Source organism: Tachypleus tridentatus, chromosome 7 (genome assembly GCF_004210375.1).
Source record: "Tachypleus tridentatus isolate NWPU-2018 chromosome 7, ASM421037v1, whole genome shotgun sequence".
Taxonomy (NCBI): Eukaryota; Metazoa; Arthropoda; class Merostomata; order Xiphosura; family Limulidae; genus Tachypleus; species Tachypleus tridentatus.
In genome coordinates, this window is record NC_134831.1 from 156,387,020 (window position 1) to 156,458,987 (window position 71,968).

General features: G+C 32.1%; 1 protein-coding gene across 4 annotated transcripts; it reads left to right on the forward strand.

Annotated features, from left to right (window-relative positions):
* The first annotated feature begins 10,611 nt into the window (after positions 1-10,611).
* Positions 10,612-59,622, forward strand: LOC143256979 (WD repeat-containing protein 48). 4 transcript variants are annotated; one of them, XM_076514973.1, is made up of 19 exons: positions 10,612-10,703; positions 14,890-15,030; positions 15,768-15,843; positions 16,236-16,318; positions 16,643-16,772; positions 20,171-20,361; positions 22,084-22,188; positions 29,995-30,114; positions 33,568-33,633; positions 33,845-33,932; positions 37,854-37,951; positions 47,180-47,287; positions 48,222-48,318; positions 49,312-49,392; positions 49,853-49,949; positions 54,902-55,016; positions 55,484-55,560; positions 56,058-56,268; positions 57,135-59,622. In XM_076514973.1, the coding sequence occupies exons 1-19, from the start codon at positions 10,650-10,652 to the stop codon at positions 57,225-57,227; spliced, it is 2,031 nt and encodes a 676-aa protein (XP_076371088.1). In that variant the 5' UTR covers positions 10,612-10,649; the 3' UTR covers positions 57,228-59,622. The 4 variants fall into 4 exon arrangements, with proteins under 4 accessions (XP_076371088.1, XP_076371090.1, XP_076371089.1 ...); XM_076514975.1 differs by having other exon boundaries at positions 10,644-10,722; XM_076514974.1 differs by having other exon boundaries at positions 10,646-10,697.
* The last annotated feature ends 12,346 nt before the right edge of the window (positions 59,623-71,968 follow it).

The window sequence follows — 71,968 nt, forward strand, 5'->3', positions numbered from 1 at the left end:
TTTTTTGGTTTAATGATTCTAAATGAGGAGCTTTTATGTTTCTTCTTTTATAAGATAGAGAAATATTTTTGAGATATTGAGTCAAATTTAAATTCCTTCTTTTGCATGTTATCTTCCAGCATCAACAAAAGTTTATCCTTTAATTACATCTGAAGTTACATTTATACCTGAATCAACTATCAGTTTTCCTAAGATTAATGTTCCTTTTTCTGTGGAAAGATACGGTTGACTGAAACACACTGTTCAACATATCTCCCAACCCAAGACCTCGTTTTCATCGACTGCCTAGAAAATATGGTAAAATATTTTCCACTTGGTAATTATAAAACGTATCATAAACGATTGGGTCGTGATGGTGAGGTATTTTTATGATACCACAAACGACGAAATGAAGTGTTGTTATGGCACTCCCTTATTCAAATGGTGTACGACGATCTATGTAGTACTCTATCTCGATATTATGAAAACATTTTATTCATACGGATCTGCAATAAGTATTAGTAAGTATTTCAGTGGTCATGTCTCGCTCACGACCTTTATTTTGAACTGTTTCTAACAGTGGAACATATGTATAACCAAGGATACTAGGTTCCACAATACCTGAATAAACATATAGTGAAAAATCTACCATGCATATTAACAGTACGTGGATCTTTAGTGGACTCCCATATTATATGATTAATCTCAAATCTAAGGAATACGTATAATGCAGGATCAAAAAATATGGAGGATCCATCTTTCAAAAAGCGAAACCCACTGTACTGAAGAGAAAAATCTTACCCATCCTGCAGAAATTACTTTGCAGATGAAAGTACATAGACCTTAAAAGTTTAGCAAGTTTTATGATCTGTTAATTGCATCATTATTGAATACTTAATAACTTTCATTTTCATTTTTTAATATTTTAGTTTTTTAAGGATATAATTTCTATTTATAATACAATATTGATTCGTAAATGCTTCCTAGTTCTGTATTTTCTTTTCAAGTGCCTTCTACACCTACTTCTGCACAGCCTGCAAAAACAACTAGTAAAACAAGGTCTGTTCGTACATTTCTTGTAGCACAAAGAGAAGATTTACAAAAAAAAATTCGTGTGAAATTTTGTTGTATTAAATTCCTACTGCTATTTGGCATAACATTATTGAATGATGAGATTAAATTGGTACAAATATTTCTGATGTTTGGAATGAGCAGTTTTGTTGGTGATTTTTAAGAAACTGTTTATTTTGTTTATATTTAGTATGACTGTGGAAGACCTATATGAAGTTTTTAGGTTTTTGTTATTGTCTGTATGTGTAATACTTCCAAACAAACAGTCATACTGGGCACGTGAGTCTGACTTGAACATTTCAATAGGATTTAATTCAATTTACAACTATAAATCCTTGAGAATATTGAAATATCTAGATTTTAATACTGAAGCCTTCCTTATTTCATAAGTTAGAGTGTACAATATATGGCGTTTATAAGAAGATTTGAGTAACAATTTCCAGTCCTTCTGTCATCCCTTTCTAAACACTTAAAGTTTTAATGACGTTAAAAAACTTATTTTGCTCACTGCTCTTTGAAACAATTTATTTGAGAAAGTCAATAAAATTTATATTTAAGTTCTGGTATTCTGTATTCTAAAAGGTAATTGCATGTAATTTAAGTTATATGAAGGTAAAAAGCAGTGAGAAGGTTTTAATCTTGAAAACTCAGTTAACTAAGAAATGGTTGTTATCGTTTTAACACTATGTAGCCAGAATTTGCTAATAACAATTTGATATCACTTTCCTTACTCCAACAACTGTAGTCTTATACCATCAAAATTAATAGAACTATACGATATGATCGTCTGAATAATGCTACATCGAGGGGACTAAAAGGACCAAAAGGCATTATAATTATAACGTTCTGCAAGACAAAGCTGCTGGAATAACCCTAGTGAGAGGGAATGATAAAAGAACATTCCTATTATCTCTGTTGAAACCAACGCTAGTGATAATTTGGCAGTTGTCAAAACAAGTTGCAAGTGTTGCAATACAGTATGAAAAAAGCTGCATCTGATCCAGTCTTCCATTATTGCAGAGTATGATAAAGGAATGAGTGGAATCGATCCCTTTGATCAAAATTTGAAAGGTATTAGGTAATGTGGAGCAAAAAGTATAATAATGTCCAATAATGCAATTTCCTCTAAATTTTTTACATGGCTAAATATATACATCTGTTTCTGTTTAAGTATAGCACAAGTGTTAAATTTTGTTATTTTTAGAAAAGAAATTTATCACAGGTTTGTTTATGTAACTTTTTACAAATCATGTTATATAGTTCAATTATTGTAAATTGGCAATTGTTCTATTATTGCATCATGTTATTAGAATCTGCTAAGTTTTCTTTGTTTTAGTTGATTATCATTGCGTCACGATAGGATATGAAAGGTTCCAGGCCTCTAGTGGGCTATAAATACGTGTTCAAATCATAGATCAAGTTAGTTAGATATACATTTAAAGGGCTAGCTGGATAGTTATAAACTGCATGACTGTAACTTTCGCCATAAAGAACATGGAGTATCTATTTCTAAAGTGAAAATTTAATATATTGTATTTTAATAACAGAATAGAAAAGAAATAATTTATTTTTCCATTGTGTTCTAAAGTATTTTAAATAATTTGTATGGAGACGAAAACGTTTAATTATTTTAAGCTCTGAATACAACTATGGTAACCTACAGTTATAGAGATGATTTTAAAGTAAAATTATCACAGACTATATTGTAATAACAGAGATGTAGAAATAATTCGTCTTGTTAGTTTTTGTTATAAAGTGACTGAACCAGTCTGTGTGGGATATGAAGAAAAAGAGACAGTTAGTTAAAGCTCTGGATACAATTATTATAACCAAGAGTTTAAAGAACATTTGTATATTCGTTTGACTTGTTTTAATATATCATTTTAAAACCAGTGGACCGTGTGCTTTTTGTTTATTTTTTAAACTTATTGCCAACAAGTCACATGCACCTGCTGTAGAGAAACTAACCCATAAATGCGTAAGCCCTGACAGTGATGAGCCAGCCAGTATTTATAGGGGTAAATATTGGTAGACGTAGATTCAAGCAACTGACAAATAGGCCTATATACGCATAGCTGTAATGATGGCAAAAATGCCGCAGAAGGCACAACCACACTATACAACCATGACGATTCACTTTCATAAGTGGATAGAGAGGGACGAGGAAATTGGGTTCTTAGATGTTGATCACTGAAAGTTTATTAAACAACAATAAAACCTAAAAATAGAAGCGTATCAACAGAGAAGAGGGGAGAAAAGAAGCGATAAAGAGAGAGAAGACACTAGAAATAAAAAGAATATGAATAAAAACTGAAATTGCCAAGCTTATCAAACAGAAAGATGTAGGACACACGAATGACAATGGGGTCAGGACCAGTTAGTACAAGCTGCCGAAATATGAAAACAGAAAGATGGCATGAATGCCTTCATACTCAGATGTGAAAGATTAACCCAAAGCTAGAAAAGGAACAAAGTCGACTGGACACTATGTTCCATCCTCTTCTTACAGAAAAATGCCTACAAATATATGCAAGTATGGCATCAAAAGATGCCATGAACTACATAAAGTTAATAGAGAATTGCTTAAATGGTATGAATTTACTGAAGAAGAGTTTTACTGGAACTTCAGAGAAGTAAAATCTCAAACTAAAAAAGCTGTATTTTACTTTGTGTCACTTCTATGGCTGTACTTCACAAAGTGGTCCGAGATTGTTAAGTTTGAAGGCCTGGCAGATCTATTAATACGTGAAACGTTCATGATTATGTTATTCACTAATTTGTTACTGTTCCTAAAAGAGAGTGCACCAAAAGACGTGACCGAGATGATACAATGGGAGGAAAAATATGTGAAAGCCCACGGAAGAAGTGTAACTGGCAAGTACAAGAATAACCAGTCAAAGTTGAAACCAGGCGTAGCTGGCAAGAAGAGATATGCCACCAAAGGTGATAAGACGTCAACAGACAAAAGGGAGATGAGATGCTATATTAGTTATATGGGGTACGTTGCAATTGAGTTTAAGTCTGTCGCTATTAAGTAATAAGAAAGTCTTAACACAAACCATTTGGAGCTACATACAAAGATGTTGCTGGCAAGAAACAAAAAAGAAGGACCTTAACCATAGATACTGCTGCCAGATGAAACAGAAATGAGAAAATTCGTGAGAATTGTCACAAGAAGGAAGTGCTATCACCGTGACTAAAATGTGCATAACTGATGGTTAGCTAAAGCTAGCAAATGGGTCAACAGTGCCAGTGTTGATCAGAACATGTCATAAACATCAAGAGGCACCAACAAATCACAACATCCCAGAAGGTGAAGGGTATGTTGAAGACAAGAAAGTGAAAATTCTATGAGACACTGGGTTCAGTAGTGCAGCAGTGTGAACCAACCTAGTATTTAATAGCCAAATAACGGGCAAGATACATATGTGTGTTTGCTTGTTAGTGAGATAATGAGAAAGCTCCCATAGCAATGGACACTCCATACTGCATAGAAGACCTTAAAGCTATGTGTATGAGGACACCCTTCTATGGCTTAAAGATTGCCAATATACCAGGCGGTAAACGTTTAACAAAATCAGAAAAAGGAAAAGTGATGAGGAATCACCATAGCTCAAAAAAATAAAACCAAACAAGACCTTAAGCTCTTGCAAGTCTCTAAATGGTACATCCCGAATATGGGTCTATGGGAACTGAAGAAGATACAGAAGAAAAACTCTTCGTTGTAGAAACTTTCTAGGCTAGTGTAACATTATAGAAAGTTCATCACTAACTGAAGTTGCTGCACCACTGGCTGACCTGGCCAAAAAAATGTCAACCCAACCGGGTAAAGTAAAAACAATTACAGCAGATGGCATTCAGGAAAGTTGAATAACATGTTATAAAGTTCGCCAATCTGTAAAATGTCAGACTTCAACAAACCGTTCCTTGTTCAGGCCAATGTTTCAGACTTTAGAATTGGAGCAGTGCTTCTGAAAGATAGAATGTTTCTCGTAAAGTACATTAATCGAATGTTGTTGAGTAGTAAGAAAAACTTCTCTGTGTTCATCACTCAGATGAATCATCAGACACTTGCACACATCCAGAGACGTAAAATGGGCAATGCAAAATCCATGAGATGGTCATTGTGCCTCCAGAACTACCATTTCCATACTGAAGCCATTAAGGGTACTGCAAATGTTGGTGCAAACATGTTTGAGTAGGCTTTGTAAATGAACTGAAAACAGTCTTTCTATATTATAAACATATTTCTTGAAGAGAGACTAATTCTTAGGTATATACGACTGTTTTAATTACAGCACGAGTGTTGTATTGTTATTTTTAGAAGCACTAGTTTATCTCATATTTGTTTATATAACTGTTTACAACTCATTTGTTAAGTAGTTTAATTGTTGTGAATTGGCGATTGTTATATTATTGCATGTTATTAACATTTTCTAAATTTTATTCACGATTTTAATGGAATATCATTGTATCATAGTAGCGTGTCGAAAATTCTAGGCCTCTGTCAGGCTACAAATACGTGTCCAAATTGTAGTTCTTGTTAATTAGATACATATTTAGAGGGATAGATAATTAGAGACTGTGTAACTGTAGGTTTGACCGTAAAGAGAGTACAATGACTATTTCTAAAGTGAAATTATCAGAGAGGTATTCTACTAAAATTATCAGAAAGGTATTCTAATACAATTATCAGAGAGGTATTCTAATACAAAAACAGAAAATAAGTAATTTATCTTGTAGATTACGTTCTAAGGTAATTGAACTAGTCTGTGTGGACTTTCACGTAAAGAGACAGTTATATAAAGTCCTGGACGCAATTGTGGTGACAAACAGTTATGATGGTGATTTTTATAGTAAAGCTATCACGTATTGTGTTTTGATAAGAGAGTAGAGATAAGTACTTCATCTTGGCAAATTGTGTTATAAAGTAACTGAACTATCCTGCCCAGAATTTGTTGAAAAAGATTCAATAATTTAAAGTTATCGATGCAGTTATGATAACCAACAACTTAAGGAAAATTTCTTTATACGTTTGACTTGTTTTAATATATTATTTTGAAACAAGTGTACCATGTGCTGTTTATTTGTTGTTGAAATTTGCCACCAACAAGACACATATTTATTGTAAAAAATTCAGCTCATATATACATAACACTGGCATATATTTTTGAGTTATCTTTAACTTCTAAGAGCTAAAGCTGTGTTAAATACAGAAGGCTGTTTAGTATAAGAGTTATGGTTTAGTTTATTTAGTGATTTAATATCACTGCACAACAAAGATTTTGCTTCTTGAACACTGTTGGGTGTTCCTTATAGATTTTTGGCTGCTGATCACGAAAATCACATCCAAATTTGCCCATCACGTATCGTTTCATCGAATTCTTCAGTTTTACCAGGACATTGCTACAATGAAAAAACGATATCAGGACAACTGGAATCCGTCAATACTTGCTGACTACTGTTGGACACTGCAACGTAATGCATCTGACACTGAATACAAATGAAAATCAGGAGCAAAACACTTTTAATTATGTTGAACTTAATGGTGTATTAGAAACATAAATGCAATTAGATACGCTATTGCCGGTAAATAGTTAACTGTCTATTTCACCGAGTTCCTATGTGATGAAGCAAAACCAAAACTATATTTGTGCATACCCACCAGTTACCTGTCACAATAAGCAAAAACTTTTCAGGAAGCAAAACTTTTCAAAAAATTGTTGTGCAGTGTATTTAATGATTATTTAGATTTTCTTAACAAGTTAATTGTTTTAAAAGAGACAGTTATGGTAAGATTCATCACATAACTTTGTACCACTCGTACATTGTGTATGCAGTTTTATTGTTGTAATAGGCTTTTGCAATGTATCTCAGGATGCCTGGTATCGGCATCAACATTTTTACCCAAGTAAAGAAGAGAACAATGTTTCGACCTTCTAGGTCATCTTTAGGTTAACAAAATGTTTGGAACTGATCGTTGCCGGAAACGTTTCAGGAACGTGAGTGTAAACAGATACGGGATTGTAGGGAGCGTTGCAATTAGATGTTAAGTTATTTATTAGTATAGGTATAAAGGTGTTCCTTTATATTGGTGTAATTTTGATTTCATTATTGTATAAATAGGGCTTCTTTGATTTTGCTTTTGTTTATGTTTGTTTCTTTGCTTAATATCTGGGTGTTTTTTTATGGTTATGTTGTGTTTATTTGATTTGCAGTGTTCTTTGAATCTGTTTTCCATTTTTCTGCTTGTTTCTCCAATATAGAATAGAAGTCGTGGCAGTTGTTGCAATGTATTTAATAAATAATATTTATGTCGTATTATTTATAAAACCTAAAGAGATTTGTTAACCTGAAAATGACCTAAAAGGTCAAAACGTTCTTTTCTGCTTCGTTTTGGTACCCATACTAGCCGTCCTGAGATACATTTTACTTCAAGTGATTTCTTCTCACCATGAGGCTTTTGCAATATTCTTGATGTCACCTTACTCAAAGCTTCTAAGTTTTTATCGTTATATGTAATTATGTTATTACTTGGGAGCTAGATGTTTCTAGATTTTTTTGTCACATGTAATAAATATGTGCAGGTACACAGAGGAAGTGAGTGAGGATAGCAGCTCTGACAATAAGATCGGGCCCGGCATAGCCAGGTGGGTTAAAACATTCGATTCATAATCTGAGGGTCGCGGGTTCGCATTCCCGTCGCGCCAAACATGCTCGCCCTATCAGCCGTGAGGGCGTTATAATGTTACGGTCAATCTCACTATTCGTTGGTAAAAGAGTAGCCCAAGAGTTGGCGGTGGGTGGTGATGACTAGCTGCCTTCCCTCTAGTCTTACACTGCTAAATTAGGGACGGCTATCACAGATAGCCCTCGAGAGCTTTGTGCGAATTTCAAAAAACAAACAAACAAAAACAAACAAACCCACTTTTCGTTGCTAAAAGAGTATCCCAAGAGTTCGTGGTGGGTGGTGATGACTAGATTCCTTACCTCTAGTCTTACACTGCTAAATTAGGAACGGCTAATGCAGATTGCCCTTGAGTAGCTTTGCGTGAAATTCAAAAACAAACAAACCATAAGATCGCTTAAATGCTACTTTGGCTATTCTTTGCTGGAATTTGTTGGACATAAGATGGATGATCAACAGATAGTCCCGGAAAAAGAGAAGATAACCTGCAACCTGCATACAAGCTGCACCAGCTCTAATAGTCACATGGTGAGTTTAGCAAGATACTACAGGAATTTCATCCCAAACTATGATGAAGTTGTTATACCATTGACCAAGAAAGGTCTTCTCATCAAAGTGAAGTTGGAATAACCCCAGAGATGGTATTTCAGAAGATAAAGAAAATGTTGGAAAATTCGCCAATGCTAAGATTGTCAGACTTAACTACACTGTTCATCATTCACGTAGATGAAATTCGAACAGTGCTCCTACTAAAACTTGAAGATAGACCGTTTCCAGTAATATATCTAAGGAAAGAGCTATTGAGTGATGAAAAGAACTATCCTGTGTTCGAATAGGTGTGTCTGGCCATCATATTTGCCACCCAGAAATATTAGAACAACGTGTAGGAGAAGGAATTTATCATCCAGACGGGTCATCAATCACTTGCATACATTCAAATGTGCAAAATCGATAGTGTGAGGATCATGAAGCAAGCATTGTACCTCCAGAACAATGGATTCCGTATTGAAGCCATCATAGGAGCTATAAATGTTGGAGTAGGCTGTTTGAGTAGACTTTATTTATGAAACGAGAATAATATTTTATATAATGTTAAAAATATATTGTGAATATTTTTCTTCAAGAAGGGCTTACAGTTGGGCATACAAAACTATTTAGTGTAAGAGCATTTAGTTAGTTTATCATGTAATTCAATATTTCATGATCACTTAGTTTTCATAACAAGTATTGAAAGTAATTACTTTAAAGAAGATAGTCATGACAATGTTTATATGTAAACCAATAAAAGTCTACATATATATGCGAACAAGAGTAAGCGCAAAAGAAAGGAAGTAATTAAATGTTAAAATAGTTAAAATAAAGTTTGTCTGCGTGATTGCTAGTTTAACTATAACAGGTGATATCTGTGAAGTGTTTCAAAGTTTAACAGTAATAAGGAAAATATTTGTCTTGTCGAAGGGTGTTCTAAAGTGATTAAATCTACATGTGTGGACATTCACGAAAATTATTTGATGTTCTCGATACAACTGTGGTGATTCATGAAGTAACGTAGGTGATTCCATCACAGATTGTGCAATAAGAAACTGAGTAGAAAAAAATATTCGTATTTTCAGTTGACTTCTAAAATAACTGAACTAGCTTGTGTTAATGTTAACAAAAATTATTTAGGGCTTTTAATATATATATTAGAGTGCAAAGAAGTTTGTACATACATTTAACATATTTAACTTAGAAAACAAGTTTATTCTTGACATTTATCACCAACAAGTCAAAGACACTTACTGTAAAGAATCGTGACCCTATCAAAAACCTAACAAGCTGTTTATCTCAGAAGTGGAACTCAAGAGCTACAAGAAGTAGGTAAGGCGTGTGACTAGTAATCCGACGGTCGCGGGTTCGCGCCCGCGTCGCGCTAAACATGCTCGCCCTTCCAGCCGTGGGGGTGTATAATGTGACGGTCAATCTCACTATTCGTTGGTAAAAGAGTAGCCTAAGAGCTGGCGGTGGGTGGTGATGACTAGCTGCCTTCCCTCTAGTCTTACACTGCTAAATTAGGGACGGCTAGCACAGATAGCCCTCGAGTAGCTTTGTGCGAAATTCCAAAACAAAACAATCCTTTTAGTTTTCTCTTTTCTAATGATACCTCTGGTGGGCAAAGCACAGATAGCTCTTTGTGTAATTTTGTACTTAATAAAAACATGTGTGTTGTACATTTTACTGTAATGGTATCTGAAAAAAAAGTAGAATAAACTACATTTCATACGAAAATTAAAATAGTAATCTTTAGGAAGTAAAGTGTGAGCTTTAGTAATAAGGTTCTTTAATTACAATTCATATAAGGTTAACACCGTAATTATGGTTTGTTTGTTTTTTTGAATTTCGCGTAAAGCTACTCGAGCGCTAACTGCGCTAGCCGTCCCTAATTTAGTAATGTAAGAATAGAGGGAAAGCAGCTAGTCATCACCACCCACCACCAACTCTTGGGCTACTCTTTTACCAACGAATAGTGGGATTGACCTAACATTATAACGCTCCCACAGCTGAAATAGCGAGCATGTTTGGTGCTACCGGGATTCGAACCCGCGACCCTCGGATTACGAGTGGAACGCTTTAACACACTTGACCATGCTGGGCCCAGTGATTGTGGTATTTGAATTTATAAAGGCTTACAGATTCTTAATGAAACTGTCTTATGTGGTCGATAGACTATAATCGAAAACTATGACTATTTCTAAAGAACTTACTACAAAGTACTGAAAAATTAAACAAAATTTTGTGCTTGTTTGTGAAAAAGCCTACTGTACAAAGTATAAATTTAATATTTGAGTTAAGAGAAACGGAAGGGCTAAAGAAATGTTTTTCGCTAGTTATAGACGTCCTCTAGAGGCAAATTGATAAAATATAAACGATAATGGCGGTGCACCATCGACAGACGAGTGCACATGGGGGCCGGAAAAAAGTTCAGGTTTACTAATGTTGTTATGGTTATTAAAAATACTTGTTTTTATTCTTAACATATTTCTTTTCAAATGTGTTGAAATTTCTTGAAATACTTTGTTGTTACTCCTAGTAGTGTATTTGTTATCCTAATGCTAATAATATACTACTAATGCTACCAGCATTAGTATTATTTTATTAATAACACTGGCAATAGTAATAGTAATATTAACATAGTGTCAGTAGTACTAACTTAGTATCTAGTATTACTATCCTGGGAACAGTATTATCAATTTCGTTGTAACTCGTAGTATATAGTACTCATCTTCGTCACAGGTTGGTTATAACTATCTATAATTATAAATGTAACGAACGTACAGTGTAAGCCAGACAGTAGTGTTTAGAAGTGGTGGAGGTGGCTGAAGATTGGAGATTAGGAAGTCGATTTCTGAAGCGAAAAAGATGCATAATCTTCAACATGTTGAAGTATTTTTTAACCAATTACTGAAGTAGTCGTAATTCAAGACTTTAGTGGTTATGGAATAACAAGACTCAGTATAATTAACTAAACCCTTCTAAAGGATAAATTTTATATTAAATTATCCCAGATAGTTAGCATACATCTAGAAATATAAGGTTTTTGTCTTATGAATTTGCTTATTTGTTTTTTGAAAATCTTACAGTGATTGATTTAAATTTTAATCCAAAAAATCATACATAAGCACAACAGTGAATTTAGCCTATGGTGTACTTGGGTTGTTAGAAGGTGACATGTAAAGTTAAGGATTTCTTATGAAGGTTGCATTTCTTGCTGATGTTGGAGTAATACATAAGCTAGTTAAATTGGTTAAGAATTGGATGGTTAATAAAACTAAAACTTAGAAGGTTTAGAGTTTGTTATTTGGGGTGAAGTCATCGTGGATTAAAGTGATTTACCATTGGAATGTGCTCAATTTTGATTATTATATGAAAGAAAAATGTCACAGAAGGTTCAGAGAAGATCTACCTAGAGATTTCCAAATTTGTCTTCTTTGGGGGGGGGGGGGTATGAGAAACTAACTTATAATCTTGTCATGTTTTGTTGGGGAAAATGGCTGTGGGGTTTTTAAGATAATTGAAGTTTAAATAAAAATTCAGGAGGCTGTAAGAATAAACGATGCAAATTTTGAAACATGGAAAACTCAAACATATCTATTTAAATCAGTGTTACTTTTATAATAGGGTGGTTGGCCTCTAGTTGTGATAACAAGTGTAACATTAAATAAGTTTAAAGAAAGACTGAATGAATATGTTAAAGATCAGAACTGAATGTAGGAAAAAGGGTCCTCTATGTGTTGTATAGAGTAGGATGTTAGTAATACACTGACAACAAAGTACAAAATTAAACACACCTTTTATTTTGCTGAAAATCATTGACACTTCTTTTAAATTCTTGTAAAGTTCCTCCTTCTATTATTGCTGATGGCTACTCAATATATAAGCTAAACACCCACCATACTAGGTACAATGTTACCTATTGTTATTTTTTTGTGTTCCCAAGATCTGGGTTAGCATTGTTTTACATAATTTGAGATGGCGTAACAGTAATGTATTACATTGTTGCAACCAGGATAGGAATAGTTATTCACATGCTAACACAGTGTGTGTATCTTGTAGACAATGGCTGGAATACAATTTTATGATAATTGTAATGAAATAATATTGGAAGTTTAGAAGATGTATAATATGAAAATTGGTATCCATAGATTCCTATTCTGAGTAATTTTGACTGATTTATGACTCACAAATATTTGCTGATGTCTTATGTCTGACATTAAGATTGAAAAGGTGTTCAAGGACCAGAGGCATGCGTTCTCACACTTTTCGTGGAATAACAAGTGTGTCTGAATGAATTGTTACTTTTTACAACTGCAAGGATGCATGCATAGTAATATGTGCCATTTACAATAAAGAATGAGCATGGGGAAACACAACATTTTGCAGTGATAAGAGCATGGAATATTAAAAAAATTGCAGCCGATTGCAGCGAGTGACATTTGATAAAGTCTTTTATATAAGTAAATCATAAGCACAAAAAGAAGGTTTCATGTTGCTTTCTCACTACAATGAAAGAATAATGCTAACAGTAATAAATAATGAACCTGGATCCTGCCAAATGCTTAATGAAACACAGAAAAAAAGTGCATTTCAAAATATATTTACTCCTGAAGCTATCACAGCCATAAGAAATATTGCATGAATTTATTAATTTCATTATCTTTGAATATCCTTACTGTTATATTCATGCATCTGTTGAAAAGAAGATATTATATTTGTTTTGTATTACTTTGTTTTAAACTAATTATGTTTAACTTTCAGAACTTTCATTAAATGAAGAAATAGCAATATTCTGTAGCATACAACTTCAGATATTTTACATTATGATAATAATTAAAAAAACCTTTTAGCTTTAGAAGTGGGTGATTAACACAGTTAATTGACACAGTTAATTACAGTGATTAGAATCACATAAGATAATTAGTCAATTAAAATTATTATTAAATTGATTAATATCAAGAAAATAATGAACTAATAAAAAATATAAGTTTTTAGTTATTTTAGCTGCGTAAGTAACCAGAATATTGCTATTATGATTATAAATTATTATAACTGAGTAATTCAAGGTTGTTCACCTTAAACAAGTAGTGTTGCAACCAATAAAAATTATCAACTAATCAAAATTAGTGTTTCTGATTATTACTACTTTTGAATATTCCAACTATCCAACTTTTGTGTCAGATTAATCAATCAGTTGAATGTAATTCATTAAAAAGCCCTTATAGCTAATTGATTAGCAAAATCCACAAGGCTCAGCATGGCCAGGTGGGTTAAAACATTCAACTCATAATCTGAGGGTTCTGGGTTCAAATCCCTGTCACACCAAATGTGTTTGCTCTTTCAGCTGTGGGGGTGTTATAATGTTACAGTCAATCCCACTATTCGTTGGTAAGAGAGTACCCTAAGAATTGACGGTGAGTGGTGATGACAAACTGCCTTCCTTCTAGTCTTACACTGTTAAATTAGGGACAGCTAGTGCTGGTTGCCCTTGAGTAGTTTTGCACAAAATTCAAAACAAATTCAAACAAAATCTACAAATTTCATATCCTGCATATTAATTCAAACATCTATGACTGGTGTGGTCCAGGTTGTATAATAGTTAGAATGCATACTTTCTATTATTTTGGTTTGAAATTTTAATATGTATGTATGGATAAAAAACACCAAAATTTGATGGTGGTTGTGTTTTATTAATAGATTGCCTTTTGTCTGGTATATCGCTTCAGAATTAGGGAAGGCTAATAGCTTTATACAAAATTTGACATCCAAAGAAACAAAAAGTATGAATAAAATTGAGTTGTCATTAGTGCATAGTTGAAAACAGAAGCAAGGGCAATTTTTTTTTCCTTTCTCTAAATAGTTTTTGCTCGTTGCTGTAGAGTAAATTCTAGATGTGATTGAACTTTTTTGAAAATGTCTTAATAAAATATATTTTAGATTTATTTCTAACAAATGTCAGTATTTCATTAGTCTTCCTTAGATCTTGATAAAAGAAACCACTACAACCACATTTGTTTGTTTTTTCATTTAGACCTGTTTCTTCAGTAAATACAACTAATTTTCAGTGTCTCATTAATGTATGGTTAGTGAATTTGATTTAACTCTTGAAGTTATAAGATGTAAATATGTCTGACAATTGAGCTACCATGTCAGTACTAGTCTTGACTGCAAGCTAATTTTTCATATGTGTTTGTTTGTTATTTGTCCCATTAGAAATTAGCTTAAAAATATATGAGAAATGCTTTTAGATATGTGCAAGAAAAAAGAAGCTATAGTGAATTAATTCAAGACCTGATATTTTAGGCTTCACTTTGGAAATGATATTGCTACTACATGTTTATGGCAATAAATGTATAACACCCAAAGTTTTTTGCATCATTTTTATGAAAGGCATTCATTTTGAATTTTTACCAAATCATACCTTGAACAATGCTATAAAATAGGCCTGATGAATAATATCTACTGTTGCAAAAATTGTTACTACAGATGAGTGTGGTGTAATAACGCTTTACCAATCCCTTGTTATCTATCAATTGTCAAAGCTGTCTAAAGGTATTTAAGTGTGTGTTTAAAGTGGAGAGCTCTGTAATTCTTTAAATCATTGCTTTCTTAAGTAGGTTTCGTATGTGATTCGTGATGAAGTTGAAAAATATCATAGATCAGGAGTGAATTCTCTTCAGTTTGACCCTTTACTGAACCGACTCTATTCTGCTGGACGTGACTCAATTATTCGAATTTGGAATGTCAAAAATGTAAAGGTAAAGTGTATACAGTACTCTGCCTTTTATTTCTATATATACAAATATTCATGAAATATCTAAATTATTAAGGCAGTTCTAGAGATAATATATTTCATGATTTACCACTTTTAGAACTTTGCATTGGAGTGAATGTGACAAAAATTTATTGTGTAGAAATATAATTTGGAATGTTAAAAATGTAAAGGTAAAGTGTATACAGTACTCTGCCTTTTATTTCTATATATACAAATATTCATGAAATATCTAAATTATTAAGGCAGTTCTAGAGATAATATATTTCATGATTTACCACTTTTAGAACTTTGCATTGGAGTGAATGTGACAAAAATTTATTGTGTAGAAATATAATTTGGAATGTTAAAAATGTAAAGGTAAAGTGTATACAGTACTCTGCCTTTTATTTCTATATATACAAATATTCATGAAATATCTAAATTATTAAGGCAGTTCTAGAGATAATATATTTCATGATTTACCACTTTTAGAACTTTGCATTGGAGTGAATGTGACAAAAATTTATTGTGTAGAAATATACAGTCATTTAGATAATTTTCACCATTCTTTTATGAAAAGAATGAATCTACATGAAAATATGTAGATAAAAAAAGCAATTTGTGGATGTGTTAATTAGATAATTTTGTTTTTATTCTGTGTAATTAGTATACAAATATTCATATTTTTGTTTTTTACTTTGATGGAATTATTACTTTTTAGTAGCACTTCTATTATTTTAGGATCCTTATCTCCAGTCTATGGAACATCATACAGACTGGACCAATGACATTGTTTTGTGTTGTGGAGGCAAAAACTGTAAGTAATTAGTTTTTTGATGTAATAAAACATGCTTTCCTTTTAAAAAATAAACAATAAACTTACCATGTAGTTTGCATGATTTTGGCATAACTTACAAAGAATCTAATATCACTAAATGTTATTATTAAAGTTATTAACAGAACTTGGTGATTAAGTAAGTCGGAGAGATGGATAGGCAATCAGTTATAACCAATCAAAGAAAGAAATTAATGAAAACTATCTGATAATTACATGCTTATTATAAGCCACAATCTCATATTTTCAGTTATATTTATTGTTAATAATTCTTAACAATATAAATATCTAAAATTCAGATTAAATTATGTAAAAGTATGTTACTAATTTATAAAACTTAAAATAAGGAGGAGTAAACCTGTTTTTCTTTACAGTGATATCTGCTTCAAGTGATACTACAGTAAAAGTTTGGAATGCCCATAAAGGATTTTGTATGTCAACTCTTAGAACTCACAAAGTAATTGTTTTATTTATTTTTTGGTGTCTAAATATTAGCAGTTAAATCTTAACTAAATTAAAAAAAAACAGTATTATAATTTAAAACATTCAACATGATAAATTAATACAACTAATAAGGAGTATATGAACCCAAAGTATGGAAAAATAAGTTCTTTATGGTTCCTTCATGTTTTTCCCACCTGCTAGTGTAGCATGAGGTGAAAGAAATAAGAGTTGTATCACATAGTATTATAATATTTCTTTCTTGGGTTTGAAGCTTTGACAAGATTATGGAAAATGATAAAAATCTTTGTTAGTTTTAATGCTATTTTATTTCTTGTAGGATTATGTCAAAGCTTTGGCATATGCAAAAGACAGGGAACAAGTAGCCTCTGCTGGACTTGATCGAGCTATATTCCTGTGGGATGTCAACACCTTAACTGCTCTTACAGCATCTAATAATACAGTGACAAGTAAGTAAAAACAGAGTGAAATCACTGTAAACAACCAACATTGAATGCTTTACTTTTTTCTAATTGCTTCATTTTGTTGTTTGTCCCCTGCTGGTACAGCTGTAAGTGCATGAATTTACACTGCTAAAAGCAGGGGTTCGATTCCCTTCTGTGGACTCGGCAGATGGCCCAATGTGGCTTTACTGTGAGGAAAACACATTTTGTTGTGTCTTCCACATATTTGTATATAATGTGTTCAAGCAATTAGGATATGGCACATACCTCTCTCACAAGATTAGCTATTCTTGTTCAGTGTTGCCCTCTATATCCAATCATTTTTTTCACTCATGCTACCAGCTTTGTGTTCCCCCATTGTTGGGATTACTATATTCCAACATGTCACTCATGCAAATCATTGTGCATCATCTCTTAACTGCTTCATTACGAGTTGAGTGTTATCCATCTAGATCATAACCATAAAAGTATCGAGGAGAGTTATTATATTATGATTATTATAAATCTAAATAATATGCCTCTACATTAGAAATTGAAGTATTTTCAATTTTTAATTCTACTGGATAAATAAGGTTAATCTCAGGATTATTCATAATAATTAAATTATCTATATCTGTAAGTTAACACAAAAATGTCCTGATTTATGTAATTTTCAATTAACCCTTGGCATTGATGATGTTATTCTCAATTGGATGCTTTTGCCACAAGCTTCAATACCAACTTGTCCTTCTTTTGGTCACCTCTACTGCATCCACAAGCATTGTCTGTTGGTATCTTCAGCCAGATTTTGTCACGTGTACCCTCTCATTCATTTGCTTCATCAGGTAATTTCTCTTGTCCACACTATTCCTTGTTGAGTCCACCTGATTGCACCCTATTGGGCAGTGCAACTTTGATTTCCCAGGTTCTAACATCTGCTTCAATCACCACCTGGCCCTCTTCCACTTTCTCCCTTACTTTGTCAACCTCATTCCCACATTCTGCATCTTCACACATGGCTTTTGTGTGGTCCATAGCAAGAAGATCTGGTTTCATACACTGAGTCTCCTCCTCATTAGCTAGTTCCTTATAGCCATCTTGCATGGAAGTGTAGCAGCATAAGTTGAAAGTCTTCCATTGTTGATCTTCTAACAGAGGATTTCCTGCAGATAAATCTTCTGTGGTCATGTGGTACAATTTCTCATCTGGTTTTTCAGTCTCCTTGTTTTCTGGATTTTGGGTGGCCTTGTCCCATACCTTCCATTCTTCCCAATACCATAGAGTTTTCATTTCTCCTGTTCTAACCATGCTCATGCATTCCTTCTTGATTTGAAGGTCTTTGTAATGAAAAAGTTTACATATGGAGGGCAACACTGAATGATGATACGTAATCTTGTGAGTAGAGATAAGTAACAATCAAAAATACATTTGTAGTATAGGAAGATTATAACCTTTGTTTGACCTTCATAAAAGTTTTACCTTGAACACACTCATTTATGTATGTAGCATTTGAGAGAGATTTATTCTGGTGATAACCACATCCAGATCATTGAGCACACATGCATAATAAAATTTAAATAAAAAATAGATTCCAAACTTATCTTAATTTCTTTCCACCAGAATATTTTAGAATTGATATTTTTTGTATTGTAAAATGTATTTAGTATACTTTGCAAAGAAGATTAAAAACATTTTTAAACTTGAGTACTGCACCACTCCAATGAATTTCAGATATAAACAACTCACTGATTTTATTAGAATTTTTTTCCCTATCTAAAATCATACATAGGATTATACTTTCTGATAAACTATCATCCTTTGAGAATATAATTTTCTTTCTCATGTTATTTTCCTTTTGTTTCTCTGGTTTTATTAATGCAGCCCTTCACCCTAATTAAGAACTTTCAGCTTTGAAAATAGCTACAGGCAAAGTTGAATTATCATTAGATTGAGCATATTGTAAACAATTTAAATGAGTGAATTTGTAAAGTGGTGTGAGAAGTAATTTATGATTTTATGGGAAAGTAACAAGCTCTACCTCATGCAGAAAAAACAAAATATTTAATAGCAAGTTTAGAACATTTAAGAACAAATCATAGATCTGGGTTGTTGTTTTTCTTTGCAATTTCTTTATCTGTTCTTCTTATTTAAAAAAAATGTGTTGAATTATATTTATTTAAACTATGGAAATTTTCTTGTGTGAAAAAAAAAAATCATGTAAGTTTAGTTAGATTTAGGGAGTACTGTTAGCAACAGCAAAGTGTACAGGTGACTCAAATCCTAATTTATTGAATATTATTGTTAAGTTTATCATAGTCAAGCAATGATCATAAATAAGAGACATTATAATATATTGAAATAAATGTATAATTATTGAATATAAATTGATTTCAACCAATTACTGTTACCTTGGCTGACCTTATGTCAAGTCAGCTCCAAGGCCACCTATGAGTACCTGAGTTTCCATCTTTTTATTTTTAGGATATATATCCAAATATAGTATCTACTGAAATTAGCAAAGTATCAAAATAAATTTGTTAATGAATATGAAGCAATTTGTACCTTTGAAAAATATTAAACAATATGGACTTTTTTATGCAGAAACTAGATACTATTTTCTAAGTGCTACTATTTTTGATGCAATTTAAGTATTTCCACTGTGTGAGAAGGAAAAATCAGAGGATTTTGATGACACCCTTTTGATATAAAAAAAGTTTAACCCATCTGACTGTAAATAGCTGACTAGTAGTAGTTCTTTAGGCTTTTTAATAATTAATCATTGAATGTACACTTGCCTGATTACCTTAATAGTCTTTAATCACTTTGTTGCTGTGTTGCTTTTGTTTTTTCTTGACTTATTATTAACAACTTATAAATTAATTACATTAATAGTCTTTAATCACTTTGTTGCTGTGTTGTTTTTGTTTTTTCTTAACTTATTACTAACTACTTATTAATTAATTACATTGTGATGATACATATGCATGAGTAAAGACAGTTTTTTATCCTGATAGTAACACAACTAGGTGAATTAAAACCACTGGATAAATATCAATGTTTAATTATCAATTACGAAAGTACTTTTCCATAATTATCAAGCATGTGTCATGAATGAATTTTATTTATATCATGATTAAGAACTAGTTTTGAATCATTTTATTTTTGAACTTGACAAGTAATAATTCATTTTAGGTATCTTATTTCGGACTTCTAAGATTTTTTAATTAATGGTTGTTTTTTAGATCTGTATTTTAAACTTTAAATTTTTTTGTTATGAAATCACTTTTTTTTTCAGTGTACACTGAAAGATTTGTTGTACATTGTTTCCTTTTTATTGTCTTGCTTAACTTTTCTGTGGTGTTTGTTTATATATACATTTTTCTCATTTTCAAAATGAACTAATAATACATTTTCTTAATGAAAAGCCTCATCATTAGTTGGAAACAAAGACAGCATTTATAGTTTAGCAATGAACCCCGCTGGAACGATTATTGTTTCTGGATCAACAGAGAAAGTCCTCCGACTGTGGGATCCAAGAACATGCCAGAAACTGATGAAACTTAAAGGACATTCAGATAATGTTAAAGCTCTGCTTGTAAATAGGGATGGAACTCAGGTAAAGATTGTTTCTTTATTGATAGTAATAATGAAGTACTCATTTCTGATTATTCTAAATTTATAACTTGTAATATCCTTTTCCTGTTCTCATGAATTTGAAAATCGGTACTTAAATGTGATTTGATACTATTGAAATAAGCAATCTTATAGTTAACTGTCTTGTTTGAATATACAAAATATATTTTGAAAAACTGTGAAAAATGATTCTTCAGAAATTGAAGGATGAATTTCAGAACAACAGACTCTGGTTTTGTTTCCTGAATGTTGCATGTTTTGAAATGTGGTTCTGCAAATTTTTACAGCAGGGCCTGCATTATCAGATGAATTAATGTATGAAAGCCACTGTATTTATAAAATAATTTTTCTTTTTGTGACCATCTTCTTTGGTGGTGCACATGTGCTGCACGTAACATGTGATAGAGCAGAGGGAAAGCAATCATTTTCCTTCTGTGTGCAACAGGAATTCTTATCTTTGAGAAGTATGTGGAGTAAGCAATGTTTTTATCAAATTATTTTTTGTTTGTAAAAAGTAAAGTATTCTAACAAAATAATAAGTAAAAGAGTGATAATTCAAAGGTATTTAAACAGTGAACTTAAATAGAAAAAAATAATGGAAGTCAACATCCCTGTTGCTATGTGTTCACAAAGAAAAAAATGAAGCACATTTGGAAAAGCAAAAGCAGTGTTTTTAAAGTTTTTGCATTGTTACACATTAAAATAAGTTTAAAAGATTACCATTAACATGGATGAAAGAACTGCTGCTAATAGTAGTGAAAACATCATTAGATAGTTCTGACTTCATAAGTCAGAGATACTAGAGAAACTCCTCATTACATAGATAGTTCTGTAGAAGAAAAGTAATGAAAATGTGGGTGTGTTTGAGTTGGACGATCGTACAAAATGGACAATAATTGATACAAATATATGAAAGTTTTTGGTGTAGACATTTGACTATCTAAATGAAGGGAATTCCTTAAATATTATTACACACATTGACCTGTCAGTAGAACAGGATTGCATTCTGAATCAAAAGCAATCACTTCTAAGATGCTGGGTTCTCAAATATTTGGGTATATTTGTTGTATTGTGTGATTTACTGCATGAGATCAATCCTACCATTAAGCATCTGCAAGAAATCTTCTTGTGTCCACATCTCCTAAAAAGACATAAAAAATTGTGTGAACTTATTATAAATCTATAGCAAAATTTCAATGGCAGTTCCTTCAATGAAATTGTTTACATAGCAAGTTAATTTGTGGAAGACAGATTTCAAAATTACAGAACATCGCTTATTTTTCAGTTTTTGTAATCCATGGCCAACTTTTTAAAATTTATATAAGATATTTGTTTAAAAACTACGTTGACTTCAGAACTAGTATTATATTTTAAATAAACAGATTTCAGTGCAACAAAACTATGTGGGTAACTTTACAGCCCTCAGGCTGGGGATGACAAAAATCATCCTCAAAGATATATTGGAATATGTATGGAAGAACTGGTCAGCATTATTGATTACTGAAACACTTGTTGCACTGAAAAGGTCTGCTAACTATTCTTACTGTCTTTGTTAGTATGGAAAGTATTTTCCAAACTCATACTGATTAAGACCAGTTTTAGATCATGTGAGACTTCAAACAAGAAAATCCACAAACCTTAAACTTGAAACAAGTGTAGTGTTATCTTAAAAGTTGTTAATGTTACAATCAAAATTATGTTTCAGGTTCTTTCAGGAAGCTCTGATGGAACAATCAGACTTTGGTCTATTGGTCAACAGAGGTGCATAGCTACATTACGTGTTCATGAAGAGGGAGTTTGGGCTTTACAGGTGCTGTACTTACAATTATTTACAGTGAAAGACAGTCTTCATGTTGTGTTTGTATGTGTGCATATGCCTTGTATGTATGTATTTATATGTATAGGGTAGCCCAAAAGTAGATATACAGTTAAAAATTGATTAGTGTATTTAAAGTAATTAAAATTAAAGCATACAATTGATAATTTATGTAATTATTCCTCACTTGTTTTGGTATAATATACATTTATAATATATATAATATATCTTTAAAAAGCAAGAATTTGATATTTCTGTTTTCTAGTACTTAGAAAACTGTAAAATTGCAATAATGTTTACTTACTAATTTAGAAGTATGTAAATTATTGCTTTTTAGTTCCTTTTTTAACCCTTTTGTGACAGACTCAGTATAATATACACAAGTTCATAAACACATTTGCACATGTTATGCATTTATACCATAACTTTGATGCAGCATGTGTGTCTTCACAAAATTTGGTAGACTTTTAATAAAGATTGCAAGTTTTTGTGTATATAAGATCAAATTTTTAATGAAGTATTTTTACAAAATATTTCATTATGAAAATCTCAAGTCAGTTTTGTTACTGAGTGGGAAGTGATTTTCATGTTTTGATAAAAAAAAAAAATTACTTTCAATATGGAACCTGTAGTTCTGGAGGTACAACACCCACTTTATGATCGTTGCACTTCTGGATGCAGGTGGTTGATGGCCTGTCTGAATGATAAATCTTTCCCATACATGTAGTTCTGAAACTTCTGGCTGGCAAATATGATGACCAGACACACTTATTCAAACACAGAATAGTTCTTTTCATAACTTAATAGCTCTTTCCTTACAAACATTACTGGAAACGGTCCATTTTCAAGTTTTTGAAGGAGCTTTGATTCCAATGTCTGAAGCATTGACGTGAATGATGAACAATGTATTGAAATCTGGCATTCCGAGTATTGGCAAACTTTCAAACATTTTCTTTAACTTCTGAAATGCCATCATTGGAGTTGTTCCCACTTCACTTTGTTGAGTAGGCCTTTTTTGGTCCCCTTGAGATGGATTTCTGTATGTGGTGAGTGGACCTCCCAGAGAAGGTTCTGTATTTTTATTTTACCTCCTCTGGAATCTAAACATCCATCCATGTGTTTGCTGTGCAGGAAGAGAGGATCCTGGTAGTTGAGAGGTCCAACCCTAGCACTCCACTTTGGCCTTGAATTCCTGTAGATGAGTGTCCTTAAGATAGCCCACCAAGGGTCATTTGGCTAGTTCACCTGGGTCAACCAAGTACCAGTGTTTGACATTCTCAATGGATGTCTGATGCTGGTGTTTGGGTGTAGTGCTCACAAAACCCTAGTGTTGCTTCAGTGTCCTTGTTTGGCATTGTAGTGCATCCCCTTGTAGGGCTTCATGGTGAGTGGAGTCAGTGGGCACTGAAATGTATTGCCTTTATTATGGATACCCCCACTCATGAAAAAAATAAAAATCAGATTATTGGAAAATGACATTATTGTACAGCTGCCATTCAGATTCTGTACTTCAATTTATAATTATGCATTCCTTATTCAAGAAATTCTTAGGACAGATATCTTCCTTTTTTTCTTTAAAAGAGATTAAAGAGGCTTGCTGGCTCCCCAAGTCAGTGAAAAAAATGATGCTAAGGAGACATTTTGGTGGAAACATCTTCACCACAACATACCAATCCCCTCTTGAAATCGAAGACCATTGGGGATATACCCATTAAGGTTACTTAATTCCCATACAACTTTAAATTCCTCCAGAGGAGTTAAAGTTGAGAGGGATTTAAAGAACATACCCAAATCAGAAATTCTCACTGATTTCTCAAGCTAAGGCATTTCTGCAGTGTGCCAAATCTCCACTTTTAAAGACAGAATTATGATGCCTACTAATGTTCTGATATTGATGGTTACATCACCACGTCCTCCTGCCACAGTCAAAGCAAATTATCTGAACTGTAAGTTGTGGCCATACATTCCAAACTCTCTCAGATGTTTCCAGTGTCAGTGGTTCTGTCACTCGGAAGATATTGTGTCGTGATTCTTTAATGTGCTCATTTTGGTGGCAAAGACCATGATGATTATGAGTGTAAACTGGAACCTCACTGTGTTAACTGTAGTGGCTCACACCCCTCTTACTCTATTTCTTGCCCTTAGTGAGTGGATGAGAAAGAGGTGCCATGCTTGAAAACTGTAAACAATATGTCCTATCCAGAGGTTTAGAAGTTATTGTCTCCCACTCCATCTTGGACATATGCTGATGCACTCCATTCCACTACCACAGTGGGAGTGTAGACAGATCTCTCCATGCCTCCAGCAGAGTAATTTCCAAAACATCAGAAGAGTCTTTTGCCCTACATGATTAAAATAGTCAACAAACCTACATCTGCTTCCATCTCTGTTGCCACCACTCCAGTGACTATTTGAGTCTACTTCCTTTGGCTTTGGGAGTTTCCTCAGGTCCATCCTCTTCTGCAGCTCCAAGATACAAAACAATTATTTGTTCACACCTTCAGTCACTGAAATCTTCATCCACAGACAGAGACCTGCCTACTCAACCCAGGGCAGGATTGTGGAGGTTAAAAGACCTCTGTCCAATAAAGAAAAAAACGTGGTCAAGAACAGAAGGGCTCTTTGCCCCATTCTCCTCCACATAAATAAAAATGAACAATGTTATACAGTGTAGCTGTCTGGGTTTTTATTCAAATATATATGACACAAACGATTTGATTGATTCTTACCATCCTGTGTGTGTGTCTCTTTACAGGAAGCATTTCTAAAACATACTGATACAATCACCCTTCAACAGTTTTCTTTGTACAGAAATGATAGGTTATGTGATGGATGAGTGCATGGAGGGGTGGTACTACTGGTCATTCAGCATGTGCCCACCTCATCTTTGCCTCTTGTTGCACCCTTGGAGGCTATAGCCATCTATCTTTCCTTTGTTTGTACCATCACTATTTGTTCTCTCTATGTAGCTCCTGAAGAGGCTTATGGTAAGTCAGACTTTGATGCCCTCATTGAACAGTTCACATCTCCATTTTTAATCCTAGGGGATTTTACTGGAAATAATTTCCTCTGGGATGGTGCTGATTGATTAGAGAGGGGTCGCTGTATAGAATGTATGCTCTTAGATCACAACCTATCTTTTTTCAGTGCTGGTTATTATGCTTAGTTTTGTGCACCTAGTAAGTTGTTTTACTGCTATTGATCTCTTTGTGCTCCCCTTCACTTTTCTCTTACTTTTTTGGAGGGTTGATAGTAACCCACAGGACCATGATAATTTTCCTGTCATTTTGAGAGAGACTGGTGGTGGTCATTGCAACCCAACCTGCATTTCTTGATAAAAGTTGGACCAAGCCAACTGACCCTCTTTCATAGCACTCTCTGAACTTGATCCTGCCATTGTCTGTAAGCCATTGATAGATGACTGTATGACAGCAGTTACCAACTGTATTGTCCAGGCAGCTGCTCAATGTGTTCCTAAAACCTTGACATGTTTTCCACAATATCCTCATCCATGTTGAAATTCTGCCTGCCATATGCATAGAAGGCTCAAAATCAGGCCTCGGACACCTTTTGTAGGTATTCACACTTTTAAACTGAATTGCTTTTCAGTAGGCCCATGCAGATGATTGGCACATCACACATCAAAGCCAAATAGAATCTTAGATTAAATACACATCTAGCATCTCTTTTTACCACCAGTTCCAAGGTCATATGTGACAAGATTTGAAAGATCAGTGGACAGTATACTCCTGCCCCCCTTTGATCTTGCTCTCTGATGGCCAGGAAGTTGCTGATGCTCAGTGCATCACTGATACTCTTGGTAAAAGCTGTTCTCATGCATTTAGCACTTCTACTTCAGCTCACCTTTTTAGCCATCAAGACACAGACAGAACAGTAGCCTCTTTCCTTTTGGGCTGATTGTATCTATGATTGTAATAACCCCTTTACACTGGTGGAACTCAAGCTCACTTTTCATTGGCCTGGCAGTGCATCAGTCAGACCTGATGATATTCACTACAAGATACTGTGACTTCATTTTACTGCAGTTTGGGAATTGCTCTTGCAGCAGGCCATCAAACCTGTTTCACCATCCTACTCCTTGGTGTGGATTCTTGTACATGGTGAGGGGACTTTCCAGAGAAGGTTCTGTTCCTTCAGTTTACTTCCTCTGGGATCTAAACATCCACCCATGTGTTTGCCATGCATGGCAACCCTTGAATGGGAGGAGAGGATCCTGGTGGTTGAGAGGTCCAACCCTAACACACCACTTTGGCCTTGAATTACTGTAGACGGACAGCCTTGGAGTGGCTCCCCCAGGGACAGTCGGCTGGTCCACTTGGGCTATGGTCAACCAAGTACCAGTGTTGGATGTTTTCAATGGATGTTGTGGACATTGTGTCTGATGCTGATGTTTGGGTATGGTGCTCACGAAACCTTGGTATTACTGCAATGTCCTTGTTTGGCATTGCCATGCATCTCTTTGTAGGGCTCCATGGTGAGTGTGGTCAATGGGCACTGAAATATTCTTTCTTTATTATGGATCCATCCCCCAAATAAAAATAAAATAGTGAAAAACATACCACAGGTGAATGACCACATCTTGAAGATTTTGAGCAGCAGTTTTCAACCTCATCACTATTTGTACAACATTATCTGATATTACATACACTGTCAGACAAATCTTTAGGGCAAATGTCTCTCTTTTTTATTTGGAAAAGATTAGAGGGGCTTACTGATTCTCCTAAGTCAGTTAGAAAGCTTTGTTCTGGTGACATATTGGTGAAAATATCTGCTCCTAAACACAGTGAACTTCTCCTTCATTTGAGGGCCATTCAGGATATGCCAACTGAGGCTATTCCCCATACTACTTTGAATTCATCACGAGGAGTTATTTCTCAGAGGGATTTGAAGAACATCCCCGAGTTAGAGATACTTGCTGGTTTCTTCACCCAAGGGGTTTCTGCAGTGAGGTGTATCTCTACTTGCAAAGATGGAATTATGATGTTGACCAGTCTCCTAATTTTGACGTTTACATCCCACGTCCACCTGCCACTATCAAGGCAGGTTATCTAAATTTAAAAGTATAGCTGTATATTGCAGACCCTCTCAAATGTTTTCAGTGTCAGTGGCTCACTCATTGAAAGACATTGAGTAATGGTTCTTTGATGTGTGCTTTTATGGTAGCAAGGACCATGATGCCTATAAGTGTGAAATAGATCCTCATTGTGTTTATTGTAGTGGCTCTCACCAATCTTACTTTCATGTCCTAGGTGGGTGGAAGAAAAAGAGGAAAAGCATTTGAAAATGGTTCACAACATTTCTTACCCTGATGCTTGAAAGTTACTACCTCTACCTCTCTATCTCAGATGCATGCTGCTGCACTTTGTTCCACTGCTACAGTGGGAGTGCAGATGGATCTCTTTGTGACTCAAAAAAAATCATTCTCAAATCATATGAAGTCTTTTGCCCTCCATGGTTAAGAAACTTAATGAATCAACGTCAGCACCCATCTCTGTCCATAGCATTCCTTTTAGCATATCCCGGATCCACTTCCTTTGGTTCTGAGTTTGGATGTTTCCTTTGGTCCATCTTCTCTGTCTCTGAGATGCAAATAGATCATTTGTTTATGCACTTAGTTGTTGGAATCTAGTTCCAACAGCAAAGACCTGCCCAGTTAACCCAGGGCAAGATCCATGGAGGTTGATAGACCTCCCTCGAATAAAGACAGTAAAGAAAAAAGACATGGTAAAAATAGAAAAGCTTTCCACCCAGTTTGCCTATACATAAGTAAAAATGGCCAGTTCGGTGCAGTGGAACTGTTGAAGTTTACATTCTAATCTGGATGAAAGAAATGTACTGGTTGATTCTTACCATCCTGTGTGCCTTTCCATACATGAAATATTTCTGAAACCTGCTGATACAAACACCTTCAGCAGTTTTCTGTGTACAGAATAGACTAGGTTGTGTGATGGACAGGTTAATGGAGGGGTTGCACTACACATCAGTCAACATGTACTCACCCTTTCTTTGTCACTCAACACACCCTTGGAGGCCATAGCCATCCATGTTTCTTTGGGTTGTACCAACACTATTCATTCTCTGTACCTGTTTCCTGAAGAGACATATGATCAATCAGATCATGATACTCTCATTGAACAGTTGCCATCTCCCTTTTTAATCCTGGGGGACTTTAATGGACATAATCCTCTCTGGGAGGTGTTGATATTGATGGAAGGAATCATTTCGTAGAGTGTATGCTCTCAGATCACAACTTTTCTCTCTTCAATAGTTAGTATTTTAGTGCTGTTGATCTCTCAGTCTGCTTCCCTTCACTATTCTGCCACTTTTCCTGGAGGGTTAACAGTAACCCATGAGACAGTGATCATTTTCCTATCAATTTGAAAAAGATATCCAAGGTCAGTGCCATCTGACCCACATGCCATGGTGGAAGCTGGGCCAAGTCAACAGGCCCTCTTTCAATGCTCTCACAGAACTTGATCCTTCCATCATCTGTAAGCCATAGATAGATGACTGTGTGGCAGCATTGACTGACTGTATTATTTAGGTAGCTGTTCAGTGTGTTCCAATATTTTCAACATGTTTTCCATGGTATCCGCATCTGTGGTTGAATCCTGACTGCCACATTCCACGGAAGGCTCAAAAACAGGCCTGGGATTCCTTCTGTAAGTATCTCACACTTTTGAACTGCATCACTTTTCAGCGGGCTCATGCACATGCTCAGCAGGTAAGATGTCAAAGCCAGAAGGAATCTTGGATTAAATTCACAACCAGCATTTCTTCTACCACCACTTCTTTAGTCATATGGGACAAGATTTGGAAGGTCAGTGTGCAGTATAATTCTATTCCCCTTTCAATCTTGCTCTCTTGTTGCCAAAAAGCTACTGATACCAAAAGCATTGCCAATATTCTCTGTGAAAGTTTTTGCTGGGTATCTAGCACTCCTGCTTCATCTTCCACCTTCTTAGCCATCAAAACTTGGGAGAGTGATCACCTCTTTCCTCTCAGGCTGATCATCTCTATGACTGTGATTGCCCATTTACACTGGTGGGACTCAAGCTGGCTCTTCTTTGGTCTGACCTGATGATATTCAAAATACTGCTCTATCTTTCTTTTTCTTCTCTTGCTACTCTTCTGGTAGTTTTTAACCATATCTAACAGGAGAAAGTTTTTCCTGATGCATTGTATCAGGCAATTGTCCTACCTTTTTCTAAGACCTGGAAGGATCCCAAAATTCCATCAGACTTATCAGTTTACTTGAAATATATATATATAGTAATATTAAGGGATCCTTAAAATATTACCTGAGAAAAGACCAGAAAAGATACTGATACATATTTTGTATAAAGTGAAATAAAACATATTTACCCTGCCTACCTATAAAGTAACAGTAACTTTGCATCAGTGCTTTCTGACAGTATATTTTAATAAGTGAATTCTACTTATATTTGCCATTGTTGGCCAGTGATGAGTCCACTAGGATATATTTTATTTGTTTTGATAATCAAGATATACTTATACTTGCTCATACATACATAATTGATCTATCATATCTTATGTCTGTAGGCCTGTAAAAATATAACCTGATTTTTTTTATTATTATTATTGGTTAAATAACTGAGATCTACTTGTTTGTGAGTGTGAGTCAATGACAAATCAATCCCAGTATTTTTTCTATTATATAACTGAGCTCATTTTAACCATGTGTAGGTTAGTAATGTGATAACTTGAGTCATCTATTACAGTGTATTATAATAACTGAGATTTTCCTTTTGAATATAGGCCAATGACTTATTCACTTCAGTGTTTTCTGGAGGTCGAGACAGAAAGATCATCATGACTGATCTGAGATCACCTGAGAAGAGAGTTTTAATTTGTGAAGAAACTGCACCAATTCTTAAAGTGAGACATTTATTCAATATTACACACAAATATACATGTCTTTGTTCATTATTAAAGGCCTCTGACAAAATTCATTACATTATACAGTATTTTAATCTAAAAAAATGATTTCATTATTCAATATTAAAGGCTTGTGACAAAACTGTCATTACTTAGTGTTAAAGGGTTCTGACAAAACCATGTCATTGTTCAGTATTAAAGATATGACAAAACCATATCATTATTCAGTATTGAAGAATTCTAACAAAACTGTCGTTATTCAGTATTAAGGACTTCTGACAAAATGATATCATTCAGTATTAAAAGCTTCTGACAAAACCATGTCATTATTCAGTATTGAAGACATCTGAAAAAATGGTGTCATTGTTCAGTATTAAAGACTTATAATAAAAACTATGTTAGTGTTAAGTATTAAAGGATTCTAACAAAATCATGTGTCATTCTAACATCTTATCAATGAAAGGAAAGAAGAATATTTAATATCATAACATCAACTTGACTATATTTATAATACCACATGCTGATGAGAATTTTTGCACAGTATCAGAGCTTATCACACTAGTTGGGATATAACAGACATGGTAGTAGTCTAATTGCTTGTTATATCGTCTGTTTCATGAACAATAGATTTTTTGCATGTATTAGCTTAAGTATACAAATTTTAGTTATTATAAATTTTACTGAAGTCACAAACCAGAATTAAGGTAATTGTTCATAACATAATACAGTTTATTCATTTTGTATTACAGGCAAATAACAAAATTGTATGTTATTGAATGTTATGTACTTCTGCAAAAAATGTCACTGTTTAATATTACAGACTCCTGAAAAAAACTTGTTCAATATGACAGTGCTACTGACAAAATTGCCATTATTTAACATTACTGTGCATTTATAAAATTTGCTATTCAATATTAATGGCTGGTGATAAAACTATATGCTATTATAATTTATCTGTTATTTTCACTTTTGTATCTCTTAATGAGTTTAGTTAATTTGACTGACCTTGTAACCAACATGAAAAAATTTAAAAAATAAATTATGCTTTTTTGTTCTAAATAGACTACAAATTGCAATGCACAAATACAAGTATTCAGTCTAAATAGCTTAAATCTCATAACCTTATATATAATTTTCATTTTATTTACTTTTCAGACATGCATGACTAACATTACAGAAGTTGCAATGACATGATGCACATTCACTTGTTACTGTATCTGAGACTATGAAATTGGTCTTTACAAATTGACCTTGCCTGTGGTCTAGTGAGCCACTACTTTGTAAAATGTAGTCATTTCCATTATAATATATTTTATCTGTGTGTGTATTTATGTTTGTGCCTACTAATGACACAGCAGTATTTCTACAGACTTACAATGCTAGAAATCAAATTTTGATGCTTGTGGTGGGCACACCACAGATATTCCATTATGTAGCTTAACTAATAGCAACCAACTGTGTGTATGCGTGTCTGTGTGTATATATATGTATATTAATACCATATACAAATGAGTTCTTAAATTTCAGTTATTTGTCTTAAAACATAGAACAATAAATAATGAAATATAGAAAACAATTATCTCTTCTCGTTATAACTTTTGTACTCATTTGCTGCTTACCATGACTTAAGTCTTATCAAATTTTGGATCTAAAACAAAATAATTTTTTTACATTTTACATATGCATTTTGAAATAAAAAGTCATAAATTAATATATCAATACCATAGAATTCTACAATAATTTATGAAGCTTGGTAATTAAGGTGTATTTAAGTCTTCAGAAATATGATTTTTAAACTCATTCAACATACCACATGGCACACAAAAATAAATAATGCAGTAGGTGTGTTTTTTAATTTGCTTTTAAATTAAGAAATTAACTAATGCATAATACAAAAATTTGAATTACAATATACTATTTGACATTAGACTTAATATATTCATAAAATAGTAGTACAATAAAATTTTGAATGTGAATCTACATATACAATCACATGGCCTTTGCCTCTAACAGTTGTAAGACCCATCTCGGTAGGGTTAATAGCCTCTGAATAAACTGTCATTATTCAGTTTTACAGTACTTTTGACACAACTACATGTCATTGTTCCATGTTGCAGGTTACCGATGAAACTATGCAATTATTTAATATTATAATTGGTTTTCCAGTGACCTAGCAGTAACTTATAATGCTAACAGTCAGGCTTCAGTACCCATGGTAGGCATGCACTGATAGCTTATTCTGTGGCTTTGCTCTTAACAACAACCAAACAAACAATCAAAATTACAAAGCCACTTACAAAAGTATGTCATTATTTAATGTTGCGATCCTTCTATATAACTACCTGCTATTTCAGTATTACAGGTTTCTGACAGATTTATGCTATTATTCAATATGACATGATTCTGACAAAACTATCTGTCATTCAGTACTACAATGCAATTGATAAAAACTATGTATCATTGTTTAAAATTAGTCTCATAACACAACTATTTGTTGTTATTTAGTCTTCCATTCCTTTGAGTAATTTATTAAAGAACAAAAGTATCATGCTATAGACAAAAATATTTCATTAGAATAGTTGAGAATAAATAATATTAAAAATGGAATTTTTAGAGTAAAATTTATCATTAAATAAATAAGCAAGTGTGGGTAAGATTACAGGGGATGGGGTAGTAGCAGTTGACCCCTTCGTGCATGTGTACACACACTTTTTTTTTTTTGTAAGTTATAGTACAAACACAACATTCAAAATAATGAAATTAAACTTTTCATAAAAACAGAAAACCAAATAAGTAAAAAATAAAATTTATTTATATAATCATATAATGGTGCTGATATCTGTAGAAGTGCCATTTTTCTGATTGATCCTAATTTATACCTATATTTTTGTGTAAGTAAGTTATAATAACAAGACTTGTATTCATCTTTATTGAAGATATAGATTCATTAGATAAATTAAGCAGTTCAGGATATTAGTTGCTATATTGCAAGTATAACTCTTTTTGAACTTAGAAATAGAACATGTATCTCTATCTCAGTTGTTATTTTGGGTTAGGTAAAAGAATAAGGTGTGGTCATTTTGATACACATTTTTGAGAAATACTAAGGAATTTCAAAATTTATGGATTTTTTAACTTCGTAATGACATTTCTTCATCTTAATGCAAAATAGTTTATAATTTTGCAGTTACATAAATATTGCAGAACTTGTAATAAACTAGAATGTTTTTTATCTGCTGTAGATCTTTAGTTATAAGACAGTGGTTTCCAGCAACAGTGTACTCTTCATAGTTTGCTTTATTGTAATCTGCTTATTAACTTCAGAATTTTGTCAATCTTTCTTCAGCAGTTTTATGTAATATCTGAAAGAGTAAGAACTTAATTAATAATTATTTACTTCTAGGTGTAGTTAAAAATATGTAAAAACAATGATAATTAATTTTGTTTTGACAGATGATCTTGATGCCTGGTCATTCTTCCCTGTGGGTTGCAACCACAGACTCCAGTATTAAAAACTGGGTAAACTTGACTTTGTTATTTTTCAGAATTTTATCTTTATCTTAATTCACAGTTCAATGTGTTTTTTACTTGGAAAGTTTGTTAGTTTTTTTTATGTTATGCAGTTTTGTAAATATTTTGATTTTTACAATTATTCCTAAATTTCTGTTTTAAAGCATTTGGCATTTTTATGCTGCAAAATGAAATATTCTTACTTTAGTTTTATTTATAGCCAATCAACAACAGAATTTCTCAGCTGGATGAATATGATTTGGACTTACTTCCACCTTTAAACACACATCCAGAAACCATGATCAAAGGTATGTAATGTTTCAGCAAGTTAGTTTTCCGTATGACTGAAGAGGTTTTATTTTTTAATAATAAGAATACTTAGGATAACTCCTTGTTAGAAAACAAATTAACTATGGATATGATTATGTTGTAGCTTATCATACTGTTTTTAGAGAGCTTTAACTTTCAGCTCTTCAGTCTTTGCAGATGTAATCCTTGCTGTATGGGGCTGTGCATTGTCCTGGTATAACACAACACCTTTACAATTGATCAAAGCAGACTTCTTTTCTTTCAGTGTAACATTCAAGCACTCTAACAGTTCACAATAGAAGTCTGATGTAATCATTACATTGAGTGACAGCAACTCAAAGTGGATCACACCAACAATATCCCACCAAATGCTTAACAAGACTTTCCTAGGGTGGAGTTCCATTTTGGGTTGTACTTTAGCCAGTTTACCTGCACTGAGCCATTGTCTGTAGCACTTAACATTTTTATAAAATATCCATTTTTAATCTCCAGTCACTAACCTGTCCAAAAAAGGTGAGCTACATTCACAGAGTGCAGAGAAATGCAAGTGTCCATCTTCATAAGGGTTTATTTAATTAATGATCTGAAAGTGTGGAGTTGGGTTAGTTTCTTTTATTTGTCTGAACATTTTTATACATGTCCTACTACATATTTTAGTTGTTAAAGCTTTCTTCAAAGACAGAAATGATGATGCACTTTCTGTATTAAATTTTTGGGAATTACTTATGGGATGACCTGATAGAATGATTGCAAATTATAACAGGAAACTACAGTTGTTTATCCTCAATAGCTTTAAACTCATAACAGTATGTATTTGTTTCTACTTAAAGTTTATTATTTTATTGCCCTTTCAACTGTGTATAACTAATAATTCCAGCTCACAAGTTGTAAAGCACTTAGTGGACATCAGCTCATGTTACTGTATTTAATTACATAATGCATAAGAATACCTCACCAATAATTTTTATTATCATACCTTATCTATGTTAATAAGTTTCTAATATTTACATTTTAGTTACTTTTATGAAAAAAAGACAAAAAAACAATACATATGAAAAACATCTACATTTCTATTTAGTATAGTGCAAAATCTCAACTAATAATCCATATATTTGTTGTACACGAGTTTTAAGTTCTTCATTTTACAAAGAATTATTAAAATAAAAATTCCCCTAGTGTGATATGTGTTGTTTACTTTTATTTTTTTGCTGTTGGGTATTGATGATACTTAAATCTAATTTTTATACTAATGATACTACTAAGTTAAATACTTAAGAACACAGAATAATAACACAAAAATGTAGTGTCCTATAACTGTCATAATTCTTTTGGTTTTGTAACTATGCAATAAGAGACTTTTTAAAATATGGCTTTACAAAATTAAGAACATAAAATTAATTGTATCTGTCTGGTCATCATTTAATGAGCTGGTCATGAGGTTTTGGTGATTTACATTCAAAATGCTATTAAACTATTTTTCATTTATGCTATATCAATTGTTATAAAATAAAAATCTTAGCCAATAATCCAAATTTTAATAGTGTACAAGTTTCAAGCTCTTAATTATATAAGACAGTATTTTTAAAAAATCCTGAATTTCCCTAGTGTCACTCCATTTGTCACATTCTTTTTTTCAGCATTCTTTAATGATTCTCTCTTATAATTAATTTTATATTATCTTTAATTAATAGAAAGCCAAATTCTTCATTTATCCAACTGTGGATTATATTATGTTGTTTTCTGAGGAGAAAATTATCAATTTCCATATTAGCACAAGCTTTTTTCCCAGAGGAAGGATAACAATTACAATGGATGAATTGGTAATGTCTCTCGTCTCATAACTAGAAAGCCAGAAAAATCGTGATAATCAGAGGAAATTGTCTGCCTTTTGCATTTTATTATTCTGTGTTTTTTGGTACATTTTTTGGTAAATAAAAATTAGTTAGTGCATTACCTCCATTAATATAAAAAAAGTAAGGTTAAGTGTCATCAACAGCAAAAGAAAAGAATGTTGAGGTAAATACTTTATTTCAAGTTTTTTAAATGTTTATTCTCTATTTATTATCATAAAAGTTACAAAAATGTAAAATTAGGGAATATTTTAGGTTAGTTAAGGTTAGATGAGGTTAAATAGTTATATAATAATGTTTCATGAGGCATGCATGCGAGCAGCTTATTGGTAATATCATTCGATAGCATAACATGAGCTCCATGGTCCCTAAGTGACTTGCAACTTATGATGCCAGTAGTAGTTAGATATGGTTCAACAGGCAATAAAACAATACAATTTAATTATAAGTAGATATATACTGTTACAACTTTAAAGCTACTCAAGATAAATGATTGTAGTTTCATATTACAAACTGAAGTCATTTTAGAAAGATGAAAAGAGTATTTTAGATTTATTTTGATTTTTTCTTTCTTTTGATATGTGTTAAGATTCACCAACCTTGTTTTGAGTTAGGGTAGAGAAATAACAAAACATAAGTTTTTGATATCACATAAATATAATTTTTGATATGAAGAAAAGTATTTTTAATCTTGATATGAAAATCACTTTGCATGTGAACTATTTAAAATAAATACTCAACATATTCATGGACAAGTCTTTTTATAGTTTACTTAACATATTTCACTAAAAATATGATTTTTTGTATGTGAAAGACGTATATCGTTTACCAGAACACTGACAATTTTTGTGAAGATATACATACTATATTAAGAGTTAGTAGATCAAACCTAAAAAGACTTTAAAGGAGTACAAAGAGGTCACATTGTCAATTAATGCAACCAAGCCTGTGTTTGAGAGAGCTAAAATTTGATTTATTGATTTTATTTTGATGCTAAATTTATTTTTATACAATTATAATAAAGTAGATCAATTAAATTTTGAATTTAAGTCTAAAAAGTCATTACGTGTACTTTGACTTCCCCATTCTGAGGGAGTTAAATCATACAAAAAGAAATTAAGTATTTGTAAATGACTAAAGCTTAAAAAGCTGTTAATTCTGACAGAAACATACACATCCTTAAAAAACAGTATGAAATCTGAAAATACAAAACATTAACCAGAAAACAATAATATATCAAATGAAGCATTTTAAACATATAGAAGTTGTAATATTGAAAAAAAAGAAAAGCATTTCTTAGCTGAATGTGATTTATGTTTCTTGATATATGCATTTACTTCAAGATTTATAAATGCTGTTGAAGAGATTGAGAAGGAAAACTGTTCTTTTATATTGCAGTAAATTTTTCTTCATTTTGAAAATTAATTTTAAGTGGGTACGTAAGGTTCCAAAGAAATTTCCTCTTTCTTTGAGTTGGCCTCCATGTATCAAAAATATTACATGGGTTAATGAAGAAGTTAACAATTGAAAACATACATTTTGTGACAAAAATGTAATTTTTTCTTAAGATTTTTAAAATTAAGAATTATTGCTACTATTTCTGACTTTGTCTGTGTGATGTCCTTTGTGTCTGCAGAAAAGAAAAAAAAATTATATTACTCTTTTGTAACTACTGAATTGCAAAGCCAAACATTTATTTTTTTTATGTATTTGCAGATATACAAACTAAAACAAAAATATTATTGGCCTAGTATTGCACATTTTGTAAGAGTTATTTAATGTCAATGTTGTAGTTAATTTTAAATAACATAATTGAATGAAGTGGTTAGATTATATTGTTTTGACTCAGTTGTTTGCTTCAAATCAAATTCTTTAGACGATTTTATTAGGTCTGTATAAGAACTAAAAAGTATGATATGCATTACTTAATAATGAAATGAAAGTTGGTTTATTTGAAAAATGACTGTTATTCTTCAGTTGATCTATTTCATGGATTACTATTTTTATTTTGGTTTAATCTTTTTGTGATATTCATGCATTTCATTTAAATGAATATTTTAATGTTTCAAGGGAGCCCCAGTATCAGACATTACAATGTACTAAATGACAAAAGACATATTCTCACAAAGGATACTGACAATAATGTGGCATTGTGGGATGTGTTAAAGGTATAGCAAATATTTATTGATTCTTTTTAATTGTTCTTGAAAGACTGAAAATATTTTGTTTTTAACTCTTAGTAGGAACATTGAAATCTGTATTCTTAGGATTCAGTTTCAGTTAGAGTTGACAAAGTAATGTTTGTTATACATGTGTAATTTTTTAAACAAGTAGCTTATGAATGAATGTTATTTTAGGAAACATCTTTGCAGTAAACTTTCAATTAATGGTCTCACCACAAACTGTTGTAATATTTTCATGTACATACAGTACAGTATTGATTTATATAGTTTCTAAACTTGAGCAATTTTAACTATTAATTTATTGGATTAATAAAAAAAATTGGTTTAATATATTATTAGTATTTGTACAAGTTACTTGGACTCCATTCTTATGGTCTTTGCTCTACATTCCTTCTGTGTCAGAGATGCATTCAAATCAAAATTTCTCCTGTTCTTTCTTACTTTGTCCTTCCACCTTTTATTTGGTCTTCCTCTTGTCTATTACCTTTTCACTGTTGTATTCATCACTCTCTTACCAATATACTCCATTTTACTCCACATGACCAAGCCATTTAAGATGAGCTTCTCTCATCTTCTTTATAACTGATTCTACAGTTGCTTTCTACATAATAATTTCATTCCTGATGCATTCTTTTCCCAGTGTTGTACTTCCCTCCACTTAGAAGATTAGTTATTCTCATCCAGTAATGCCATCTGTATGCATTGTTTTCTGTTCACATATGCATGCCACAAGCCTTCTGCTCCCCCCCCCCATGCCCTGCCTTGAGGAGTCATTTGGGCCAAATACACTCATCTCTAAAATCACGATGGTCTCATTCATATATTTGGGTCATCCATCATGTGGTGATTTATCAATTTTGAACCCTACTTTTTGGATTTTCTTCAGCCCCTTTTGTTTTTTATGAGGTGGTCAGAGATTTTGCTTGTCATCTTCATGCTCTGAGGTTCTGATTCCACCATTATATGGAGAGCTAACTTCTTCTGGTGTAATCTAAACTGAATTTGGCCAGCCATACTTGTCTGCTTCTTCTAGTGACTACTCAGTTGGGCTGGTTCATCAGTTTGGGGAAGTTTTTTTTCTCTGGCCCACCCAATATCTCATCCACTTGGGTGTCCTTTTTGACACTTACCTCAGTCAATCCCAACCTTCTCCTCTTCAACTTTGTTCCATGGAATTGTTAATTTGTCATGCCCTTTCTTTCACAAATTTCTAACACTTTTGGTAATGTGGTTTTTTTATGACATCACTGGTCTCCCTTGGTCATGAGCATATGTGATCTCTTCAATGAGCTCTTCACAGTCAATATAAACTTGCTCAGGATCTGTTTTTGGCTCCCGTTATTCTTTCTCCTACCCTGACAAATGATCAGCATTAGTGGTTGGACAAGGCCCATATGTTGGCAGATGTCCCACTTCCTCCTCCTCATAAAGATTTACATTTTTTCACAGATGCATCTCTTCAAGACTGGGGCATCTGGATGAATCATCAGAAGGCTTTAGGTAATTGATCTGTAGACGAAAGGCCTTTGGGTATCAGTGTTCTTGAGCTTCTTGCAGCCTGTCAGGCTTTGAATCGCTTCCTTCCTCTCACTAGACATCGTCTGGTGATGATTTATACCAATAATTCTACCAGTTTAGCACATACCAATCACCAATGGGGCACCCAGTCAAGATCTCCTTGTTTTCAAATGTTAGATTTGCTATATTGGGCTCAAAAGCACCATATTCATCTCATTATGTGTCACATTCTAGGTGTTTTCAATGTTTTAGTGGATCATCTTTCCCTCCTGTCCTGACAAACTATATCTGATGAAGTGGTCTTTAGATCCCCTCATTTTCTGATGGCTTTGCAGTTGGTGGGGTTTTCCCCCATGTAAATGATTTGACATACTTCAGTCACAAGTTACCCTTCTCTTGATCTCCATTATCTTATCCTTAGGCTGTGACTGCTGATGCCTTCAGCCAGTATTGGTCATATGAGTTCCTTTATGTGTATTCTCTTATCTGATTACCTTATTGGATGATCTCTCACATCCATAAACACTTCATGTTAATTAAGTCCTTCTGATTACATCTTATTTGCTAGTTCAACTGTGGTTTCCATGATTACAACAGCTACAGATTTTCATGCCAGTACCTCTTCCTTTGTCTTCCTTCCTTCTTCATGAACCTCAACCACCATTCTACATCCAGCTGTTCCCGTCCTTCGTCTTCTTGCCCAGCTTTTACCTGATCCTTGAAAAAGAGGTCAAGTTTCTCTCGTTCAGTAGCTTCCCTTCTAATTCATTCCATACATTCTTTTTCAATGGGGTTATATATCAGCACAAATCAAAAGCATTCTGCAGGTGGTCTGCAACTCCAGGATTCCTAAGTGATTGATCTACTGTAGCTCAAGTGATGGATATTCTCATATGGCTTTTCAACTGGGAATATTCTATCTCCTCATTCTTGGGTTATTGGGCTGTCTTATCCCATACCTTTCAATTTTTCAGAGTTATCAAGTTTTAGATTTCCCTGTCCTTACTATGCTAATGCATTCTTTCTGAATTTGTTGTTCGTCTCCTCTCCTAGACAGCGTATTCTTTCAGACTGAGATATGAATGTCGTACTCCATCCCTTCACTTTCCTCATGTTCCATGTTTCACCTTTCTCTTGAAAGTTATTTCCTTCTCCTCTTAGCCTGTGGGTGTCAAAGGTACGATTTATTTGCCAATGAGGTTTCACATATGCTTTACCACCTTTTCTATTTTCACCTTTATCAGAACTGTTTCTTCTGCCCGAAGACATCAGCAGCTGGTGAAATTAACTTCTTTCTTGTCCATTTCCCTTCCCTCTGTTCCTCATCTCTACCCTTATCATGACCCAGATAGACTTCTATGTCTGATCTGTACTTTTTGTTGTTATACTGCATGCATGGCTTCCTCTGTTCAGCATTTTTCCTATTCTACCCTCAATAATTGGGTTTGACTTTTGATTTGGTTGGCTTACTCCTCCTTGTCTTTTTCCTGCAGAATTTGTTCTAGGTGTCTTCTCATCAGTTTCAACACCTCACCTTTTTCCTTGCATCTTGTTTTCATCAGCCCTTGGAGGAAGTCCTACAGTTGGGCATGTAGACTACATCTAATATGTTTGTCTCCCATTACTGATACCATATCACAACTTCTTCTTCACTCGTTTTTGTCTTCGACCTGGGCTGTTCTTTAGGCTTTGATGCAATGTTGACTGGATAAGTTTTAATTCATACTTTCTTTTCCTTTCAGGAGCCCTTGCTTCATTTTCTCATTGTATGGATCTTGATTTACATTGAGTGTTGCCTGACCAAGTATTCTTCCACTTGAAATCTGCACTTTAAAACTATGCTGATTTGCATTTTATCTTCCATGGCTTTGCAATGCTCACTTTAGAGAGGGGTGGAGTGTTCCATGAGAATGCTTGCAGATAAATAATCACAGGACGTAGTTGCTTCAAAAACTTGCCTGTTTTAGACCACAACACCCATGGACTACATGAATAAAGCAGAAGGGGATAGTTGACCATCCCTGCCATGCTTTTTATTGAATAAATCAGTATGATCTGCTTTTCAGAATAGATTTCATGGTCACATATTGCACCGTTTTAGGTGATGATATTCCTTCAAACTCTCCAATGTGTTTTCACCCCCTTTCGTGGAGTATGGAAGTACTTACCAATATCCAGTTCCAAGCAATTGAGGTGATTGACTGTGTAAGCACTCTGTTAAATGGATTCTACACAAAGATGACTATAACCATTTAGTGCAGAATAGGGAAATGATATGCTGCTGATGTAGATGTCAAGATATCCTCCAGTATGCAGCACACACAAAGAAGTGAAATGTCAAAATGCAATTCACCCCTTCATAGATATCAGTGGCTGGGTTTTAGATTTAGAGGAGAATCTATGAACATAAGTCCTCAAAGATGTTTATGGTTATCTATATTCTTCTCTAATTCATATTTTTGTGTTGTGGGTCACAGTGGAGGTAAGGGGGAATGTTCTGGTTCTGTCCTTTTTGCTATTCCTTTTTGTATCTTAATCTGAGTTTGTTATTCCCTTTTATATAGTTTCAGCCAGTTTTGCTGCTGGGAGGTTGATTTATATTACAGAGATATCCTTTCATTACTGGATGTTTGGTCCTAGATCAAAGCCAACACTTGCCAAGCTCAGGAGTAAGAATGGTTCTAGATCACCTTGTTTCTTGGACTTGAGGCAAATATGATATTTTTCTCATCCTACCCTCATGTGAATTTCAGTTCCAAATAGCATGAGTTTTAGATATACGTAGTTGACTTACTTAGCACAGCCCATTGCACTTAAGCAACTCTACAGCTATGGCACATCCAACGTTTTACCCACTTTTATACTTTGTGGGATTGAGTTAAATATATATTTACATGGATAGGGTCATTATTTTGCCTTGCTTCTCACATAATTGGATGTACTCCTTTCCTTCTCCACTCCTATCCATTACACATTTCATGAATGGGTGAAGAGTATACCTGATTCATAAACGATGCAGTTCCCCTCATCAGATCTTTTGATCTGACTCTCTCATTTTCCCAGATGCTTTTGGGGGTTCTTCTGTCATTTTCCCACACTGGTCCCACCACTTAATGTGAAATCCTGGTTAATCTTCTAAGTTGAGGAAAATACCATATTGGAAATTATACTTTGCTTGTACTGAAAATGTATTTCTGTTTGTTACTTCCTACAGACTTTCCACCCTTCCTTGATTAAATCTTACATTCACTAGAAATCTCTCTGAATATTTTAACATACGTTTTACAAACCTTTTCCTTTAGACATATTCTGGATGAGTCTGACATACAGAACTGGTTCTTTCCTACCACCATATTAACTCTTTTGACACTCAGTCATATCCTTTCTTCTAGGTCAATGAATACTGTGTACAAGTCATTTCCTTTTTCCCTGATGAAATCCACTATCAGCCCTCTTAATATGTGCATGTCATTTGCTGTTGATCTGCCAGACTGTTTTACCCTTATTTCTATCACTTCTCTCATTCTCTCTCATCCAAATCCTTTCCCAAATCTTCATGCAGTCTTATACACCATCTTTTCTTTTGAGTAACATTTAATTCAGGGTGTAGCTTGTGAATCTACAAACTTTCTTTCTTGCATAGAAGCTCTGTGCTGTACACACTCCCCAAGATGTTGATAGTTTTAGAAAAGTACAAACCTTTAAAATAATTTTTAATAACATTATCAGTTTAATTGTATAGAAAAACTTCTGTAAAACAACCTTCATGTTTTGTACTTCTTCATGGGAAGAGGAAAAAACTGTTATAAGCTCAGTGAGTTAAGTTATAAATTAGGTTATTTTTAAATTCAAAATATCAACTCGTGAAAGTTAGATTATGGTTGCACTTTGTGTCACAACTTCTACCTATATTAATAATCTTAGTGTCTAAAAAAGATAAACTATTAACTGTCTGTTCTTTAACTGTAAATCTAATATTTTTAAGCTGATCATTCAAATAATTTTAAAATATCAGATTTATTTTTGAAAACTAAAAAAGTGTCATCCACATATCTTCTAGTGTATAAAGGTTTAAACATTACCTGACAACTTTTTAACCATTTGTTTTTTCACAGTAACTTAAAAATAAATTACCCAAACATGATGCAACACTTGAACCCATAACTACCTCATCAAGTTGTTCATAATGACATCCATAAAAAAAAATGAATATTTGGTGACGGATTATAATGGTATTATAAATATAGGTTTGGTTATATGTCTGACAACATCAGCATTAAAGAAAAATTAAATTACCACTTAACTCAGTTACTTCATTTTAGGATAAATCAGTGATTTGATCTCAAGACTGGCAATATAGACAGGTGCTTCACAAACAGTTTAGATACATCTGTGATGAATTCAAAACTTTTTTTTACTGTAAATTTGTTAGCTTCATGAGATTTAAAAACTATGATATACTTGACTTAGTTGGTCTGATGGGACAATTTAGGTATTTTAGGTAACCCATAATGTGTGAACCAACTGGTCTAATTCGAATAGAGATGTTATCCAATATCAACCATTCTTAATGTTTAACAAATAACTTTGTAATCATCTTTCTCTGGTGATCCTAAGATCCAATTCCATTTTCTTAAACTTAGTATTATCATTTAAAATATTTAAAACTGTATCTATATAATCTTTTTATTTAGATTTACTACATCTTTCTCTCTATACTGCTTAAGAATTACTAAATTATCAAGTGAGTTAACATGTTTTTAAGTCAAAATTTCTTCTTCAGATAAGTTTATTTGTGTCTTGTAAGTGCTAGGCTTGAAATTTCAGTAACTATATTATAAAATGAAACATTTTTCCTATATTGGCATATGTTTTAATTTCTGTAGTAACTGTTCAATCCTAGAAAAAAATTCTACATAATCCAATTTTTATAGGGGTAATTGGGTACTTCAAACCCCATGGTAATAACTTTTTCTATATTGAAGTTAACCAGTAATCTGAGATATTACAAATGACCCATGTAGGGTTTTCTAGAAATGTAGGCTCACTAAAATTCCCACACTATTATCCATACAACTGTTTTATTTGTTTAAACCTTATCTTAAAATATTTCTTTTTGCAATAAGCAGTCACATTGTCAAAATGTATGAAATCTAAGTCTAACACAATTTCTTTCAAATTTTTAATATTTGTATATTTATTTTTTAACTGTTTAAATAATTATATTTTTATGTTAATTCTAAATTTAAAGACTTGTGTAAAAATTGATAATATTTACTGGTTCTTAAGTTACAATTAGCCATAAACTTTGAAACTAAAGCATATTAGTAAACACTCATTTAAACAATTTACATGCAATCTCATTTTCTGTAATTTAAAATAAAGTTTATCTACAATTCTAAATTTTTAACATGTCTTCATTACACCTTTTCCAAATTATATGAGATAATTAAATATTTGTAGGAGATCATTGTGTTAAGATAAATAATATAATTAAAAAATTATGAATAAATAAATATACATACAAATTAACTCCATTTATATAAAAAAAACTCTACACTCCTACAATCTTCTGGTAAATTTCATAAAATTTCTGTCATTTGATTTTAGTAATTTTTCCCATAATGTTCATAATACTGCATTGACTGTGAAATTAAAAAGCCACATACAAAACAATCAGCTGAAAATCCACAGGCCTATCCCTTTCTACCAATTTAACATCTTCTAAACGTCTTTATTAATAGTGCACATGCTAGCTTTTGGTTATACTAAAACACCATCCTCAGGCAATGATCAGTTCAAAGTTTCAAGAGCAAATGTAAAGCTGTTTGATTAATGTTTGATTCCGTATGTATCTTATGAATCCACAAACTTTCCTTCATACATAGAATCTCTCTGGTACATGCATTCCTTGTGATGTTGAAATGCTTAGAAATGACATTTACATTGCAGTCCTATCATTTTTGAAATTATCAGAATTTGTCACCAAAGAGTGAAATGTTTTTGAATGGATGTCATTATGAAGAATTTGATGAGGTATCTCTTTATTCAAGTATTGCATCATGTTTGGCTAATTTATTTTTTGAATTATTATGAAGAAAAATTATTAAAATGTTTTACTGTAAAATTTAAACCTGTATGCTATAGAAGATATGTTGAAGACACTTTTTTAGTTTTCAAAAATAGGTCTGATACTTCAAATTATTTGAATAATCATCTTTAAAATATTAGATTTACAGTTGGAGAATAGACAGTTAATAGTTTACCTTTTTTAGTCACTAAGGTTATTAATAGAACCTTAATATAATATTTTCATTTTAGCAGTTATTTATCTATTGAATTTAAAAATAACTTAATATATAACTTAACTCATTGAGCTTATAACAGTTCTTTTTCTTCTCAAAAGAAGTACAAAACATGAAGGTTGTTTTACAAAAAAAAATTAGTTTTCCTATAGAATTAATTGATAATGTTATTAAGAATTGTTTTAAAGGTTAGTACTTTTCTAAAACTAGTAACCAAGTTGAAATTAAAGAAATAGTTTATTGTATTTTACTATTCACTCTTACCATTAAGTAGAATTAAAGGAAAAGATTAAATCCATATTGAATAATAAAATTTACCCTCACATTAACTTTAGAATTGCATTTAAACCATTGTTTCATTTAAGTAATTATTTTAAATCTAAATAAAGGATTCCAATTATACATCTCATCTCTCTTATGGTTTATATGAATTGGTATGTCCAAAGTGAACTTTGGTTATAATGACTGTACAACAAGTAGTTTGAGCTTACATATTAAAGAGCATGAGCAGAATACTGTCTCTAAGCAATCATCCACTCTTTCCCACTGCTTACAAGACTGGGATGTAAATGTTGTTTCTAAACACTTCAACATTTTGAGAAGTGCATGCAGCAAAGAGATACTACACATGAAAGAAAGTTTGTGAATTCACAAGATATGCTCTGAATTAAATTTTAGTAAAACAGCTTTTCCTTAACAATAATGTCACAAGAATACTTCCAGACATCTGGCATCTTCCCTTCTGTCATTGAGAAGTTTGTATTATACCTGGCTTTTGAACTTCCCTAGCTTCTTAAATGTTTCAGTAGATGTATTGTATTGGCATACTGCTTTCCTATTTTTTACTTTTTCCAACTGTCTCTCTACTTCCTTTACTTTTACATGTTCCACCATTCCTTGGCTTTTAATATTTTACCCAGGCTCTGCCACTCATTCTTTTTACTTAATAGGCACATGAAGTATGCTTTCCAATTCTTTGTCATCCATTACATTTGGAATCATCTTGACATTATCATCCTGTGATCTCTAGAATAATTAATTAAATGCTGCAGTATCACCAATCACAGTATTAGGAAAATCAGTTCAGGAACTCCCAGTATCTGTACCACTACATGTCTTTACATGGTACATACACTGTACAAGTTAACATTAAGAGCATGTTAAATATCTCTATGATCTAGTGATATGTAGCTAAATGTATGTAAACTTACAAGAATGTTAAATACATTTAAACTTTAAGGCTTATATGTATAACATTCAGATACAAAAACAGTTGATTATCTGAACAGTAATTTTTGAGTTAACATTTAAAATTCAGTAAAGTATAAAAACTTTTTATAATGTAATTGTAATGCAGTTTTATTTTTTTAATGTATGCTTTAAAATCCAGGCATCAAAAGTTGAAGATTATGGGCAGGTAGACATGGAAGCCCAAGTGAAAAAGATGTTTAAAATGGTTTACGTTCCCAACTGGTTCACAGTGGACCTGAAGACTGGGGTATAATGAATTATAAGATGATAAAGAAAGTATAATAACTTACATGTTACCAGAAGAAATTAAATTAATATATTTAATTTTCTCATGCATGATTGAATAAAATGAATAAACTTCCTTTTTTGATAAATATTTGATTACTTTAACTGTTAATACTGAGAAAATTATTAAATCATGTAATACTTTCATGTAAGATCTGGTGTCATGTGACGCTGCCATGCAAGGTCTGGCATTGTGTGGAACTGTCATGCAAGGTATAACATCAAGTGATACTATCATACAAGGTTTAGATTCATGTAGTACTGTTACATAATATCTGACACCATATGGTACTGTTTTGCAAGATATAGCATCATGTAGTATATCCTACATGATCTAATATTGTATGGTGCTGTCATGTAAGATCTAGCCTCATATGGTACTGTCATTCAAGAGGTTTAATTCATGAAGTAAAATAACCAGAGTAGCAAAATTTTGGAGTTGATAATTTTTGATAATGTTATTAGAATTTTTAATTAATTCATTAAAATTAAAAGAATTTTATTTTAAATTTATCACTCATATCAGAGTTTCTTTCTTCTGAACTGTTATGTGAGTAAAGTCTGTGTGTGTGCGTGTCCCAGTTTATAACAGGTAAACTACTGGACCTATTGTCACGAAACCTGACTTACATCTTGAAGGCCCTGTGGAAAGTGGTATATGTGGTTTGCATTTGGATATGACCCTCTTATGTCTTCCCTGTACACATCAGCTAGTAGTGATACATGGACCATTAGACTTTGACAAAGTATTGTAAACAGACTCTGATTAAAGTATGAATCATCAAATGTGACTGTAGTCGTACAAGATATTCAAAATGATTTGTGTGACATGAAATTTTTATTATTGTATATGATTACATAACAAAAAAAAACTTCATGATGTTTTTGCATTCCAGATACTGTGCATTCACCTAGATGAACCAGATTGCTTTGCTGCTTGGGTATCTGCCAAAGAGTTTGATCTTGGACCAACAGATGGACCTGATACAAAAGGTGAATTTCTCATGTTAAATGTATTCCCATTATGTGTATATATTTCAATAACATCATAATGGATTTGACAGAAAATTTTATTTTCTTATTTTTAAAAAATGCCTACATTGTTTTTTTTTTTGCTCTGTTTCTTTATATGTGCTATGTTTTTAATCACTCTTGGACATACAATTCAATGAGAGAAAAATAGTTTAAACAACTCTGTTAAATGTAATGGCTAGAAGAACAAAAACCTAAGCCCTCATTGTTTTAAATGTTTTGGTTAATTACAACTACAGGTTGTTGTTGATTTTCTTCTTTTAAATAAATATTCTTGATCCAAGAATAGAAGAAACCTGTATAATTCTGTTTTATTAGATAAATCACTAGTTGAGAAAAACAGGAAAGTTTTAACTCCCAATAGAAATATAATTTCTGTTTTTCTACACTTCTACCAAAGACATCGAAATTGATACTAGTTGAGGACTTAAAGTATCAGTTAAACTAGGACCTAGTGTAAGTGGTTATCAGGATAGATAATATTTGGTCTTGGTTTATAATTTACATTGAATTATTTAGTCAGTGAGTTGGTATGCTCTTTGAGTCAGATATTAATGGGAGAGATTATGACATTAGGAATTGTTATTTCTCCTTATGAACATTATTTATGTGGTACCAACGTTTGTTGCTAGTTAATGAAAATATAACTAATTCATCAGTTTATTTCATCACTGCATGTGATTCTTGAAAATATAGTTTTCTTTTTGTTATTGGTAGCTGTAAACATACTGCAGATTGAAATATTAACATTAAACAAGTTAGTATTAAATTAGCTTATGTGAAAATAATGCTATTTTTATATTTTCACATAAAACTTGAAAAGAATGCAAAGCCAAACTATTTGCAAAATTCAACCTATTTATTGGTAATAATAATTCTGTTGAATTTATCTTTTAATTTTTAACCAACTAGACATTGATATCTCTAATTATGTACTAATATTTATCTGTTTAGTTAACTTGGGTGGACTTCTTCTTCAAGCATTACTGGTTAATTGGCCACCATCATACACAAATGATGAAGAAAGTGAAAATGGTAAGCTTATGTTTCAGACTGTAATTGCTGGTTTGAATAAGACTGTTCCAGGTAGCTTTTATAAAAACATCAACATAATTTTATTAAATATTTTCAAGTGTTCATACATTTTCACTAAAAAAAATACTTAGTGTCCATACTTTAAAATGTATGAGTGTAAATACAACATCATTGTAAACTATTCTCTGAAAAATATGTACAAAAGTTAAAATTAGCCAACTTATGTGAGCAGTGCTCATAAATATTCTTTTTTTCTTGGCTTGTTTTAACTATACTAATTTGTTTTATTTAATTCATATATGAAAAAAACAAGATTGTAAGAAATGTATGGTATTTTTATTAAAGTAAGAATATTTAATGGTCTCACAGTTCTATTGGACCAAATATCAATACTAATTTTAATAAATGGTCTTTAATTTTAGATAGAAATGAAAATGCAACAAAATATGAACCATTTCAGGTATGGGTGGTGGTGATGGACCAATGACCACTGGTGAACGGCTTCGACCAGCAAATACATATTTTAATGTTCCTGACCATACTCCTGTGATATTTAGGTAGGTCTTTAGTGACTATGTTAAGTGTAGTTGATGACATTTTTAATGAGTCATTATAGAAATTATGTCTCTGAGAAATATTTTACTATATTATTAATACACAGATTTATTAAAAAAAAAGTAAATTAAATCACATACAAGCTTCCTGGATAGTAATAAATGAAATGACATGCTAATAAACTTCTCTGTTTCTTGATATGGTTAGTTCACACATTTTTTGAAGTTTATTTTCTAAACAAATAATTTAATACAAAATCTATGTTGTCAAAAATGGAAGATTTCAGGTAGACAGTGTAACGTGTTTTTATAGTTTTATAAAGAAATTTAATATGTACCAACAAAAGTGCCTGGGTTTGAATAATGTGTTGATAGTTGGTAAAGTATGTAAAATTTTTTTAAATAATGGAATTTGATGTTTCTGTTTTCTCGTACTTTGAAAATTATGAAATTGGAATTTGTACTTACTAATGTAGAAATAACAGGCCAATTGTTTCGTTTTTATTTTTTATTTTACCCTTTCACAACAGGTTAAAAGTAAATATTAAAATAATGCACCTATTTTGATTTTTGTGAGCCACATGGGGTGTTGATGCAGCACTGGTTCAAATTAGATGTTTGTGATGTCAAAATACTAAGTCTAAAGTTTTATACGAATTAGGAACTCAAATTACCAATATTGACAAGGTACAATATAAAATAAGAACTTTTAACTTTATTTTGCTAAATTAATTTTGTTTTTCCCATTTAAGTTATATTTTGAGCTAGTTTTTGTTGTTTTATTTTTACAAATTATGGTACTTTAGTATGTATGAGAGTCAGTATGTGTATACTGCTGTCACTACATAAAATGGCATGTTTTAATTTAATTAACACTCCTAAAATTGGACAATTTTGAACTTTTCAAGAAGTATGCTTTGCAATGTCAATTTTATGTTTCTAACCCGTGTTGACAAAGATGAATCAAGAACAAAACTAATTATTGCAAACAAATCTTAAGATGAAGTTATACATATTAAAGTTTTGAACTACATTGTTGAAACAATACTTTCAAATACCACATTTTTTGTTAACCCTTTACAAACTGTTGAGCACTTATAAGGTGTAAAATGAACACTTGCATTTTAAATTCAGGTAGAAATGATAAATTTAACTGGTTTGTTTTTCAATAATTTTAACTCAAATATTTTAGAATTTATATTTTGTCATTTTACAAAAATTATCTAGTGTAAAGAATGATGAAAAATATTACTGAAAAATTATTCTATTCATTATTCTGAAAAGTACTGTCTGTAACACTTGTTGATTTGTTTAGAATTTTTCTGCCCATCCCAAAGAAAAGCCTTAAATTTGCTAAGCAGCTATCACTCTTTGAAAATATACCATTCATTTCTAAATTTTCAATTTTTTTTTTCATCTTCTAATTTTATACAGAGGTTCTTGTTGCCAGTCTTCTATGATGTCATAGCAAAATGTTTGGTTATTTAGTAATGAAATACAGCTTTAAAAAAGCTTTTTTTCCAGTGGCACAGTTGTATGTCTGTGGGCTTACAACACTAGAAACCAGGTTCCAATACAAGTGGTGGACAGAGCACAGATAGCCTATTATTTAGTTTTGTGCTTAATTCACACAAACAAACAAACATTTTTTATTAACCCTTTACAAACTGTTGAGCACTTACAAGGTGTAAAAGGTAGAAATGATAAATCTGTTTGTTTTTTTCAACCATTATGTATTGTTGCAATAGTGACAAATTTTAAATAACTTATTACCAGTGATATTAAATTATGATATCATTATAAGATTATCAGTTTAATTGATTTACAGACGATTAGTGGGGAAGTTACTACGTATTTTAAAAATAAAGAAAATGATAATTGCATTGTTTTCGTGATATTCATGACTTGTTAAATAGGAAATGTTCATGATGTCTTAAAAATTGTACAAATGACAATTGGCAATGAAAATATTGCCCCTTTGCTCATCTTATTTTCACAAAAAATCTCTAGAAAGTGTGATTTTTTAAAATAAAATTATGGTGGTTTGCCAGTGCTTATTACTTATAGATTTTGAACTATGTAACACCAGATATTACTTGATGTTTATAACGATATTGTTAGCGTTGAATAAACTTAAGGCAGAAATCTAGAATTATAAAATTATTTGTTGATAGGTTAAAGGACATTGATATTTCTGAAATTTCTTACTTTCTTCTTCAGTATAATCATTAAAAAATAATGTACTTTAATAGCCTGAGTTCTTTATTAGTTATTGCCTAAACTTCTTCAGTAAATAAGAGTGAGTAAAATGCAAACTCAATGGCAGTGATATGTCAGAATGAGTATTATAGACCTAGACCTATAAACCTAAACATTATGCATCTGAGTGCATATGATCTTTGGTATAGTTTAATAATTTGCTATGTATAAAGATTAATGAGAATTTTGTTCCAAATTTCACAAAAATAAATTTCAAAAGAATGAAACAAAAATATTTGCTGTGCATTTGGCTAGTAAGGTAATTGAAGATACTGTGAAATGTGGGAAAAGTTTAAAAGTTAATTCCTAAGTATTCAATATAGGCATGTTACTTATAGAGAAAAAAGGGTGGCTCCAATTAGAAATCCAAGTTGGCTCACAAAGGGTATAAAGGGTATTGAAGCAAAGAATTATAAATATAAGAAGTGTGAGTTGACTGTAATGATAGAAGATTTGGAGAGTTATAGATGATCAGTAGAACTGGAAATGAAAAAAACTATATGTAAAAAAGTCAGTTGAAAATGTAAAAATTGACAGTAAGGATTTATACATTAATTAACTCTGTTGTTATAGGCTTTGCCGAGTTAGTGATCCCAAATTGACCTTTATAGTTTCAATAGTATAATTTCTAATATGTTTTGTGTAACTTCACAGAATTTTGCAAGCCTTTAGTAATCATTAAGAGTCATTTATTGGCACAAAATTAGAATTGTAAAGATGTTTTTTCTTTAAAAACATCTCTATGATCATATGGAGCAAAGTATTGAATGCTACAAGTGCAAAGTGATGTTGATGTTAACATTAAAAATACTATCTGAAGAATCTCAAATTACACTTCCATACTTTCTAAAACCTCCTAAATAAATTTGAAGTGTTTTTATTTTTGGTAAAACTTTGCATTCTATCTGTTATTTTTTTCTATCCTAACTATTTGGACTCAGTTGATTTTGCTGACCTTGAAACCATAAAAAAACATTAAAGAAATCTAAATTATCCTGTTTTTCTTTCTTTCTACAATGATTTCAGATTATAACATGAGACTACATTTGTGTGTCCTAAATAGTTTTAAACTTGTAACAGTATACATCTGTTTCTACTTAAGTTTTACTGCTTTATTACTATTTGAAGAATGTCTAACTAATATTCTCACCACATATTTTGAAAATCACTTGATGAATGTGTAGCTCACATTATTTTATTGAATTACATAATACATGGGGTATTCATGAGTTGCTTGAAAGCATACCTTGTAAAAATCTTATTATTATTTGTTATTTTACTTAACATAGGCTTATTTAACCTAAAAGGTTTCTCATTTTTACATTTTAGTTACTTTTATAATGAAAAATCGGGAATATACATGGAAAAAAAATAAAGTACGTAACTGTACATCAAGAGTGTAGATGTGACCCTATTCAAAGCCACTTTCTTATTCAGTGAGTAGTTTCTTCATTGTAGGATTTGGACTTATCCTCACTTCCTTTCCCATAGTCTTTTTTTTTTTTTTCCTACTTGAAGCTATTAAGTCAAGTCTAGCAATTTTGCATATTTTGTCCTTAGATGCAATTGAAAGTATAATCTCTTCTGGATTTTTGATCAGAACTTTATGCAATATTTATTTTATTTTAAAGTTGGATATCTTCTGACATAATATGCATGTATCTCACTGTGTTGCAGGGAGACATTACTCCTGGATATGTGCTGGTGGTAGCACTGACTGTAGTGTTAGCCTCATCTTTGTTGGTTTGTTTCACTACAGAATGAATGCATAACAAGTTTTCGTGTACCATTTTGGATCCTTTAATTCAGTGTAGTCAGTATCTGAATTAAGACACTTTAAGGTGTTACTAAAATATTGTCATAGTATCCTTTCCTTGTTGAAAAAGTTTTTCATGCCATTTGCAGTCCTTTTGTATATACTCCATTCAGTTTTCTAACAGAGTATACAGATTTCCCAGTTTATCGGGCTGCTCTAGCAGTACTTATCTGGCAAGATGCTACTGGCTGTACTGCTTCCTCATCATTCATTTTTCATTATAAACAAAATTGTGGAATTACGTTATTCAACTAAGAAAATTCCCACTTAATTACTTTCTTGAAAACAAAAAACATCAACTTATTATTATTAATGTTTTTTCTCATGATAAGAACAATACTGAATATAAAAATGAAAGTTTTCCTATGGAGAACATTGCCTTTGTAGAAATGAAAAATTTACAATCAAATAATAAAAATTTCAAAGAGGCTCACAGATCCATTCAAATTCATTGTGAAACTAAATCCTTTGTCTCAAATATATTTATTAATGCATTATGCAGTGAGCAGGATTTTATTAACAACATGAATGTAAATCTTTACATCATTGGTGTAATTACATCTTGTGATGTGTGTGTGTTCAGCAACCAATCAACTAAAAGCTGACTTGCTGTCCTTTTGGAATTTTTAAATGAATGTTCAATGAATATTAGGTTTAATTTACATTCTAGAGAAGGTTTTAGCTCAAGTCAGAGCACATTATTTGGGAGAACAGATGAAAAATTTTATCAAATGCTATTAAACTGAAGTTGGGAAAAGCTGAAACCTACTTAAGGAACTGTAAATGATGAATTTTTTATTGCTTTTGTAGTAAATGTGTTACAACTTGATCTGTCAGTCAAGATCTTTTTCTTCTTTTTTTTTTTACAATCTTCTTGCAGTGAAGTAGGTGGGCGAACACTGCTGAGACTTCTGGTTGGAGATGCTGGTAGAGACACTGAAGAATTACTTCTACATGAAACTGTCCCTCCTTGGGTAACTGATGTGGTTGTATCGGTAAGAAATATAGCTCCAACTTTATCTTGAACATTTGATGTTTTTATAATTGTTCAGTAGTCCTGGGAAATTGAGGTCATGCATTTAATTATTTTGGTCACAAACAGTTAAGTTTTTCAGTTGTTTAAGAACAAAACTAAAATTACTGAATTTATGAAATACTTTACAAAGTGTTTCTAATCACTACACTTTAGTACTTTAAATATGCTGTTCGTAAGGTGTTGAAAAAGAAACTGTACTAAGATGAGTTAATTTTATAATGCCATATTGTATATTATGTTCTGAAATACTTAATATTATATCCATAGGATTTGAATAATAGTCAGTTCCTTTATATAAAGAACTGTGTTGAAATCTATCCAAAATACACTGTGTATTATAACTTGTCTATATTGATTCTTTGCTCCAATTAATATTTATTAATGATATTAATGTTGTTCATTAGATATCTTAATTTTTGTTTTTAGAAAAACATGCCAAGGTTCAACAAGATTCCATTTTATTTGCTTGCTCATTCCTCATCCAGTGTCAAACCAATTCGAAAGTAAGTTGTCTGTATCATAATAGATATGATTTTTAGTACTTGCATTATGCTTTTATTGCTGTTCTAGTTTATGTAAGTAAAACCCACCAAAGACTTTTTTAGTTACTTGAGACATTAGTTATATGAGACATAATCTTAACCTGTCAATATTGTGAAGCATCACAACCTGTCAGTTATGTGAAACTTATTGAAACTTCAATATATTCTTCAGTTGTCTGAAATTTAACATATATTCTGGTTTGATATCTTTACATATCAGACTACTAAATTACTAGCCATTGAAATCATCATAGGATCCAGTTGGTTGAAACAGGTTTAATAGATCAGTAATTTGTGAGAAAAATTATCAAATGAATGCTTAAGCTCTGTGTCTTCTTGAATGCATCTAGTGCTTAAGTGACTGTCTTATATGGAACATTATATTTGTAAAGTATGTTTACCAGTAGGGTTTTGTGTGAAATACTTGTTTACTGATATCCAGTTTGTATGTTTCTTAGGGAGCGTCTTTCAGCCAGTGATATGCTACCTGTTAGGAAAGTGATTGAGCATGTGTATGAAAAATTTATTGTTGGAGCTGGGTCAGAAACTGGCTCTCAGACAACTAGTCAAGTGGGTGGTACAGGGACTCAGGAAAAAGGAGAGTCTGAGAAAGATGAGGAACGTAGTTCTATAGCTGAAGAAAAGGTTGAAATACTATGCCAAGAACAGGTAATTTTGAACTGTTAATATAACATACAACTTTCTGTATTTAATAAAGTAGACTGATTAACCATAAATTTCTTCTTTTTTTAAAAAACTTTTTGAACAAATCATTTTCTTGATCTTCTGTGAATAACAGTGCTATTGCATTAAGTGATAAGACTGAGTCAGAAGATACTGAGCTCTTTTGAAGTTTTTTAGAAGAAAATTAAATTCCTTAGCAAATATTATATTTAAACTTTCTACTTCAAATAAAATTTGAAATTTAAATTGCTTATAAAATTAGTTTCAAATACAGTAATTGATATAAATATATTATGAATATTTATGAGCACATTTTAGATAATAAATTCGAAATTATAAGACTAAAACCTTGAACAATGTTTGTTTTCATCAGCCCATTTTAACTTCTGATAAATTTATACCCCACGTTTGTACTTTTTCAGTGTAGAAATATTGGTACTCTTTTTCAGTTAGATTTAACAGATTTTTCTTTTGGTAATCTAGCTGGGTTGGTCAGAGCTAATAGTTCACTGTTTTGATGATAATGTTTTCAGAGTTTTCTTGAAAAGGAATAACTACTTTAAAACAAGGAATAATTGGTAAAATTATTATGTGCTTATTGAAAGTCAAAGAACTAACTCTACTTTAGGAGCATGCTTTGTATTACATGAAAGTTGTTTTTTTCTAAGCAACAAACTTATCTTTTATTACAGTGCAATCTGAATGGTACAAGTTTTATTATTTACTTATGCTTTTAGGTTACTGACATTATAGTAAGCTAATATGTTTAATCTTTGATTACTTTGGTACAAAAACTTAAAAAATAAGTTTTAAGATTTTAATGGTTTTACTGTTATAAATTCTTGTTTCAGGTTCTTGATCCAAACATGGATTTACGGACAGTTCGTTATTTTATTTGGAAAAGTGGAAGTGACTTAGTTTTGCGTTACCGACCAATCAAGTAACAGAACAAGCAAAGTTTCCAATAGATTCGTTTCCTACGATTTTTGCAAGTGTGTTTTGTATTAAGGAAAGATTTTAATGTAAATATGTAGATGATTTTATATCAAATTATTGTATACAGGAAAATATCTTCTTCTTTGTAATATATTCAGTTTACTGAAACATAAATATTACCTTCCATAACCTTCACATGTATGAAGATCTTATCAAATCAACAGATATAGTAGTACAAAGCAAACAATTCATTAATGTAATCTTGTTTTTTAACAATTTTTGTTTTGTTTTTTTAGCATTTGATGTACATAAAGCATATCACTGTTAAATTTTTCAAGACTAAGCTATTACTGTAAAAGGACACTTTGTAAATTAACTTCACATTTTATGCTTTCTTCTTATGATAGGAACTACTTCACTGACAAAGAAACCATATTTTTAAATTATCGGATATGAAATGTATTTAAAGGAAAATTTGATTCTTGAATGGACTTTTCCTTTTTATTACTACTATTAAAGAAAAGGCTTATTCTAAAAAAAACCTATCCACATAATGTTTTATTCAAATTTATAAATATTGCTCCAATAACTAAAAAATCTAAATAAAATTAACACATCTCTTATACACCTAGGTGCATAACCAGTTGTAAAGTTAGTGAAAATTTTATATTGTCTTTTTTTAGTACTGAACTGACCTAAATAATTATATCTTTACCTAAATGAAAATAGCATGAATACATGCAAATTGCAGTAAAGTTACATTTTTACATGTAAAATATATATCTTTTTAACAATATGAAAACTGAACATTTTCCAAGGTTAATATTATCAAGAACTAGGAATGTAACAGTACTATTATGAGTATTTGTTAAGAATAATTACTTTTATTTTTTCAGTTGAAATAGTTTAACAATAGTTTTTATTCAGCTATTTTTATGTAAAAACGCTTTAGGAAAAAATAATGGATCCATATTATTAAAAATGTTAAGACTTGCAGTAAATATTGTGATATTTATGAGTTTGAAACATAATATAATAATGAACTTACTGAATAAAATAGGACCTTTATGTAGAACAGGTGCAATGTGATACCTTTATACCTGTTCTTGCCCAGGAACCTTAAGTGATTTATCATCAGTGTGATGACTGACTACATAATTTTGGAATTGAGTTTAAGTTAGTATGGTGTTTTTTCCTTCTTTCAATGTCCAACTGGCCATACTTATACAGTGAAAAATTTATATTGGAAATAATATAAACAATGGTTTTTTGGGCAGACCATTTACAGTAATACCTTGTTTCTGATTTTGTTCATATGCTTATAATCTTTGTGTAATTTATTGGTTTTTGACTTGATTGTTGGATTGCTGAATTTTAAAAAATGATGATCCAATAAACATAATCATTTCAAGGACTTCTGGTACTTAGCTAACATTTACTTGGTTTATGATCTTCCAGACTTAAATAACTCACTTGACTTTGATTCTGCTTATGAAATTAGGAACTGTAAGACAGTTATCTTTTTCTCAATGCAAATACTTTGATAATTCAAGTAAACCATATAGATTTGGATCTTTTCATAGAATTTCAGCTTTTGAAAAACCTATCTTGCTTTGACTTTTTTGTTTTGAAAGATATTCAGATTCACATTAAGCTGATTTTAATTTCTATTGAACTTCTAGGTTGCAGCATAACCTAACATTGTCACCATTATTTGGAATTTCATATTTAATCATGCCATTTTGATTTTTGATGAAATATCAGGCAGGTTAGAATTTTTCTAGCTGATTTTAGACATCATTTCTAGCTCTTTTAGGAATTCTCACACATTTCTTCACAGATTTAAATGTAAACCAGTTTCTTATCACTAAACCTTGGCTTATTTTGTAACTTACTAGTTGTATCAGTGACTAGGTTATCCATTTCAATTTATAAGCTTTTCATAAAATTTACAACTATGTTTCATGCAATTGTGCATTCACAAACTAGTAAACTGGAAGAATGGCATTTCACTATCCAGTGACTTGATTGATTTACTCAATAACTTTTTTCCATCTCATTCACTAGCTTCTCAAGTCTAAGCCCATTCTATTGAAACTAAACATTCTTTTAAAAAACAGAAGTTTAGACAAAAAGTCAACAAAATCACTTTTTTTTTCATTTAGAGCAGGAGTAAATTAACTATTTATCAGTTTGTAGAAGATTACACTTTACTATACCCAATGAATGATAAAATAAATCAGACTAACTAATGGCTTTTGGTCAATAGATGGTTATTTGTGACCCTAATATGAAGAAAAAAGAGACAGATTTACTGTTATCTTTGTGACTAAATGAGGTACTAAGTAGCAGAAGAGTGGAAATGACTTGTATTTAATAAATATTAACTGGTCTTTTTCAAAATTGTTGTTATAGGAGTTCTCATTTGTGTTGTATTTTCTGTGTTTTGCCATAAATTGCCATGATTGGAGGAAAACACTCTTAATCTCTTTTCAACAGTCTTATTCTCATCTAAACTCGTAGTAAACTCTAGTTATTATTCTTCAATAATTTCTGTTCTTCACATCTTTTGACATTATCTCCATTTCTCTTGTCTTGATCTCTCTTATCTTTTCATACTGGTCCAGCATGGGTAGATGGTTAGGACACTTGATGCACAATTTGAAGGTTCATATCCCCATCCTATCAAATGTGCTCACTCTTTCAGATGTGAGGGTGTTATAATGTGATGGTCAATCTCACTATTCATTGGTAAAAGTAGCTCAAGAGTTGGTGGTAAATGGTGATGATCAGCTGCCTTCCCTTTACTTTTACACTCCTAAAAAGAGAATGGCTAACACAGATAGCCGTTATGTAGCTTTGTGCAAAATTCAAAACAAACCAAATTAAAACATTTTCATCTCAATTTTTGATATTCTCTGCTCCATCTGCTTTTGACTGGTATTTCATACTACTTCAGACTAGCTTTTCATACTTTTTCTGTTATCTTCCATACCCCAGCCTACTTTTTTAATATCCTTTTTCATAATTCATATTTTGTATGAACCAAGAATTTTTTACACTTGGATGGCTGGTTCTCACAGCAGTCCTTTTCTGTCATCCATGCTTGAGAGTAGCATAATCACTTGAGCAGGAATAAGTTATTCCTAATTGATTTTTAGATCATTTAACTTAAAGTAATTGTCATTTGTTTTCCAAACTTGTGAAAAAAATTGTTGATGAATTGTGAACTAATTTTAATTTCTATTATTAGCATCACAAGGAAAATTTGGCAAGTACACATCAGTTTTTTTTTCTTCTTTTAATTCCAAGTGTGCTGCTTCTTATTTTGTATTTTTTGTCAGTTCAACTTGAATAATGCAATAAAGAAGAATTGTTAACTTACATAACATTTGATACTCCATACACAGTGCCCCTTCTTTACTCAGACCAACCTCTGCTTAAAGAGGCCACGATTTTGAAAAGTTGCAGAATTCAACTGATCTAGTCAAGTACATTTTCCATATAGTTAAATAAATAATGTAATTTTATGGGAATCATAAATGAATAAGAATACATTTTATTGCTTATGCTTTGTTTAGCAATATACATTTTTTGTTGTTTATATTATACTGTGGATGTGTATTGTTAATAAACTTAAGAACTATTTATAATATTCTTGAAGAAATAAGCAAGAGAAACTTTACAATAATAGGAGCATAGAACGTTTTGTAGACAAATGTACAAATCTGCAAATTTAACTGATCACCTTAATTTGTATTGTTTGGTTTCCAAAGGAGTAAAGCAAGGAAAATCTTAGTGACATTCTATATTAGGGTAAAATAATATGATTTAGCAATAAGATAAGATCTGTTTTTAGAAGCCTAGAAAATTAAACTGTTATGATTATATTGTTAGAAGTGCAAGAAATCGATGATTAGAAACTAATCAAATTGGAGAATTTTTACTAAATGGAAAAAACTAAAACCTGATTAAACATAGACAATTTTGATTATCAGAATATCTTTGAAATACAAGATTATATATAAGTTGTTTGAAAGGAAAGGAGTACTGAAAAAGAGTGGGAGGATTGGCTTTATGTGTAAATGTGTTACAGCCTATTCAAGTTGAAGGTATCAAAGCTGAAAGCAACAAGGTTGAATCTGTTTGGGTTTCTGGTAGTGGTTATCAGAGGAGAAGAGTTTTAGTTGGAATTTGTTACAGACCCACAGATAAAATTGATGTAAAACTGCAGTAATAAAGAAATCAGCTGCTAATGAGGTTATAATTATGGAAGATTTTGAGACATATAGAATGGAAATTTTAGACTCAAATTACAAGAGTGATGGATTTTTAGAAACAGTTTGGGATGGTTTTCTTCACCAGTTGGTTAGGGGATGTACTAGGAACAATGCTATTTTAAGTTTATTGTTAACCTCTAATAAAGAAATAATAAATAAGGTAGAGATTAGGAAATATATCTGTGCAAGAGACCATATTTCAGTTGGAACTGATGTTTTGTTGTATGTGGAGATAAAGAATTATGATACTTGGGTTCCAAATTTCCAAAAAATATTTAGGATGGATGAATTGAGAATTATATGCTGAGAACTGGACAGTTGAATTATTTGAAGTTACCATATTTTACTCCTTGTAAGATACTACATCATGGAAGATGCACCCTAATTTTAGAAAGACAATTCAAAGAAAAAAATATTTTGACTGAGCAACCAACATCTTGACTTTTTCAACCTACTGAATAAACACAGTCAAATACATCATATTCTTCAGTATATTGACAGTATTAGTTAAATTCAACGTTTTATGCTATTGAAAATACTCATAGTTGGTAGGTAATGAGATTATAATTTGTATGAAAGGCCATTTTGAGTGGACCCTAAACTAACCTCTTGCTTTAACTCAACACTTTTGTCTTGGAAGAAGTGCAGAGATTTCTCAAGGTACTGATCAAATGTGAAAATAAATGTTTTAAATAATTTTTAAGAATATAAAATAGGCCTGTACCTTATAGAAAAAAAAAAGTGTAGCTGAAAATAAAAAACAAACAAACAAGTTTCTTTATATCAAGAGTATGTAAGATAAAATTAAGTTAATGTAAGAAGATTACATTAAATGATTTGAAGGATTATGAAAAATCAAAAGGGTTTATCAAATGGGAAATTAGGAAATTAAAAACTATATGAATGAAGATTGGCTGAACATATAAAAATCAATAGTTAAGATTCCTTTAAATATGTAATTTTTACTTTTGAAAAGTAAGATACACAACCAATTCATCACAATCAAAATTTAGGTGCAGATGCTAAGATCATTTTTCTGTCAGAAGTTGGTTTCAAAAATCACTAAACTATAGTTATAAAGAAGTTGGTTAACTTCAGTAAGTCCTTTACCACGAAGAAAATGGGTTACTTATTTCGTGAGGTCACACAGTATGTGTACTAAATTATACCAAAATTAGATACTTTCAGGTTATACTGTTCAAATTTAGAGTGGTGAAATCAATAACAACCATCATGAGAACACAATACATGCATTTATTATTCCCACACGATGGTATTGATTTCACAACTCTGCATTTGAATAGTATAACCTGAAGATGATCTAAGAAGGTCGAGACGCTGCCCTGTACTTCAAGTAGTTTTAATACTCATGCCAGCCATTTTGAGAATACATTTTTACTTTTAAGTGAGTTTCTCGTCACCACGATATACATATATTATTGGCACCACCTCTTGAGCTTCAAGTTGAATATAAACGTGAATAGTATACCAGAAATTTGGCCAAGAAAAGGCGTGTTCCTAAAATATAATTATTTTTAATGCACTATTTCAGTCTCAGAAAAGTATTTTTAAATCGTTGGAAAAAATTGTCAACAGATGTTGTTAAAGAAGAATCTTTTAACATTTCATGTGTGACATTTTCTGCCATCATCATTTTACTGTATGGAAAAGAATGCTACTGTAATTGTTATTTTGTTACTTATTATGACTGGTTAGAAATTCATTTTGCAATAGATTTCACTTAATTTTAAACTTTGTGGACTAACTTCATTGTATACCATTATTTTTCAACAGGAAAGGCTCTTTGTGAAGTAGGACTTTTAGGTAGAAACTGAGGGACAGATACACGAAAGGGAGTGGATTAAAAACACTTAACTATGAAAGAAACTTGCAATAAACCAAGCAAGTTCATTCGTCTTGTTCTGTTGAGATCACGGTGATGAGTAAAGGGATGTTTCAGGGAAAGAGATAGTTATCCTGTTATGTATTATCCATTAGCATAGGAACAATTAATCAGCGTACAAGGCGACAGTTTTAAACATAGTTTAATAGTTTTCTAACTTTTTGTAGCGTTAAAACTTATAATATTACGGTAAATCCTACTATTCATGTACCCCGTTGGTACAGCGGTGAATCTACGGATTTACAACGCTTAAACACACACTCCATTATTCATTGGTAAAATAAAGCCCAAGAGTTTAAAGCGTATATGTTTTATTGGAGTTACAATATATATTCAGTACATTGTTTAAAGTAAAATAACAACAAAGGTTTTTGCTTTAATTTTTTCATTTAAAATGTGACAATTTTTATTTCTCTTTTCGATAATTTAGTAATCCCTATTGACGACTGCTGTTGTAATTTATAATATTGTTCTGGTTTTCATTTTCTTGGGGTCCGCTACGAAACGATTTTCTAGTTAGTGAGTAGGTCCGGTATGGTCAGGTGGTTAAGGCACTCACCTCGTAATCCGAGGGTCGCGCGTTCGAATTCCCGTCACACCAAACATGCTCGCCCTTTCAGCCGTGGGGGCGTTATAATTACGGTCAATTCCACTATTCGTTGGTAAAAGAGTAGCCCAAGAATGGGCGGTGAGGGGTGATGACTACCTGCTTTCCCTCTTGTCTTACACTGCTAAATTAGGGACCGCTAGCGCAGATAGCCCTCGAGTAGCTTTGCGCGTAATTCAAAACAAACAAAGTTCATGAGCAATTAATACATTCTTTAAAATAAAATATCGACAAAGATATTTTTTTAATTTTTTCAATTAAAATTTTACTAATTTTGTTTTGTTTTCCATTTGATGAGGCCCAGCATGGCCCTAAGTGTTAAGGCGTGCGACTCGTAATCTGAGGGTCGCGGGTTCGCATCACGGTCGCGCCAAACATGCTCGTCCTTTCAGCCGTGGGGGCGTTATAATGTGACGGTCAATCCCACTGTTTGTTGGTAAAAGAGTAGCCCAAGAGTTGGCGGTGGGTGGTGATGACTAGCTGCCTTCCCTCTCGTCTTACACTCCCTAAATTAGAGACGGCTAGCACATATAGCCCTCGAGTAGCTTTGTGCGAAATTCCAAAACAAACCCATTTGATATTTGAAAATATCTTTTCATATAAAATTTATTTTAAATCTTTTAATTTTCTTAACGGACAGTTTATGAAACATGCAGTCAATATGATAATTATGATTTCATAATAAAGGTTTGCGATTATTTTAATTATCTTGAAATTTTAATATGTTTAATACGGACAGTTTATGAAACATGCAGTCAATATGATAATTATGATTTCATAATAAGGGATTATTTTAATTATCTTGAAATTTTAATATGTTTTACGGTAATTCCTGTACGCTGATTTCGAGAATTAAATCTATTTTTTGTCATTACATACATACTATTTTCACAAAACGTCATACCTACTTTTATACAGGTGAATCATTTTCACTGAAATTGGGTAACATTTTGTTACGCTTAAACTCTTGAGAACCAATGAATATAGATTTCTCTAAATAAATTGTGACGTGAGAGTCTAGAACCAACCCAAACATAAATAAAAAGATGCTAATTCTCTTAGACAAAACAATAATTTTTACTTCCAGATTTAAAGAAAAAAATTCTTGCGTGCTAAAAATATAATAATACTATTTTCGAATGTTGCGTAAATAAATAATGGAAAATTCGTTATTAAAACCAAAACAAATTTTGTGTAATTCAAATTCGCCAGCCTGTGTAATCGGTGATGTTGGAAGCTTGAGATCATCGCTATTCTATCTTTCTCACCAAATGTGCTTAAAAATTAAAGTTATTCTAAGGGAAAGCAGGAGAATGTATAAAATTTATTCCAGAACGCAACAGATTCTAGGGCTTTAATAGGAGTCTTGGATTCCGATCATAATAGGTGCGCACATTCCATCAGTCAGATAAACCTTGTTCTCACCCATATCCCAAACAAACACTTTTAATTTTCTTCTTATACATCTAATCTCGGTGGATACAGCAAATAGCCCGATGTGGTTTTGCTACAAGAAAAAACACGCTCCTACACATCTTGTGATTTGAAAGAAAAAATGTAATAAAATTCGACATACAGAATTAGTTTAAATCAAAATTTAACATTAGCATCCGGCAACTCTCATATCAGAAATACTATATTAAATACCTTTATATATAAAACACTTCTTTCAAGCATTGATAAATTGTCGAGATCAATATTTAACGTTTTATGTAGTTTTTGTGGTGTTTTATTGTTTTGCAATATACAAGAGTAATTCCAAATTTATCATTAAGGGGTTGACGAATATGTATATCTATTTATTTTTTTTAGAATGTGAACTTTTACCTTAAAATTCACAAATAATTAATGTGTTTTATAATAAAGACTAATAATATTGCATCTGTTTTATTTCAAGTGGAGATACTTGTGTAATAAACTACTCGAAACGAAAAAGTCAGGATTTTTTTATTATTGGACCGGATTCTTTACACTTTGTGAATTGTTGGCAATAAATTTCAAAAATAAATAGCATGCAATCCACTCATTTTAAGATAGTATATTCAAAACGAGTCAGTAGTATACACTATTTAGCCATGACGATGACACTTCCACCTTTTGATGAATCTGACGTGTTTTCTCAGTTCTGTTTCTTCTGGCAGCGGCATCTATAGTGATACTCACTCTTTTCCTACCTCTTGCCAATACCACCTTTGTAGGTAGATCCTGCTATTTTATATTGATATTTCTGTAGTTGCACATTGGTGACAAACTTGTATTCATATGCAATGTGTCTCACTTTATAGCACGTGAAGTATCTCTTCTTTTTGTTTGTTGAGTTCTTCTCATTTTAGTAAATAATTGAACAGCGTAGTAAGCGAGACGATGCAAGACCAATGTAATTATGTATCAATTTTTTTCTCATTTACATCTCGTTATGGTTGAATAATGAATGTATAGAATAATGTTTTTAATTTTGTTTTTCTAATAAATAATTATAAGATAAATATATGAACAGAATACAATTTTCTGTTTTTATTATAATTAGTATTTATCTCGGGATAAAGTATTTAGAAGAAAAATATATTTTTTTAATTTTTCTATTTTAACACGTCAACTCCCACACGACCCACCGGTGAGTCGTGCTCTATTTTCTTTTCATAGAGCCACTTGCTGGCTGGGATTGCCACAACGGTTATATATACAGATGAGAGTTGAACATCAGAACAACACTTCTTTTCAAGGTCCACTCATTTTTCTTAATTTTTTATGTTTTATTAACCATATAGTTCTATATAGTATATAAAAATAGACTGAGCAAATAACTTCATTTAGATATAAATGGATACAACAAGAAAATGAGTTTTGTAACAAAATTGTTATTTTGACAAAGTGAATGTAAAAAAGAATTTTTGAGCAAAATGTTATGCAATTTTTCCGATATGTTGTTTCCAAAAGAGATTAGAAAACAAGTAAATCAGTTCACCATGAAAATAAAAATAATAAACAGTAAGAAAGCAGTACAAAGTGAGAGTCATTATTATAGGTATACTTTGAAGTTACATGACCTAATGTATTTTATTGAAACAAGTAATGCATAGAGCAGGGCTACCTTTACATTCATCACAGTGTGTGCGAACGTTTTGGTATTTCTGTTCGCTTTTTTTTGCAGTCATTGTCTTTCTTATTTCACTGTAACGGCCAATGCATATTTTACGAATTATTTTGTAAGACTTCATAATGTGCCACGTGTTGGCTCTTCATGCTGTTGTCCTCGCTGTTACTGCTGCTTGAGCATTTACTTGACACAGTGATTCAATTATTGATTTTCGAAACTCGTGCATTTTTAGTTTATTGGTGTGGTTTATTGAATAATAATAAAGCATTTATCACTACTGTGTTTAGCAAAGTCTCAAAGGCAATCTTATGATACTATCTAATAGTTTCCTAAGTGGCGAGAAATAACTGAACATTTGATCGAATATGTCTATTTCTTGTTTTATGATATTGTAATTGAGAACCATTTCTGTTTTTTCTACATCCACATCAATGATTCTCCGTCCAGTTTCTCTGAAACTCAGATCATGCTTCGTTGACAAGATAAGAACATCACGTTTGTCCTTCCATTTTGCAATCATAGTTCCATCATCTAGTTGGCGACCTACAACTTTTCCCATCTTTAGTTTTGCACTTGTAATTTCTTTGGGGTTACCCTTTCTGTTCGCTCGTAATGCTCCCATAAGATGGGTTCGATGCTGTAGCAGTTTCTTTGCTAAATCGATCGATGTATAGAAATTATCTGTAGCAATTGTTCTCCCTGCATCTAGATAATCTTCAGCAAGATCAAGGACTATTTGAGTTACATGAGTGAATCCATCTAATGGACGCCCTCGCTGTTGCTGTGTATAATATTTTCCAGCAAAAACAGTGTTGGTATAGGTGTAGCCTTGGGGATCACATAGTTTACACACTTTCAAACCATATTTATGTGATTTCCAAGCATTACGTTGATGAAACACTGACGATCTCGCCGTGGCATCATTGTTATTTATTGCAATGCATTCACCTGGAATATTATCTCTTTTAAAACAATTTCAAGAATTTCAAGTAACCTTTTAATTTTTCTTAAACGATCTCTCCCAACTGTTTGGTTATCTGCTAAATGGACCAAACGTAGGAGTTCTTGAAACATATTTCTTGACATTAGTTGTGGTATATAAGAATTCCTGTAGAAGAGATCTTTCTGCCAGTAGTAGGCTATCTTCGGGTATCTCACAAGTCCCATGTACATAATAATTCCAAGAAACCTCTTTATTCATCCCAATTGGTGTCTTTCCACACGCTTACCTTTGTGTTATCAGTTGCCATAGTTTGGTAGTAATTGAGATTTGTTTGTTGAACTATAAGGTCTTAAATATCATCATTGACCAAGCTCAAACGTGTTGAAAGGCATTACTATAGTATTCGTAGATTATCCAAAATTTAGTATAATAAATGAAAAAGTTTTTTGGATGGAACTGTTCACTTGGCGCCATCCATAAGATGGAGTGTGCTGTTTCAGCATCTGAATTTTCCTCAATTTCCGAAGAATCTGAACTTGATTTTCTTTTTTTTCCCTAAAAAGTAATTGTAAAATTACTAGTAGGACCCTAAAAAGTATCGGCAAAATAGGCTTGGGAGCCAACGTGTTAATTAGATAATAAAAAAATATTTTAATTGTATTATTAAATGTTTATTTTGATCTAAAATGTGTTTATATTTGGTGAATAATTTAATAAAGTTTAAAACATTCATTTTTGGCATATTTTAGCCTGATCAGGGCAAGGAGGCCATTTGAATAATGAATATATAGATTTTTTTTATTATTACATTAGTCATTTTCATTTCATTGACTTTTTCTCCATTTTTGAACTAATCAGTTTTTACCATTTTCTGTTCTAGGTCTTTTTCGTAATAAGTATAAAGATACTGGGAAAAAGACATGCAAGTGATCGTCACAAAGTCAAATGCTTAGAATGTGAAAAGGCATAGACAATGACTATAGAAACAGACATATTCAAAGCTGTCGCAGTCATAGTTGAAGACCGATAGATGTCCAAGGTTTTCTGAAATTGTATCAGAATCGCAAAAGTAGATATCAAAGTTTTTATTCCGCTCCATCTACATCATCACGATGAAAATCAAAACTAATGAACAGTCAGTAGCAGTAGAGACTGATTCAAACTCTCAAGAAATCAGTTTCAATGACCCAGTTTTAACAAAAGTCGAAAGCAATGTTTCAAAAGAGTCACACGATTTTCAGGAAGAAATTCTTTTGGAAGAGGTGAAACCTTTTGTAGCAAATTCTGATTCGTCCAGTGACGATTCAGAAGATGATCAAATGAAACTATTCGGAAAGTGCAGTCGGCAGTTATTTTGCACTTGCTGGTCCACAACAGCCACAACTTTCCGAATTCCCATCTCAGATTATATACGGGAGTTACCAATCGTTTCAAGTTAAGTGGTATAAATAATTCCTTTGGGTATCTTATCATCAAGATTCTGATTCTGCAACTTGTTACCCTTCGAGAAGTTTGCTCCAAAACCTTGTAACTCATTCACATTTGTTAAATGGTCAAAATCAGAAAAGTTGCAAAAACACGCTAAAAGTCTAAGCCATCAAAATTCAATGATAGCATGGATCCGTTCAAAAGCAACAGAAATTCGTCAGATTTCTCTACTAGTTCAAGCCAAAAACAAAGGGAACATGAAGTACGATTGAACACTTTCAAAAGTGATAGAAACGCTCGTTTTTCTTGCTAAGCAAAACATTGCCATTAAGGGTGACCATGAAGATCGTCTTAATGATTGTGATTCTTCTGATGTAAATCGAGGGAATTTTCTTAAACTTTGCACCTACAGAGTAAGGATCTTCCATGGTTTAAGGAAACGTTCACAGAGCTTGTTGGCCGACAAAAACAATGGTTAAATTGGGATATTCAAAATGAAATTTTGAATCTGGTTGCGATGAACACAAGAAAATTAATAACCGATAAAATAAAATCTAGTGCTTTAAATTCTGTCATTGCAGAAGAAATCATGGATGTCAGTCGCGACGAACAACTTTCTCTCTGTCTTCTTTACGTTTTAGTAGGTGTCACTAAAGATAAATTTTAGGCTTTTCCTTGGCGAAAGCAACAAAAGTCCAAGCCCTTTTTAAATTAATTACAGAAACTTTAGTGCAACAGGATCTCGATTTTTTCATTGATAATTGGCCAAGGATTCGACGGCGCTACTAACATAAAAGATAAACATGCTGGGCTTCAAAGTCTTATTGAAACTGTGGCCCTAAAATCAAGTTATGTTCATTGTTATGGTCGCTTGCTTAATTTTACAGTTCAAAAAAACCTTAAAGAAAACTCAATCACTGAGAAACACTCTGGGATGAATACAATCAATTTGTTCTTTTGTCGAGGAAAGTTCCAAAGGTCACCAAATTTTTCAGGAACTTCAAAAAGTCGCGGAGAGAAAGTCATTGTATTTCAGTCTCAGAGTGAGACCCGCTGGTCTTAAGACATGCCATAGCGGCAGCCTTGAAGAAACGATTTGAAGCTACAATTCTCACCCTTTTTAAAATTGTTTCAAACGATTCCACCAGTTCGACCTTTTAGTTTCAATCTGTGACTTAGAATTCATCTTCAATCTCCTAGTCTTGGAAAAAACTTCAAGTGAAATTTCTTCTTTGTCAACTTACCTTCAACCAGAAAAAAAAAAAAAAAATTGATGTATTTTTGGTGAGAAAATCTGCTGATGCAACAATCAACAACCTTAAATTACTTGAGACAAACGAAACTTTTTCGAAGCTGTGGGACGAACACAGGAATTTAATAAAAGAAATAATTAAGGAAGAACAATATGTCAGTTTCAAAGAACTGACAATTCCTCGCTGCCGAATACCAACAGATCGTACCTTAGAAACTGGATTTGCATCTGCTACTTTGGATTTTGATAGTTCAACCTCTTATGCAAGAGACGCCTTTTTTTCCATTGTTCAAGCTTTTCAAAAGCAAATTCAATCTCATTTCTATGGAAATAATCAAAATATTATTTGTGGTTTCTCTCCTGTCATAACGCGTATTTTCTTATAGCAAAGCCACATCGGGCTAACTGCTGTGTCAACCGAGGGGAATCGAACCCCTGATATTAGCGTTGTAATTCCGAAGACTTACTGCTGCCCCATCAGAGGACCTGTCATAATGCAACCAGAAAAAAATGTACAGATGATGTCTCATTACTTTTCGACTTTTATGGACTGAATAAGATTTAATTATCTTTAGAAAGAAAGATTGTAGATGGTATTCTCGATCAAGAAAAACAAAAATCCTCATTTGTCGAAATGGATTTATGAGAATAGCATCTCTTAACCCCTTCCAACCTATTCTCAGTTTGCGCAAATATTTAGCATTGTTCCAGCCACATTTCTTTCTGCTGAAAGATCATTCTCTGCTTTACGTCGAATCAAAATTTACTTACATTTTACAATTGGACAAGAAAGACTTCTCATGTAGCCATTTTGAATATTGAAGAGAAATAAATTTTGTGATGGAGAACAAAACGGAAAGGATAATCAATGCTTTTTCTTATCAAAAAAATCGTGAAACTTATTGCTTATTTGAATTTTATTTGTTCTTATGTTATATGCGCTAGAAAAATAAAAATCCTAGCTGCAATGAAATTTTTATGTTTACGGTTTTTGATTCTTAAAAGCAAATATATGTTGTTATATTTTCAGAGCAATCAGGGTACTAAATAGTTGTGTTTACACTTTTTGATTATTAATAACAAAGATATCATGTTACTTTTTCGGCGGGGTCAGGGTACTGACCCTTCAGTTGAGAAATCTGCCTTGCTGGTTCTGCTCGGTATTTTAGACTACTTACGTGTGTGCATGAAAGTATGCATGTTTTCATGATGTCGATAAATGTCACTTGTTCATTGCCA

What these genes read in the sequence shown, in the direction of transcription:
- LOC143256979 (XM_076514973.1), top strand. Translation starts at nt 10,650, where the DNA reads ATGGCGGTGCACCATCGACAGACGAGTGCACATGGGGGCCGGAAAAAA. An exon ending in ATCTAATAATACAGTGACAA is followed by an intron (nt 16,773 to 20,170) that starts GTAAGTAAAAAC and finishes CTTAATGAAAAG; the next exon opens with CCTCATCATTAGTTGGAAAC. An exon ending in TAAATAGGGATGGAACTCAG is followed by an intron (nt 20,362 to 22,083) that starts GTAAAGATTGTT and finishes ATTATGTTTCAG; the next exon opens with GTTCTTTCAGGAAGCTCTGA.